At 40.5% G+C, this 66,398-nt stretch overlaps 1 protein-coding gene across 1 annotated transcript; it reads right to left on the bottom strand.

Moving 5' to 3' along the window:
• Positions 1-6,570: 6,570 nt before the first annotated feature.
• dcbld2.L (discoidin, CUB and LCCL domain containing 2 L homeolog) lies at positions 6,571-53,613 on the bottom strand. The gene is made up of 14 exons (XM_018246004.2): positions 53,173-53,613; positions 33,852-34,079; positions 26,446-26,583; positions 24,377-24,428; positions 23,362-23,434; positions 22,618-22,751; positions 21,882-21,922; positions 19,681-19,896; positions 18,255-18,379; positions 17,201-17,480; positions 15,000-15,093; positions 13,564-13,613; positions 11,498-11,635; positions 6,571-10,601 (listed from the first exon to the last, which is right to left on the bottom strand). Exons 1-14 carry the CDS (start codon positions 53,267-53,269, stop codon positions 10,159-10,161), a joined length of 2,109 nt encoding a protein of 702 aa, XP_018101493.1. The 5' UTR covers positions 53,270-53,613; the 3' UTR covers positions 6,571-10,158.
• Between the last annotated feature and the right edge of the window lie 12,785 nt (positions 53,614-66,398).

Raw genomic sequence — 66,398 nt, 5'->3', positions numbered from 1 at the left:
TTTCTCAAAAGAGCAAACAGATTTTTTTATATTCAATATTGAAATCTGACATGGGGCTAGACATATTGTCAATTTCCCAGCTGCCCTAAGTCATGTGACTTGTGCTCTGATAAACTTCAATCACTCTTTACTGCTGTACTGCAAGTTGGAGTGATATCACCCCCCCTCCCTTTCCCCCCCAGCAGCCAAACAAAAGAACAATGGGAAGGTAACCAGATAGCAGCTCCCTAACACAAGATAACAGCTGCCTGGTAGATCTAAGAACAACACTCAATAGTAAAGATCCATGTCTCACTGAGACACATTCAGTTACATTGAGAAGGAAAAACAGCAGCCTGCCAGAAAGCATTTCTCTCCTAAAGTGCAGGCACAAGTCACATGACCAGGGGCAGCTGGGAAATTGACAAAATGTCTAGCCCCATGTCAGATTTCAAAATTGAATATAAAAAAATCTGTTTGCTCTTTTGAGAAACTGATTTCAGTGCAGAATTCTGCTGGAGTAGCACTATTAACTGATGCGATTTGGAAAAAAAACATGTTTTCCGATGACAGGATCCCTTTAAGTTTTGAGTTGTGTTTTCCATGAAAAATTTGCATTTTCAAGGATTTAGGAGTCAAAAATCTATTTTGACTCCTAATTTTGGGGTTTAAAAAAAAAAAAAAAATATTAAGATTTATTGTATCCTGACCCTGGAAATAGCTCAAATCCGAAAAATTACCTGTCGAGGACATGTAGGAGTCAATGGCACCATCCCTTGAACCATATGAACCATGATGTTCCAGTTTTTTTCTGAGGATTTAGCCCTGAAAACTCTAGCAATTTGAGGGTTTTTTTTGCAAAAACTCAATTAATTAGTGTTTTAAGGGTAACCCTGAACTCGCTGAATCTTTTTTTTTTTTTTTAAATTTGAAACCATTTGAGCTGTGAGTTCATTTGAGGTATTAAAAACCTGTAAAATTGTACCTTTGATAAATAACCCCTTAATAGTTAATGGCGTGGGCAATAAATAGCTTTTCTTTGCCTCCAGCAAACGGCCTATCCCATTTCTTCCTGTATCAATATGATGTTATACCAGTACCAGGCTAAGTAAAGAAACATAAGAAAACCAGTATAAGAAATCTAGAATGAATTATTCTGTAATGAACTTGTTTACATGAGTTTTATAAAAAAAAGGGGGATCAGGCTGTAATATATCAATCATGTCGTCCATCCAATAATCAGTTTGCTGCCACTGGATTGAATCTCATTGAGACGTTACCATCGCACTGACGGCCAAGTGATAAGCCCAAGGGTCAGCGCAATTCCATTCATTGTCGATGAAAAGCTATTTTCCCAGTGTTCTGCTGTCCATACGATTTCTAGCTGGGACGCAGCGATTCTCTGTGCCATTACCCTTACGTCTGACATTTCTACCTCCAGATTAGATTGCTCATCTGTAAAGGTTTATGTATCACTGCCAGACACCTGACCATAGTAATAGGGACATAGACTGTAAACTCCTCTGGGGCAGGGATTGATGTGAATGACATAATCTCAGCAGAATATATACTGGTGCTGTATAAATAACAGGTTATATAAATAGTGTTTTTTTTATTTACAGTGGAACTACAGTATATTAAATTAATTTGATCAATCTGTTTCTTCTGAGTTTTGGCACTCTCTATACACAATCAGAAAATTGCCTGATGAGAGAAAAATCACCTTGATGTACAAAGAGTTCAGGTTTGCTTACACATTGACGTTTCATCCAGATCCAGCATTTTATGCACCTACAAATGGGCCAGGACACTAAAACTGATTACTTACAGAATTCATTGTCATCAACAACCATTGTGTCTGATGCTCCCCCAGCCACAGCTCATAGGAAAACACAACCTTTAAAGGGATCCTGTCATCGGAAAACATGTTTTTTTCAAAACACATCAGTTAATAGTGCTACTCCAGCAGAATTCTGCACTGAAATCCATTTCTCAAAAGAGCAAACAGATTTATTTATATTCAATTTTAAAATCTGACATGGGGCTAGACATTTTGTCAATTTCAAAGTTGCCCCATGTCATGTGACTTGTGCCTGCACTTTAGGAGAGAAATGCTTTCTGGCAGGCTGCTGTTTTTCCTTCTCAATGTAACAATGTGTCTCAGTGAGACATGGGTTTTTACTATTAAAGAGATACTGACACCTGAAATTAAACTTTTTTTATACATCTATTATAATATTGGCTTTGCAAGCTACTTATAACTTTGCCATAAAGTATTTGCATGATGCTTTTACATTACCTGTCTGATGCCCCATGTTCCTGTATGAGGGGGCTGCCATATTTGTGCAGCAGGAGTCCGTTAGCATTAGAAACTGTAACTAACAGGCTGAGATGGGACAGTCAGGTTGGCAAAGTCAGAGAGTCAGGCTTAGGAACTTCAACTAAAAATTATATACAAAAACAAACCTCTCAGCAAAAAATGATCAACATGACCTATAGGTAACATTTAATGTACATTCATATGCTAAAATTCATTTTTAAGTGTCAGTTTCACTTTAAGGGCTATTCCACACGGGGAGATTGCCTTGCGTTTGCGGTCGCGGCGACAAAGCGCCGCGCCAGTCGCCGCGACCGGCGCAGGCGACAGTTTTGTATGGGCGCCTATGTAAAAACACCTGTGCTAACCACACGAGGCGATGCGCTTTTCAACAGTCGCCTGAAAATGCCTCGCCAGGCTTTTTCAGGCGACTGTTGAAAAGCGCATCGCCTGGTGTGGTTAGCACAGGCGTTTTTACATAGGCGCCCATACAAAACTGTCGCCTGCGCCGGTCGCGGCGACTGGCGCGGCGCTTTGTCGCCGCGACCGCAAACGCAAGGCAATCTCCCCGTGTGGAATAGCCCTAAGTGCTGTTCTTAGATCTACCAGGCAGCTGTTATCTTGTGTTAGGGAGCTGTTATCTGGTTACCTTCCCATTGTTCTTTTGTTTGGCTGCTGGGGGGGGGGGGAAGGGAGGTGGGTGATATCACTCCAACTTGCAGTACAGCAGTAAAGAGTGATTGAAGTTTATCAGAGCACAAGTCACATGACTTGGGGCAGCTGGGAAATTGACAATATGTCTAGCCCCATGTCAGATTTCAAAATTGAATATAAAAAAAATCTGTTTGCTCTTTTGAGAAATGGATTTCAGTGCAGAATTCTGCTGGAGCAGCACTATTAACTGATTCATTTTGGAAAAAACATGTTTTTCCCATGACAGTATCCCTTTAAGCTCTGGTTGATACATTTCCACAAGGAGGCCGGGAAGCTGCAGCCTAACGTACTGTAAAGCTGGCCATGCACCCACTGAGACACCAGCTTATTGGTCCAACTAGGCCACATCTATTCGACATGTTTGGAAGGCCATCAGGTGAGAAAACCCTCAGTCTGTTTGACCAGTGAGATGATGAGGCAGAGAGCTTAAAGGGGTGGTTTATGTTTAAAGGGCATGTAAAGGCAAAAAAATAAAATCCCATTTTTTACTTTCTCTACTGAACAAGAAACCTAACTCCGATATACTTTAATCAAAAAATGTGAACCATTTTTTATAAGAAACCTGACTGTATGCAGTGAAATTCTCCCTTCATTTACTGCTGTGGATAGGAATTGTCAGACGGTCCCTAACTGCTGAGCAGGGAAACAATCATACTTATGAACAGCAGGGGGAGCCCCCGCCTTACTTCCCAGCCATGCAGAACTCAAGCAGCTTTCTTTGTTTCCCTGTAGAGCAGTCGGCAACTGTGTAGAGATTTGTATTGAATTTTATTTTTGCCTTTTCATCCCGTTTACTGTTTCCAACTCCAGCTGCAGGGACAAAGATCATGGAGCCGGATTTAAAGGGCACGTAAAGTCTAAAATAGAATAAGGCTAGAAATGCTGTATTTTGTATACTAAACATGAACTTACTGCACCACAAGCCTAATCAAACAAATAATTTATGCTTTCAAATTTGGCTACAGGGGGTCACCATCTTGTAACTTTGTTAAACATCTTTGCAAGACTAAAGCTGGCCATAGACGCAAAGATCCGATTGTACGAATCAACGTACGATCGGACTTTCCCATCTCCCGACCCTCCACTAACCATTCAGATCAAAGTCTTTACCATTCCGATCAAATAAGAACAGATCACCCAATGTTCTGCCCCTGACGGCAATCGTACGATACTTATGTCTCACAACACTAGTGACAGTCTCCCACTGAAAATCGTACGATCGGCAATACACGCAGAGATATTATCGGCAGGCGACAGAAATTTTCTAACCTGTCCGATCTACCAAACGACCGATCTCCGACGGACGAAAAATGTCGGGACTCTCCACACATGGTCCGAAAATCGTACGAATCCTCGATTCATACGATCGGATCTTTGCGTCTATGGCCAGCTTAAGACTGTGCACATGCTCAGTGTGGTCTGGGCTTAGGGATCGTCATAAACAAAGCTGCTTGAGTTCTGCATGGCTGGGAAGTAAGGCGGGTGGTCCCCCTGCTGTACATAAGTATGATTGTTTCCCTGCTCAGCAGTTAGGGACCATCTGACAATTCCTATCCACAGCAGTAAATGAAGGGAGAATTTCACTGCATACAGTCAGGTTTCTTATAAAAACAGTACACATTTTTTAATTAAAGTATATTGGAGATAGATATCTTTTTCATTAAAGGAGAAGGAAAGCTACGGAGGCATTTTATTGGCAATAGATTAGCTGCAATAGTGCAAGCTAGAATGCTATATTTATTCTGTAGAATGTTTTACCATACCTGAGTAAAAAGCTCTAGAAATTCTCTGTTTGTTTAGGATAGGAGCTGCAGTATTAACATGGTGTGACATCACTTCCTGCCTGAGTCTCTCCCTGCTCTGGGCTCAGATTACAGTAGAGAAAGGAGGGGGGGGGAGAGAGGAGCAAACTGAGCATGCTCTTGCCCAGGGCAATGAGGTTTAAACTGAAGGCAGGAAGTCTGATACAGAAGTCCATGAGTACACAATAGAAGGAAAGAAATGCTGTGTTTCTTTTGACAGGGGACTCAGAGCAACACTACTTTGGGGGTTTACTGGTATATTTAGATGGACCTTTCTGATAAGGCTTACTTAGTTTTAACCTTTCCTTCTCCTTTAAAGATAGTAAAAAATGGGATTTTATTTTTTTGCATTTACATGCCCTTTAAGTTAACTTTTAGTATGTTATAGAATGGCTAATTCTAAGCTACTTTTCAGTTGGTCTTCATTTTTTTTTTCATTTATAGTTTTTGAATTATTTTCCTTCTTCTGACTCTTTCCAGCTTTCAAATGAAGGTCACTGACCCCATCTCAAGCACTCAATATTGTGTGTGTGCTTCAAATACCTCATTTAACTTTGTAGGTTGGGTGCAAAGCAGACTGGAAACTCTTGCCAGAGGTTTGCATAGACGTACAGGAAAAAAATAAACCGCTGCAGCACCTCTTTGTTGAAAAAAGCGAAAAATTTAATTTATTAGGTCAAACAGCCAGGCGCTGTTTCAGGCTCACTCTTGCCCACCCAAAAACAAATAATGTGTAGCCTTACAGATTTATTGTTATTGCTACTTTTTATTTGTCATCTTTCTATTCAGACCCTCTCCTATTCATATTCCAGTCTCTTATTTAAATCAGTGAATGGTTGCTAGGGGAATTTGGACCCTAGCAACCAGATTGCTGAAAATGCGAACTGGAGAGCTGCTGAATAAAAAGCTAAATAATTCAAAAACCACAAATAATAAAAAATGTGATCAACATTCAGAAGTAAAAGGAGTTGGGGAGCAGCACATGCATGAAAAATGTTCTTGGGGTGCCAAATAAGTGCTGTGATTGGCTATTTGGTAGCCCCTATGTGGATTGTCAACCTACATTGAGTACTGTTTAGCAGCACTCATAGTTTTTATACAACCAACACTTTACTCCAAGCCTGAAATTCAAAAAAAATCACCTGCTTTGAGGCCACTGGGAGCAACATCCAAGGGGTTGGAGAGCAATATGTTGCTTACAAGCTACTGGTTGGGGATCACTGGTCTACATCATACTAAGGGGCAGATTTATCAAAGGTGGTGATATTTAGAATGAAAAAAAAAAAATAGAATTTCAAGCTATTTTTTTGTGTACTTCGACTAGGAAATAGTCCCGATTCGATAAAAATGTGAAAATTCGAAATTTATTATGTACTGTCTCTTTAAAAATTGACAGACCATTCGCCATCTAAAACCTGCTGAATTGCTGTTTTAGCCTATGGGGGACCTCCTAGAACCTATTTGGAGTCAATTGGTGGACTTTGAAAAATCAAAGTTTTTTTTAAAAAAAGTTTGAATCGAATTCGATAGAATGTGCTATTCCTTCAAATAAGGACCTGTTTCACCAAAAAACTTTGTTGGTCTTTTCGAAGTTCGAAATTCCGACCCTTGATATATTTGCCCCTAAAAGTTAATTTAAGGGTGAACAATCCCTTTAAGTCTGCTTGGTGAATAGAAAACACAGATTCCATGACTTTAATACATCTGGCCTCATAGAAATTATAAAGTATTACATGTATTTTAGGACAAAGACAATTCTGAGAATTCTTGGGATTTATTTACAATGTTTTCAGAACAGAAACATAGAATTTCTCATTTACACACTCTAGAATCTAACAACATATACAAATACAATGTGTCTACAGTACATGCGGATCTGAAAGGAAATGACAGTCAAGGTGCCACCCACCAGCACCTCGTCTTCTGGAAACTATTGGCCACTGCAGTACCTGAATAAATTGAAAGCAGTGTTTTACAAGCAAGTCCATCTCATGCCATGTTCATGTCTTAAAAAAAAAAAAATAATCAAAAATTTTAGAATTTTAAATAATAAAAACTCTCATTTGATAAATACGGTGCGCGCGAGGTGTCAGGAAAAGTGCATTGTTCCACGGCAGTATTGTAACGTATAATCACATGACAAGTTGTTCATAAATGGATACGTGGGAGGCGAGGATGTAACCGCTGCAGGGCGAGTTGTAGTTCAATAAACCGTTAAGAGTTTGAGTGTCCTTTCAATAGTTCACATTTGTTTTGACTAAGGGCAAGGCCAGATGTGGCGTTTTTACGTTTACGCCAGGCGTAAATACGCATAAACTGCACTACCACTGAAACTAATGGAAAACGCACTATGGCAATTCACACAGGGCGCTTGCAAGTTGAAATCCGCCACAGGACGCCAGTATTGGCGTTTTTTAGTAGACACGCCAATACGTCAGGAAAATACCAGATCAATAGAATCTATGAAATCTGCACGTTTGAAATCACACTTTACGTAAATACGCAGCGTATTTTAAATATGGCATCCGAATTCTGCATGAGAACAATGAGAAGTGCATGTTGGGAAAAGAATCCTACGTGCTGAAAAACGCATGTTGACGGTCGCATGTGGTTTCAGTGGCGTATTTAGCCTGGCTGTTCTTTTTTAAAAACGCCACATCTGGCCTTGCCCTAAAAGCTGATTGGTTGTTATAATAGTGCAAAACAGATCCATTCCCAGCTCAGGCACATGGAGAGTGGAAGTTCCACCATCGTATCTGCCAATGAATTGGAACAATGGGCACAGGGCTGGGATGTTACATTAGCAGCCGTCTCGCTGTGCTGAAGTACAACTCCCAGCATCCTCTGTAAGTGACGGGGTTCTTTACATCACAGCAGGCTGGTATGTAGAATGTGGCTTTTGTGCAATGAATTAGCAACACTACGGAGCAGATTTATCAAGGGTTGAATTGAAAATTCAAATTTTTTTACTTTTTTTATCAAAACTGTCAAATTCAACTAGGGAGTAGATTTTTGAGATTTACCATAAACTGGCCCTTTAAGAGCTCGAATTTGACTATTTGTCACCTAAAACCTGCCGAATTGCTGTTTAAGTCAATGGGAACCGTCCATGGATCAATTTGCAGTTGTTTGCAGCCTTCCTGACATTCGAGATTCGAGTTTTCGGGTCGATCCTATTCACCAGAGTTTTAAAAATTCAATTTTTATAATACATTTAGATGGCTCATGGGAGTTGTAAAAACATGAATTCGAAATTTGACCCTTGATAAATCTGCCCCTTGTTATGTGGCTTCTAGCGGATAGTCTGTATCATCCCGAATTAGACATGAGCTCAGGGCTGACCACCCCTTTACTAACCAGACTGTCCTACAAATAAACAGCACAACTCGTAGAAATTCAACTCTTGTTATAATGGAGACATTCCCAGTGTGATAACACAATGTAATATAAGGGTGACGCACAATTCATATACTGAAAGAGCCTTGGCTGGCCTGTACTACTTACAGAGTGGGGGTTGAAGCCTTGGCTACACAAACATGGTCAAATCTGATAAATCGGAAAATCAAAAAATATTGAAAAGTAGGAAGAGCAATTAATTTTTTTTTTCTATAATGAACAGTGAATTCAATTTTTTGCAGGAAACATTTCTTGTCTTTCCCCCATCAGGTATTTATCATTTCTTGCTTCGGTTTTCACAAGCAAGAAAAACCTAAAAATACTCCAGTGGAGCAAAAGAAAGATCCCCCGTCATGAATACAGACTTTGCTTTCACTTGGAAGTCTCAAATGTTTTTGTAGAAACAATGCACATATCTAATATTCCCAAGCCATGGAAATCCAGTTTTCTTTCATCAAAAGTTACTAGAATTTGATCTCAAACTTGGATGTGCCCCTTGGTGTCGGCATCACAAGCCAATAAAATCTTCTCTTCAGTTCTCATTAACAACAGTAATTATATAGTGGATAATGCACCCCCTATTGTAATGTATAAAGATATTATGTCACCGAGGAGTTATGTGACCATATAAATGCACAAGGCCGAAGGCGTCCAATTCGGACGTGCGGCGTCAAATTCGGCGGTCGGGGACCCCTGTTATAAACGGCTTGTTCTGATGTCAGAATGTGCCATTTATAAGGATATAAAAAGACAGCCAGTTCCACGGGATGCAGGTAAAAAGGAATGGGGAACAGAATTCTCCAAACTAAATGGAACCAGTGCTGATGCTTTATGGGAAAGCAACCCCCACACTGCCCTGGATTCCATGTGATTCACCCAAATCCAAAATGTCACCCAGCACCTTACATCCCCCGATTTTAGGTTTCCCCTCATTTTACATTGCGGTTTTGTTGTCCCACCTATATATTATTAGGGATGCACCGAATCCACTTTTTTGGATTTGGCCAACCCCCGAATCCTTTGTGAAAAATTCGACCGAACCTGAACCCTAAATTGCATATGCAAATTAGGGGCGGGAAGGGGGTAGCACAGCTACTGAATACACAACTAGTGGCACTGATACTACTCTGGATGTAACCACTTCTAATACTCTTGTGTGTTAATGCTCTTGCTTAGTATTAGACACAATCACACATAAAAACATGGAAAAACCCAACATTCTATCCAAAAATAACCATTAGACATTTGACTATAAAAAAAATAGAATTATTTTCTCTGGGCAGCAGTGTGAACACCCATAAAATAAACATTTCTTGTTGCCTTTGTTAAAATGTGACCCCAGTCCCAATCTCAGGTGGGTCAGATAAACAGAGACAGATCTAGTGCTTCGAGACGGGGGTCGGGGGAAACCCTCACCTTAACACAACTTGATAAACATTGGCCACATAAGTGACTACTGTACAACTACTGGATGAAAGGTTCCTCTAGTAACCATACCTACTAGCTTCCCACTGCTACTACACAACTATGACGTGCACTCATTATCCATAACTTACATTTAGATCCCCCCAGTATGGGGCCGCTATGATTTCTAACAGAAAAGCTTTCCCAGCTGCACAGACGGATGGATAGGCTGTGCTCCCATTGGATAATAAAGCCTATAGTAAGCTCATGTACTACAGGGAGAACATTCAATTCCATATTGCTCAAGTCATAAAACACAGCACAGCAAGTGCTGCACTGCAACTCCCAGCATCCTCAGTGGGTGCATTGGGCTGTTTATTGTGATGGAAAGGTGTACAAGCGGTGAACAGTGATTGGAATATTTGTTTGATGGTTTTATCGATATGATTACAACCTGTAAATGCACACCTACACACAATGCAACGTGCTCGTAGAAATGAAAGCCGTTTCGTGGAACGTGGTTTAAGTCTGTAGTTGCCGTATATACTAAGGAGGCACGTCCCTGCTCGTGGTTTGTTGTGGCACACTCTGTGGTACTTGGTACAACATTTCCTCCATGGCGGATACTCCCTGTGTCCCCTTAGGGGTGTCGTATAGTACCTGTGTGGATGCTGAACTGTCCGTCCTAGATAAGAGCTTATTGTAAGTCCCCACTAACGGAGGGGCTTGGCTCCCTGGGACTTTAAATGTGGATGTAGACGGCAAGCCCATAGGTCCAACTGGATGGCCCGACATATCCATGATTATAGGGGTTGCATATTCCGGTCCATTTGTAGGCAGCGGCTCTGCATAGGCATGATAAATGGCATCGTCTGGGTTGGTGTAGGAATCCAGATCGGCGTAACCAGGTTCTTTGCATTCCTCTGGTTTGAAGGTTGATCTCTGATGAAGGGTGCCCACTGCTCCCCCAACTAAAGGCTGGGCATACTCTGTCCAGCAAAGAGAACAAAATATCTGTCAAGTTATTGTTAGCCATGCTTTTAAAGAAATTGTTCAGTGTAAAAATAAAAACTGGGCAAATAGACAGGCTGTGCAAGCAAAATAAAAAATGTTTCTAATATAGTTAGCTAGGCAAAATGTAATGTATAAAGGCTGGAGTGACTGGATGTCTAACATAATAGCCAGAACACTACTACTTCCTGCTTTTCAGCTCTCTTGCTTTCCACTGATTGGTTTCCAGACAGTAACCAATCAGAAACATGGAGTCATAACTGTTGCTGAGGCCGAATGCTGAGGATCAATTACAAACTCACTGAACAGTTATGTCCCATGTGGCCCCCCTTAAAGTCACTGACTAACTCAGAGTTAGAGAGCTGAAAAGCAGGAAGTAGTGTTGTGTTCTATATTAGAGGAGGTTCACCTTTAAGTTAACTTTTAGTATATAGAATGCCCAATTCTAAGCAACTTTTCAATTGGTCTTCATAATTATTATTCTTTTATTATTTTTTAATGATTTCCCCTCTTCCGACTCTTTCCAGCTTTCAAATGGGAGCCACTGACCCCATCTAAAAGCAAATGCTCTTTCAGGCTACAAATGTATTGTTATTGCTCATCTTTCGCTTCAGGCATCTCCTATTCATATTCCAGCCTCTTGTTTACATCAGTTCATGGTTGCTAGGGTAATTTGAACTGTAGCAACCAGATTGCGGACATTGCAAATGGGAGAGCTGCTGAATAAAAAGCTAAATAACTCAAAAACCACAAATAATAAAAAATGAAACCAAATGCAAATTGTCTCAGAATATCACTCTCTATATTATACTAACAGTTCATTTAAAGGTGAATAAGCCCTTTAAGTGCCCACTGACAGGGAAACAAAGTGTACCTGCAGACTCTGCCTGTAACATGGTCGCCACCTCCCTGGGTCTCACTCGGCTCACTTCACAGCTGCTGTACCGTACGGGGGTCTCCTCATGCTCTGCTGATTTAGCTGGAAGAAACTGCTTCATTCCTTTCCACCAGCCTTCGGGACAAGTAGCAGAAAAGACATGATAAATATAAAGTATTAGAATTGGTAAAAATCTAAGCAAGTAAGAATATGGGTTGGGGTACACGCAATAAGCAAAGAATAATGGCTAGTCCAACCAGTGCAAGCACAGTGAACACCATGGGGCTCATTTATAAACCGTGGGCAAAATTGCACCTGGGCGGTAACCCACAGCAACCAATCAGTGATTTGCTTTTTAAAGCCAGCTGCAGGTTGAGCATGAAAGCAATCATCTGATTGGTTGCCATGGGTTACTGCCCAGGTGCAAATTTGCCCACTGTTTATAAATGAGCCCCTATGTGTTTGTGTCAATGTTTCAGCATATTCCATCAGGTACCTGACAAAGGGGGTAATCCTGTGAAAAACTCTAATAAAACACAATCAACACTTGACTGATTGGAAGTGCATTTTCCATTGTATTGAGAGTTGCCATGTCCCCCTGACTGTACTCTAGGCTGAATAGTATTGAATAGTACTGAATACTACTGAATGCTACTGAATAGTAATGAATGCTACTGAATAGTACTGAATAGTACTGAATAGTAATGAACACTACTGAATACTACTGAATAGTAATGAACACTACTGAATGCTACTGAATAGTACTGAACACTACTGAATGCTACTGAATAGTACTGAACACTACTGAATAGTAATGAACACTACTGAATACTACTGAATAGTACTGAACACTACTGAATGCTACTGAATAGTACTTAATACTACTGAATGCTACTGAATAGTAATGAACACTACTGAATAGTAATGAACACTACTGAATACTACTGAATAGTAATGAACACTACTGAATGCTACTGAATAGTACTGAACACTACTGAATAGTACTTAATACTACTGAATGCTACTGAATAGTAATGAACACTACTGAATAGTAATGAACACTACTGAATAGTAATGATGAATACCACTGAATACTAAAGTTATGCACTGAATCCACTATTTTGGAACCCCCAAATCCTTCGCGAAAGATTCGGCAGAATACCAACCAGATTCCTAATTTTCATATGCAAATTAGGGGTGGGAAGGGGAAAATGTTTTACTTCCTTGGTTTGTGACAAAAAGTCACGGGATTTCCCTGTCCCTAATTTGCATATGCAAATTAGGATTCAGATTCAGTTTGGCTGGGCAAAAGGATTCCGCCGAATCCGAATCCTGCTGAAAAAGACTGAATACCGGCCAAAACACAAACCGAATCGTGGATTCAGTTCATCCCTAATAGTAATGAGGAAGACGGTGTTCGGATGCATAAGATTTTGTACCATGTAGGTCTAGAACATGTGATATGTTTTATGGGGTATTTTATTTTTTTTGGTAACCATAAAACCATAAGGTTTATAGCCCACACAGACTATTTTAATTTACACTGAGCTCAACTGGAATATAGTGGTTCTCCCAAAATAATGCCATAAAAGAACCTGACAATCACTCTGCTTATGGAACACACTGGGGGTAAAAGACCACATCCCTCCAACAACCAGTTTTGTATTTTGGAAACAAAGATATTCAGTCATTTTTATTCCTGCACAACAAAGTTACCATCATGTCTAGACGGTGCTTTTGTAAAGATCTGCATGGCTATTTGGCTACAGATGGTACTACAGGTATGGGATCTGTTATCCGGAAACCATTATCCAGAAAGCTCCGAAATATGGAAAGGCCGTCTCTCATAGACTCCATTTTATCCAAATAATCCAAATTTTTAAAAATGATTTCTCTGTAATAATAAAACAGTACCTTGTACTTGATCCCAACTAACATCTAATTAATCTCTATCGGAAGCAAAACCAGCTACAAATATTTATGTGCAACAAAGTACAAGATATTTAAAATTCATTTGCACATCTTCAGAACAATGTCAAATAAATGACAGTTTAGCTTTGTACCTGCACGATCCCAATAAGGCAAATCGTATGTTCCTTCTGCCTTCTTCTTCCTACAATAAAAAACGCAATGAATCATTACTTTCCCGTCACAGCTGCATGACCCCGTTATTTCTGTTGCTGCTCAAAGGAGAGAGCCATTATGTCAGTTACAGAGTTAGGATGCTGTATTGTGCTAATATAGAAGGGATTTCACAATATTCATGCTCTCAGGCTTTTCATTTGTAATAAAATCATCACTTTTGTTTTTACTTGCTTCAATGGTTTAGCCCTCTGCATCGTTTCTGAATTATTCAAGTTTATCTTCACTATTCCTCTCTCAGTATCTGTTTCTCCTCATTCTGTCTTTATGCAGCAGTTGGGTGTCAGATATCCATTGACAGTTAGATCCAATATATCTTATAGGGGGGGTCCTTTTGCCTAGAAGATGTATTAGAGCTCACTCTATTAAAATCATCAGACATCATTAGGCTTGAGCAAATTTGACCCGTTTCGATTCGCCAAAAATTCACAAAATGTCGCCAACACCCATTAAAGTCTATGGCCGTCAAATTTTAATTGATGTGTGGAGAATTTTTTTTGACGCATGCCATTTGTTTTTGATGCATGACGCCACACAAGTCTATGGGCCTCATTTCCGCGGCGAAACAATGTCACCCATCCCTAGACATCATGTCTCTCTACATGCAGAATTTGTGCAAACAGCAGTTATTTTGTTACATTTTGTTTGTACTGGAATCAGTTATATGAGTGATCTCTAATTCATCTGCTAGGAAAGGAAGCCCCCATATAAGATATAGATATATTGGATCATTCATCTGACACCCAACTGCGGCATGAAGAGGGAATGAAGAGAAACAGATGCAGAGAGAGGAATAGTGACGATAAACTTGATTATTTTAGAAACAATGCAGAATTTTTAATTGATTATATTTAGAACGTTTTGTTACTTCGGTATGAGGAAGCTTGTATTAAACTTTAATTTTCACGATAGTTCCCCTTTACAGGAGAATTCAACCTGTGGGGGAAAAAAAAACAAGTACCCCCCACACCAGGTAGAACCCCCTCCCTCCATGCTAACTACCTCCCCAGGGAAATGTCCCATACTCCATACTTACCCCTCGCCGCAGATTCTTCCAACGGAAATTGCCGATCTCTCAGTCAGCTTACAGAGGACGCGGAAGATGGATGCGTGCAACTTCGCTGGAAGAATCTGCAGCGAGGGGTAAGTATGGAGTATGGGGCATTTCACTGGGGGGGGGGTAGTTAGCATGTGGGGGAGGAGGGTGGGGGGGGTCTACCTGGGGTGGGGGTACGGGTTTCTTCCCCACAGGTTGAATTCTCCTTTAAGCCATGAAAAACTGAAGCAATTATGAATGTTCCAGAAAGCACTTTGGCTTTACTTTCCCTTTAGAGAAGAGGGAGATGATAAGACTGACCTGTTCCTGCAGTGCCAAGCGCAGACTAAGATCAGGATGATGCTGGTGAGAGCCATGACTAACACAGGAACCAGGATGGTGACCAGGGGCAGATCTGTAAACCATTAAAAGAAAACAGACCGTTCACATGGCAATCAGTCACCGCATTTTTGCGTAGGTGTTGGAAAGATTAACTGTGTCAGGGTAACACAAACAGGGAATGCACTTCTCACAGATGCAAAGGGCCTATGCACAAGAGATTCCATCCAGGGAAGCCATACTTTGCCACTCCCGCTGTTGTATAACTACAGCTCACTCCAGCAGCTCTGCTCCTTTTAAAACAACAGCTGGATAGGCAAAGCTTGGTTTTCCTGTTAAATGAACAAGGTCCAATTTCCAATAGCCATGGGGAGGAAACAATTAATATCTACAGGTTACAGTAAAACATTCGATGTGATTATACTTTTTCCTTCTATACAAGACGCTGCACGGATCTTCAGCAACAGTATGAAGTGTTCTCGCCAGCAGGGATAGGGTTCTTAAAGGAGGCCCCTTTCCAAGCTCCCAGCATGAGTCAGGCCAATAGCTGCTGAGACGAGAATCCTCTGATGTCAAACCCAGCATTCCTGACCAGGAGCAGGCAGCTGATATAAGGCAGAGCCAAGAGTATCTCTACAAAAAGAACATGTCCCCTCCTTCTGGGCCCTGAACTCTTTCCATTTAATCAGTGCAGAAATGGTGCAGCCCATTCAAGGGATAATTTACTTATATTCAATATTACTGGCGCACAAGTAAATATCCTTGGATGTTTGTTTCCTCGGGACCTTTCTACATGAAGGCAAATACTATTATTATTAACAGCTGTGACTCTTGCTCTTGCACTCTCTGGGGTGACAATACCCGCAGGGCCTCCTTTAAGGACAAGGAAAGTTAAACTAAAGAAGCTAGAAATGTTATACATTATTTTTGGGCTTCTGTACCAGCCCAAGGCAACCACAACCCTTTAGCAGTAAAAATCTGTGTCTCCAAAGATGCCCCAGTAGCTCCCCATCTTCTTTTCTGCTGATTCACTGCACATGCTCTGTGCTGCTGTCACTTACTGAGCTTAGGGACCTACTCACAATATACAGTACACATAGAATAGAAATGTCACAATATAAGGCTGATTAGTAATTAATACAGATAATTACTACATGGCAGCACAGAAACCAGTGCAACTAGTATCAGAATTTAATAATCAGCCCTGTAGCATCAGCTTATATTACAGGACAACCTCATTTTCTGCTTGATAATTAGTGACGAGCCCTAAGCTCAGCTTCTCAACAGCTGCTCAGAGCCCACTGAGCATGTGAGTGTCACAGACACGTTCCAAGATGGTGACCCCCTGTGACAAGTTTGAAGTCCTGGATCATTGCTGCTATTGACAAGCTGAAACTTTAGGCTGGTGCGATAAGTTCAGAATATAAAATATGGCATTTTTAGCCCTATTTGTTTTTAGGGTTTAGTTCTCCTTTAAAGGAAAGGGAAAAGTCCTTATGCATGCATCAAATACCCTGTACCCCAATACTGCCCTCTGTTTGTGCGGCACTGAAAAGAAGTGAACAGTTCCAGACTGGGAATCAAACTAGTCACTGGCATTTCAAGTACACAGAGACCCAAACTGCCCCCTACCAGCCCAATCAATAGTTACAGCAGATAGAGAATAGAAGAAGTACAAGAAGTACTAAACATTACAGGTTTCAACTAAGGAACAGATTTATTGAAGGTTGAAACTGTCAATTCTGACTAGGGAATTTTCCAAACTCGATTCGAGGTTTTTAAAAAAAATAGTATTCGATTTTCGAGATGTATCATATCATGGCCTTTTAAGAATTCAAATTCAACTATTCGACACCTAAAACCTGCTGAATTACTGTATAAGTCAATGGGAGAGGTGCATGTAGCCTTCATGACATTCAAGCTTTTTTCAGAGAAAAAACTCAAATCGAGTTTGGTTGCATTTGACTCCAGTTTTCGAGTGGGTAAAATTCGTCCGAGTTTTACATTTTTTTTAATAAATAATCGAATTTCGAGTAAAATCTAAATTTATGTGGGTTTTAAAAATCTTACATGAATTCGAAATTCGACCCTTAATAAATGTAAAGAATAGACCTAGAAAACAATATGGCAGGACTATGTCATTCTGCACATGCTAAATCTGGACTTGCGCTAAGCCTCTGTACCTTTGCTAATAGTTGGTGTAACAGTGGTATTCTTGATTTCGGGTGGAGAGGTGGTCTTGTCTATCCGCACTGGGGAGTTGTTATTGGCTCGTGGCCTCAGTACTGGAACTTCTGTCATCACTAGCTTTGGAGGAGCATTAAACTGACATCCAAGCAGTTCAACTTTGATGGCAATTTTTTTATGCCACTGCAGAGGATGGATCTTCACAAACCGAGCCACGATAGGCGGTATGAAGTTATTGCGAACCTCATGATTATAATCTAAATTAGCCTGGAATATCTGAAAAACAAAAAAGGGCAGAAAATACTCAATGAGAAAGCTATATTATATATATCTTCTTTAAAAAAAAAAAAAGACGCTCCCTCCAGAATCTCATCTGCCTTCTCTGGCAATACTCCCTCCTGAACCCCATCTGCCTTCTCTGGCAATACTCCCTCCAGAACCCCAAAAATCTCTGCCTTCTCTAGCAATACTCCCTCCAGAACCCCAAAAATCAATGCCTTCTCTAGCAATACTCGCTCCAGAACCCCATATATAGCTGCCTTCCGTGGAAATACTCCTTCCAGAACCCCAAAAATCTCTGCCTTCTCTGGCAATACTCCCTCCAGAACCCCATCTGCCTTCTCTGGCAATACTCCCTCCAGAACCCCAAAAATCAATGCCTTCTCTAGCAATACTCGCTCCAGAACCCCATATATAGCTGCCTTCCGTGGAAATACTCCTTCCAGAACCCCAAAAATCTCTGCCTTCTCTGGCAATACTCCCTCCAGAACCCCATATATAGCTGACGTCCCTGGAAATACTCCCTCCAGAACCCCAAAAATCTCTGCCTTCTCTAGCAATACTCCCTCCAGAACCCCATATATAGCTGTCTTCTCTGGCAATACTCCCTCCAGAACCCCATATATAGCTGCCTTCTCTGGAAATACTCACTCCAGAACCCCCAAAAATATCTGCCTTCACTGGCAATACTCCCACCAGAACCCCATATATATCTGCATATTTCAATGATCCCTCCAGTACCCCTAACAAAATACGGGTCGGTAACGGTACCTTGTCTTGATCCACATGAGGCTGCCTGTATACAGTCCATTTGGTGCCATCTTCACTGTAAGCAATCTTGTAAGAAGAAACATAGTAGTTGAATTTGTCCATGGTTGAGCCTGTTGTTATGATGCCTAGAAAAAAATATATGCAGGTTTATCACTCTCTGTGAACAAAACAGCACTTCCACTTCAATGCCATGGCTATTCCAGGCCTAGAGTGTAAACTATTGGCGTTAATTTAGGTTTACTCCTAAATCTTTATCAATATGCTGGTCTGCAATAATTCCAGTGAAGGAGCTGTATAAACATGCCAGGTTTTCTACATTAACTTTCACCTTTGCGTATAATATTTTACACCTTTTAATAAATATGCCCCAGCCCCATAGTGTACAAAAATGATAAAAGGAAAAATGAAGACAGGATTATATAGTGTATAACGTACTCTCTATTGTAAAATATAAGAATATTACAAGTCACCAAAGAGTTCCATGACCATATAAAGGCACAAGGGCAAATGCTTTTATACAGATCATGAACTGCTAGGTGACATCTAATATTATATATTATTTGTCACAGTATAAAGCACATTTCACACAAATGACATCACTGAGCACTAAAACTGATGACATCACTAAGCACTGTTTATAAGAACACCATTTACAAGGTAAAAGCTGCCTGCAAGCCACTGACTTTAGTTGTACTGACAGTAACATTGCACAGGTTGCCGTTTTGAACTCTTTTTACAATTTGCCGGAATGTGAGGTTCTTTAGAAATGAGCTGAAGTAACGCAATACAGCTGTCCAGAACCAGCAGCTCTGTTCTTAAAAATTATCTTATTAGAAGGGTAAAAATTAGGGAGGCACGAATCAGGATTTGGCTAGGATTCAGCCTTTTTCAGCTGGATTCAATTCGGCTGAATCCCTGGACGAACCAAATCTGAATTTGCGTATTCAAATCAGGGACGGGAAGGGAAATCATGTGACTTTAAATCAGAAAACAAGTAAAATGTAAAATAAAAAAAAAAAACCAAATGTTCTACTTTTTCCTTTCCCTCCCCTAATTTGCACATGCAAATAAGGATTTGGTTTGGTCTAATCTTTCACAAACAAATAGTGGTTTTCGTGCATCCCTAAAAAAAAAAAAAGCAGCATATGGGTTGGGGTGACATCATTATATATCAAATATAATGCACATTTTTGAGCAATATGACATTACTTTTTTGTGGGGTTAGGTCTTTATTTCCCATTTCTATGAACTTTCTCATATGCAATTTCACATAGGGAAATGCGCTCCAGGTCCAGTCCTGAGCTTGAGACTCTAGTTCATAAGCAAATAGCAGGACATTATCCTGCATAAATACATAATCATAACAGAGAACTGTGGAAACACCATAGAAGACCCGTTATGTACATGAAAACACTTCACTACTTACCGGTTATTCTTTTTAGTTTGCTAAGGTCGATTTGAAGCCACTGAAACTCGTTACTTAATGAGGCCACCCAGGGGGGCCCTAGCTTCTTCAGCCGGGCCCTTGCCGATTTCCAAGCATTAGTCTGCCCTGTGTTGTCCGTCCATTCCAGAAAAGACGAGGAATTTATCTGGGCATCTGGGATAACGCCAGATTCCATTCCCAGAGTTCCATAGCACCCTAGCCAACAGGAAGCATTAAAGCCATGTTATTCACACTAATTATGGATCTGGAAAACAATAGCCTATTGTACGGCTTTTCTAGCTCAGTAACAAAGTACGAGCATTGTTCAACTAACAGGGAAGAGATAGGCAACCTGCAGTCCATAACACAGGGTTGAGCAACATTCATGAAGATACATTTTTACAGATTATTCATGGCTTTTTCTGTAATATAGAGATTCACAAATCACCAAGGTTCCTTGTTCGGAATAACGGATGCACAAAAAATTAACAAGTGACATTAGAACATACGTAAAACAAGCTAAAAATAACATTTTACAGGCAGCTACTCCGAGCACGTAACAAATGCCCAGTGTGTAAGATTCCAAGTGGCAGAGGTTAGTGCTGTCAGCACATTCATAGCATGTCAGGAATCTGTGCCACTAAGTGCATAGCTTAGATGATAAGACTGTAATTGCTTGGCTAAGGCTGGAAACCTACCCTGCCATTATTTCATTTACTTGCTAAACCACATCTCGGATTTCTTCCTCGGAGTTGCCATATGCACAAGTGATCTGACCCCTGATGTGTGGGACAGCTAAGTACACAGACTAAACCTTTACGATCCAACCTCTGGTGTCAAATACTGGGTGACTGAGGTTTATAGCTGGAAGAGAGATGCATACCCAGGGCTGGATATGTTTAGTACAGAAAAGAAACATGGAATGTAGTTAAGTTACAGCATGAAATAATGGCTGGATAGGTTTCCCGCAGCTGACTTGGTGCACTACATTTTTAAACCTGCGCAAACCAAGATAGAATATGGATGTCAGGATCAGCATACCATTATACATGTACAGGTATGGGACCTGAGGTTTTCCGGATAACGGATCTTTCTGTAATTTGGATCTTCTGTAATTTGGGGTTATTCACCTTTGAGTTGACGTTTAATATGATGTAGAGAGTGATATTCTATCATTTTTTATTATTTGTGGTTTTTGAGTTATTTAGCTTTTTATTCAGCAGCTTTCCAGTTTGCAATATCAACGATCTGGTTTATAGGGTCCAAATTACCGTAGCAACCATGCATTGATTTGAATAAGAGACTGGAATGTGAATAGCAGAGATGAATAATAAAAAGAAGCAATAACAATACATCTGTAGGCTTGCAGAGCATTTGTTTTTAGATGGGGTCAATGACCCCCATTTGAAAGAATCAGAAGAAGAAAGCAAATAATTAAAAAACGATAAAAAAAATAAGTAATGAAGGCAAATTGAAAAGTTGCTTAGAAGTGGCCATTCTATAACAAACGTTAACTTCAAGGTGATCCACCCCTTTAAGTCTACAAGAAAATCATGTAAACATTAAATTAACCCAATAGGCTGGTGTTGCCTCCAATAAGGATTAATTATATCTTAGTTGGGATCAAGTACAAGGTCCTGTTTTATTATTACAAAGGAAATCATTTTAAAAAAATTGTATTATTTGGATAAAATGGAGTCTATGGGAGACGGTCATTCCGTAATTCGGAGCTTTCTGGATAACGGGTTTCCAGATCCCATACCTGTACTAATAATCATAATTTAGTTTCCTATGATATTATAGGTAAGTGTATGGCCAGCTGTAACCATTACCACTTTGTAAAAAATAATAAATAATAAACCATTTTTAAATCAGAATTTGTCAAAACAAATTATTATTATTATTAGCCTCTGTAGCCTAAATGAATCCTATTTACAAGCCCTATAAATTGGCCTCATTTGGTTAATCCCAAAAATGCACTAGACCTCTTTATTATACCTGTAGATTGCAAGCTGTGCAGAGCCACAGATAACATGAATGACAGTATGAATTAGTGATGGAGTACACTAGGAGGAAATACTAATTCATATTACAGACACTGGGGCACTTCACATAAGCACACTATCCGTATTCTATTGGGGATTTTATATTAGAAAGTCATGAACTCCGTTCATACCACGATATAAAAAAACATTACATACCACTTGTCTTGAATGTAAACAGAGTTGAAGACAATGAGCCCCTGTAAAAGGTGAAAAATATAACTGATGAACTAATGAGATAAATAATAAGTTACAATAAAGTTTTTTAACTTGTTTACCTTTGATTGTAAATTTTATATCCTAAAATGTGTTTTGAAAAAGGTTAAGGAAGTTTAATCCTTATTTCATTCTATGTAACGGTATACAGATGTTATGAGAATTCAGTATGGACGCTCTATCTGACCATGCGTTACTAGGATCACTTGTATGGCAATATTTGGCCATGATTTAGTTGCTGAAACTGTGGGTCAAAAGGAACTGAATCAATTTTGGTAACAAAGATGAATCGACGAAACCAATATGGAGCAGGCACTCAATGAGGCAAACGTCCACAGGCAATAGTTCAAAGTGAAGAAAATCTATTGTGTCTACAGCCTGACGCGTTTCGTGTTACAAACACTTAATCATAGGCTGAATATGAATGACTGAATAGCATGTGATGACTGCAGGGTCCACAACCGATAGTTCTTCTTAGACCCCCAAATACTCTAACATTCACCAGGTGTCTACACTTGGGTAGTTGTGATCCATAGCAGATATGACTGGTTTCTGTTTGAGGTTCAACCAGATATTAATGCACAAGTCAGTCTTATCAATTACTTTGGCACCCACACAGATCTGTGGCCAACTCCCAAAGTAGGACCAGACGGGTTAATCTTATAAGGGTAATACTTACACTTTGGATGTGATGTTGTTTGCCAGGGAGCCCTCATAAAAATCGATGCCTTTGCTGATAACAACATTAATCTGGCCACCGAGGATGTTGGACACTACTCCCGCATGCACCCCGGCCATGCACAGTGAGGAAGACTAGAGAGAAGAAAAGAACAATCCTGTTTATGTCTTGCCATTTACTGCTGGGGCTATTCATCAGCAGCAATAACCAGTTTTATGGCACACACTAGAATTCCCAAAGCTACAGTGTAACAAACTCCTATAATGTATTAACGTCCTTTGGTCTTAATAGAAACCAGCAGCAGTGCTGCATTTATAACCTCTTGGGCCTGAAGCAAAGAGACAACGGCCTGTTTTATTGACTTTTTAGAAACAAAGAACAAAGCTCTGATGCTAATAAAGTGGCACAATCATCTTGTAATCGGATTTAAGCAAAGACAAACATGACAGCAAATCTGACATTTTTAAAAATGACATTGGCTAAAATGAACTAGGCACAGTTAAGTAAAGTTGCTGTATGTGTATGTATGCAATTACAATTCTGCACTTCTCAGCAAGAAGAGAATGCTGTGCAGGCAGTGAGGAAAAAATTGCACCCTTGTTAGTTACAGGCACAGTAGCTCACAAACTTCTTTGTATAGGACAGAACAGTTGTGAATGGTACCGGTAACTTATTCTGGTGTAAAGGTTTCAGGAGGACATCAAAACAATAGATCTGACAAATGTAACAATAAAGTGCACCTACGTCTCTATATCCAAGAGGAATGGTGCCTGAAATTTCCCCGAAAGGTGTCATACATCCAGCTGGGCAGTACTTGCTGCGAAAATAAAAATCCAATTATTCACAAGCCTTAACTTTTAGGTGTTTAACTATAATGTTTGCAAAAATCTCACTAGCCCACCACGGGTCACTAGTTGCAAACTATTAAAATATGAATGTACATATTCTGCACATTTGGGGTGGATATAGTTAAACCATTTTTTCCAATACAGTGTGCTAAATTAAACAGGACAGATGACAGGTATGTCCATCCCGTACTCCTCTAAATGTTGGCTGAACTTCCATCAAGAAGTTAAAAACCTAATGCTGGGACTCGCTTGTAGCTGAATACATACTGTACTTTGTTGATTTTATTTGTTCAAATGCAAACGAATAAAAATGATAAATATTAGAAAAGAAAAACGAAAAAAAAACATTAGTGGCCAACTACAAGTTATAAAAAAAAACATTTGGCCAGGGCAGGGCACCTACAAGCCATTAAGAAAAATATTTGTGCAGGGCCCCTACAAGTTTTTTTAAAAAAAGCATTAGTGGACAGGGCCCCTACAAAAAAACAAAAAAAAACCTAATGCTGGGATTTGTATTCCAATACAACAGACTACCTAAATGAATGTACATATAAATGACATTATGAGCATAGCACAAGCTCTCTTCATTTTTTACCCTCCCAATACTGATGTGCGGGTCAGCAAAAACTCAACCCAAACCCTAATACGCAAAGTGTTGCCATTGTAGGATCCACACCCTACCCATGACTTAATCCGTTGTGTACTACTTCTGTGTGCGTCTCTGGTTCCAAAACAGGGAATTATCGGGAGCAGAGGAAGAGTGTACCCTGACCCGCACCCAACCCTAACCACAATGGCTGGCCAAATTTCAACCCAAACCTGCCCAACCGATGGTTAAACCACGGGTCACCGTGGTTTTCGGGTCAACCTGCACATTACTTCCTCCCAATCTAAGACCTCATAGTTCTCACCTGTATTCAGGTTCAGAGAAATGGCTTGCTTTTTCCAAGCATGTTATAAGATCTAAGATAAAATAAGAGGAGAAATCAGGGTTATGTGAGCAGTTGCAGATACAGGATAAATACCATTTTCTTGGTCTTATATATTTCTGTATCCTTACAGGAGGCCTTCTTAAAGTGCACAATGCAATGAATGATGGCTAGCTCATTAAAGGGAAACTTTAATAAAAATGAAATAAAAGCTTCCTCATACTGAAGTAAGAAACTTTCTAAATACAATCAGTTCAAAATTCTGCATTGTTTCTAAAATATTCAAGTTTATATTCACTATTCCTCTCTCAGAATCTGTTTCTCTTTATTCTGTCTTCATGCAGCAGTTGGATGTTAGATGAATGAACCAATATATCTTATAGGGGGCTCCTTTCCTAGCAGATGTATTAGATCTCACTCAAATAACTGATTCCTGTACAAGCAAAATCTTACAAAATAACTGCCTTTTGCACAAATTCTGCATGTAGAGAGACATGATGTCTGGTGATTTTAATAGAGTGAGCTCTAATACATCTTCTAGGCAAAAGGACCCCCTATAAGATATATTGGATCTAAGTGTTGAATATCTGACACCTAACTCCTGAATGAAGACAGAATGAAGAGTAACAGAAGCTGAGAGAGAAATAGTGAAGATAAACTTGATTATTCCAGAAACGGTACAGAATTTTAAATTGATTTTATTTTGAAAGTTTCTTTTTCAGTATGCTGAAGCCAATATTAACTTTTATAGTTCCCCTTTAAATATATTAGATCCAAGTAGAGCTGTCATTATCAGTGTGCTTGTTGCTATGTATGCATTTATACCCTCTGGCCAACAGTCATGATTGCCCTGAGCAACAAGGAAGGCAGGCAGAAAGATATTACAGAGTAAAGGTGGCCATAGACATAGAGATCTGCTCGTTTGGCAATGTCACCAAACGATCGGATCTTTCCCCGATATGCCCACATTGAAGTGGGCAATATCGTGCTGATCCGATCGTGGGCCCTAGGGCTGAACGATCGGATCATAATGCATCCGAAATGGGTGGTCTGATAAACGCACAGATGCGGCCGTGATACAACAGGATTTTTTAAACTGCCCGATCGAGATCTGGGTGACTTTTGGGCATGATATAGATCGGGGAAACCCATTGGATTGCCTCACACACAGGCCAATAAGATGCCAACTCGGTCTGTCGGCAGCTTTTATCGGCCTGTGTATGGGGGCCTTAAGTCAGAGAACGCGGGAATAGACCCAGGATGTAACTTGAAACCATCTTTTTTGCTAAAATGCAGGGGTTGTGCATGTGATAATAACAGTAGATGCACCTGATAAAAGCGAAATACTGGTACAGGTATGGGACCTGTTATCCAGAATGCTCGGGACCTGGGGTTTTCCGGATAACGGATGTTTCCGTAATTTGGGTCTTCATGTCATAAGTCTACTAGAAATTAATTTAAACATTAAATAAACCAATAGGCTAGTTTTGCTTCCAATAAGGATTAATTGTATCTTAGTTGGGATCAAGTACAAGCTACTGTCTATGGAAGACAGCCATTCCGTAATTCTGAGCTTTCTGGATATCAGGTTTCCGGATAAGGGATCCTATACCTGTATGTGGAAAAGTGCAGGGGAAGGTTACGCTGCTTGACTAGCACTACTATGGAAAGAACTTTGGGTACAACAGAATGAAATCTAAAAAAAAATTAAAAAAATACTTTTTTGCTCTTCCCCAGAGCTCTTATAAATGTAATCATTCCTCTGAGCATTATGCAATCTTAGCTAACAGGGAGAAATAAACATCTCTTCTCGGAACAGAAATTAGACCTTTTCTTGCCTTCTGGAAAAACACTAGAGAGGGTTGCACAGATAACATTCATTTAATAAGAAACATATGGGGAAGCAGATAACAAAAGGGCAGAGAATAAATACTACGGAATTTAGAGCCGGGGTTAAGGATACAGATAACAAGGTAAGATTATTATGGTGATCCCTGTATGTGCTTTATTAGCGGTAGGAGAGGAAGCCCAGGCCTTGCCTGTTCCTGTACCTGTTTTATTAGTGGTAGAATAGGAAGCCAGAAATCCTCGCCCAGAGATGTGTGTCCCACTCATGAACTGCACGGTGACTTTATTTGTCCTGGACTTGATGGGGCTCTCTAACTGCAAGGCTGAGCCGCAATATTTAGCTGTGAAGAGAAAGCAAACAGAAAAAAGATTTAATGTTGGCAAACTGGAAACCTTAAATCCCGTTCCGTCATACTTTTCATTAAAAGGACCGACACCTTAAATCAATATTGAGTAGGAAGCATAACACACACACACACAGAGAGCTTAAATGTATTCAACATTACTGAACAGTTCTTTTAAGCATACAGGTATGGGACCTGTTATCCAGAATGCTCCGGTAATTTCTGGATAATGAAGCTTTCTGTAATTTGGAGCTTCATACCTTAAGGCTACTAGAAAATCATGTAAACATTAAATAAACCCAACAGGCTGGTTTTGCTTCCAATAAGGATTATTTAGGATTTATCTTCGTTGGGGTCAAGTACATGGTACTGTTTTATATTTACAGAGAAAAAAGGAAATTATTTAAAAAAAAATGTAGATTATGTGGATAAAATGGAGTCTATGGGAGATGGACTTTATGTAATCTGGAGCTTTCTGGATAAAGGTTCTCCAGATAACAGATCCCATACCTGTACCATTATGAATTGTCCCACAACTATAAGGATAAGGTGCATCAATGTACAAAACAAACTCACTTAAAGGGGTAGTTCACCTTCAGGTTAACTTTTAGTATCTATTCTATGTATGTATGTATGTATTATAGAATGGCCAATTCTAAACAACATATGAATTGGTCCTCATTATTTATAGTTTATGAACTATATGCCTTCTTCTCCTGACTCTTCCTAGCTTTCAAAAGGGGGTCACTGACCCCCTATAAAAACAAATCCTCTGTAAAGCTACATATTTATTGTTATTGCTACTTTTTATTACTCATTTTTCTGTTCCAACCCTCCCCTATTAATATTCCATATTGTCATTCAAATCAATGCATGGTTGCTCGGATAATTTGGTCCATAGCAACCAGATTGCTGACACTGCAAACTGGAGAGCTGCTGAATAGGGATGGCCGGATTTGACCCGTTTCGCTTTGCCAAAAATTTGCCACTGGCTAGACGACGCGCGTCTTTTTTTATTGTCGCACGAAAAAATACAAGTCTGTGGCCGTCATTTCTGTGGCGAAACAAGGCCCATCCCTGCTGCTGAATAAAAAGCTAAATAAGCCAAAACCCACAAATGATAAAAAAATGAAAACCAATTGCAAATTGTCTCAGAATATCACTCTCTACAACATACTAAAGGTTAACTCAAAGGTGAACAACCCCTTTAAGGAGGAAAGTGGTTTTAGTTTGATCAAGCCGTGTCCGCACTCTGCCCTGCCCTGATTTTCCAGATTTGTAAAGTCATTAAATATAGTACAGGTATGGGATCCATTATCCAGAAAGCTTCGAATTAGGGGAGGGTCAATAATAAAACAGTGCCTAGTACTTGATCCCAACTAAGATATAATTATCTCTCTCTCTCTCTCTCATCTCTATCTATCTATATATATATAATTATCTTATTGGAAGCAAAACAATCCTATTGGGGTTGTTTAATCTGTTCGTATAAAAACCCGAAAATCATGAAGGCAAAAAAAAAAAACAGGGACCTCTGCTATTGACTTCAACATGACTATAACAGATTTTAGCTGGAGTATTTTCAGATTCTGGCTTTTAGCAGCTTCGATACACATTAAAACTCGATAATAAAAAAAAAAAACCCATTTGGCTGAATACCGAACCGAATCCAAATCTGCACATGCAAATTAGGGGTGGGAAGGAGGCAACATTTTTTACTTCCTTGTTTTGTCACAAAAAAAAAAAATCACACGATTTCCCTCAACGCCCCAAAATTTGCAAATGCAAATTTGGATTCGGATTCGGTTCGGCCGGGCAGAAGGATTCGGCCGAATCCTGCTGAAAAATGCTGAATCCTGGCCAAATCCTGGATTCAGTGCATCCCTATTTTTTTTCCCTCCTCTGAAAAAATTTTTTTTAGTGAAACTACCCTTGAAAAACTCAATTTTTTAAAAAAACTCAACTTGACCTTTAATAAATAACCCCCTTAAAGTATGATCCAAATTGCAGAATACCAACCAATAATGGAACCTTAACTGTGCCAGAAAATATGAATTATGTAAAAAAAATATGATATTGGGTAAGATGTAATAGTGGCACATCACTAGGGATTATTTGCTAATTAAACTATATATTTACAGGGCATAGATTTCACGGTGACTCAGTATAGAGTTTTTAAGGTATACAAAATGACAAGATACAGAAGCCATACCGTGTTTCCGTGCTCATTGCTTTACAATGTGTGCAATGCTCAAGTTCAGCACGGCAGTGCAATGGCCATATGGAATGACAGTTTGGACACCAGAGAGAGACAGAAAAGGAAAACCCAGAGCCAGTATTTGGGTGCTGACCATCTTCCCACACACCAAGCAGGGTTTGACTTACATCATAAATTTTTATGGAGAGCAGTGGCTGCAGTCACATACACTGCGGATCCTCTGTCACTGAGTGACGGCTGCTCTGAGCAGATTGGATTTCTGAGTGACATTAATTGACGCATTTAAGGACTACAATTTATGGCTGGAACTGCACATTCTCCCGAGATGTCACTCATACAATACAATCAAGATAAATGTAGCTCTTGGAGGCTGAAGCAAATATACACAAATGTTGTGGAGGTATGGGACCCGTTATCCAGAATGCTCGGGACCTGGAGATTTCCGGATAACAGATCTTTACATAATTTGGATCTTCGTACCTTAAGTCAACTAGAAAACCATATAAACATTAAATAAACCCAATAGGCTGGTGTTGCCTCCAATAAGGATTAATTATATCTTAGTTGGGATCAAGTACAAGCTACTGTTTTATTATTACAGAGAAAAAGGAAATAATTTTGAAAAATTTGGATTATTTGGATAAAATGGAGTCTATGGGAGACGGCCTCTCCGTAATTTGTAGCTTTCTGGATAATGGGTTTCCAGATAACTTATCCCATACCTAAGGCAAGCAAATTTTCATCAGTTTTTGGGTATGTAAGAGCAGGAGTAGGAGTAGCGTTTCTAGGTGTAGACACCCGCTTGATTACAGGGAATTCAGTAAAAAAAAAAAAAAAAAAAAAGGTACAAAAACACTGTTCCTTTAAACAGAGACATACAGGGACCAAGTAACTTTAAGTATCAGAATCCATCACTTTTACAAGGAATACATTTTTATTTTATAATGACAAACTATATTGTGATGCTGCAATCTCTGCTGATAAAGGGGTAGGTCAATTTTAACTTAAATTTTAGGGCTTATTTATCAAAGGTCACATTTTAAAACTATGGGAGCATTTTTTAAGACTCGAATGAACTCATAACTTGATTTAAGAAAAAACTCAAATTGGCAAGTTCTGGGTGTTTTGGCAAAAACATCTCGAGTTGCTTGAGTTTTCAAACAAAACACACCAAAAAAAAAAAACTCGAACATCATGAAGGCTATTAACATCTTCAAATGGTTCAAGGAACCTCGGCCATTTGACAGGATCTGTCCCCAACAGCAGCTCCCTTTCGTACCACGTGGTGTTTTGAAAAATTTGAAGAGTGAGTGATCTTGTAAGTGGTGTGAAGGTGTTTATGTAAGACATCCAGGTGTCAAAAAATTTTTCAGTGTTTTTTTCTTTGTTTGTTAGGGTCTCTATCCAGTCTAAGTGGAAGAGGTATTGCAGTTTCTGTCGCACCAAAGAGATTGGCGGAGGAAGTCGGGACAGCCAGGTATGTAAAATAGTCTTTCTAGCTGCCGCCGCAAGTCGTTCCGCCAGGGCCCTCTCCGGCTTGGAGATATGTGGGGTAGAGTGAAGTTTGCTAAATATAGCCCAAGTGGCGTTAATGGTTATAGATTTCCCAGAAAGGGTTTCCCAATAACTGGCGACCTCCTTCCAAAACTGTTGTATGAGTGGGCAGGACCATAGACAATGTATCATATCAGCTCTGGGAGTTTCGCATTTCAGACAGCTGTCTGAGTGTGTTGTACCGATATGAAATCTTTTCAAAGGCGTCAGGTAAGTGTGGTGCAATAATTGCAGGGACATTTCCTGGTAAGTGCTAGCAGGCAAAATTTGCATCAGGCGCGTGTGGTATCGGAGAACATCCACATTCTCGGCTTGTGGGATGATGGATTTCCATTTTGTAAAGGCCATAGTAGTGGTATCAGGATCGACATTAGTCCTAATCTGTTTGTAGATGTGTGCGGTGGATTTAATAGTTTCACGTTTCGACGCCAAAGGGAATCAATTGGATTGTTTTTATCTCTGTCCGTGAGTTTGGCCAGTTGTTGTGTAGCGAAATGTAAGAGTTGGATCAGGGAAAACTGATGGAGCCGCAAAAATGGATATTTTAGGAGCAAGGCCGAAATGGGTTGGATTATGGTAGTAGGGGTGACCACGTCTTTAATGGTTTGTAAGCCTTTGGAATGCCAATCTTTGAAAATCAGGCTATGCAAGCCCGGAGAAAAGGCTTTGTTATTGAACCAGGTAAGGTTGATCGAATTAAAAGGAGATAAGGCTGCTTTTTTCCGAATGGAGTGCCAGGTTTTATAGGCGTGGATAAATAGGGGATTTTCCTGCATGTTCTTGGGGATTTCCTGTAATGGCGTATGTAGTAGTGAGTTAAGCGACATCCCTTCTGACAGGGAGGCATCTAAAGATATTGTAGTGTAAATATTCCTATGATGGAGCCAATCACCTACATATCTAAGAAGGGCAGCATCATTATATACCATTACGTTTGGGAGATTGAGTCCACCATCATGTTTTTGGTGTTGAAGCGTGGCTAATTTTATTCGCGGACGTTTCTTATGCCATATAAAGGTCCTAAAAATGTGTTGAAGTCTTTTGTTATCAGTGGTAGAGATGCGGTAAGGAAGCATCTGCATTTTATAAAGTAGTTTAGGGAATAACGTCATTTTTATCAAATGGATTCTTCCTGAGAACGTTAGGTTCATGTTCATCCATTTCTGAGTGTCTTGCTCAATTTGGTCTATGACTCGTCTGATGTTCGATTTATATATGTCTTTGTGGTGTTGCGTCAGATGGATTCCCAGGAATTTTATGTGAGTTTTGGCTTTTGTAAACGGGAATGGATTGGTCCAGTCTGAAGGGGTGGTATGTTGTAGGCGTAAGGCTTCGGATTTCCCCATATTGATTTTAAATCCAGCTATAGTGCCAAATGCGGCAATCTTTTGCAGGATTACAGGCAGCTCCATACTAGGCTTGTCTAAGAAAAGGAGAATATCGTCTGCATATGCTATCAATTTAATCTGTTGTGAGGCTACTTTAATACCTTGAAAGGTGGTGTCATTAAGTAAGTGTCGCAGCAAAGGGTCCACCTTTCAAGGTATTAAAGTAGCCTCACAACAGATTAAATTGATAGCATATGCAGACGATATTCTCCTTTTCTTAGAAAAGCCTAGTATGGAGCTGCCTGTAATCCTGCAAAAGATTGCCGCATTTGGCACTATAGCTGGATTTAAAATCAATATGGGGAAATCCGAAGCCTTACGCCTACAACATACCACCCCTTCAGACTGGACCAATCCATTCCCGTTACAAAATGTACATTACCTCAATGGTGCATTTTTGGATTCAAGCTATTTCCAAGGTGATCGTATAATAAATGAAAAACACCAGTTGAACCTTAATAAATCTGCCTCTAAGTATGATGTACAGACCAATTTACAACTTTTTTTTTTAATTTTTTTTTTTTTAATTATTTAGCTTTTATGAAGAAACTTGTTTGGAATTTCAATATCCCCTAGTAACTAGACAATTTCTGGAATGACAGACTGTAATATGAATAGTAGGGGGAAAGACAAGAAAGAGAAGTAGTAAAAAGTAACAAAACAGTAGCATCACACAATAGTTTTTGGCTGCTGGGTCCAGTGATCTCCATTTGAATGCTGGGAAGATGCAGAATATGAAGGCAAATAATTCAGAAACTATAATATATAAAAAATGAAGACCAAATGAAAAGTTGCTAAGAATAGGTCATTCTGTACCTGTGCTAGTATGGCCCTAAGCACAACAGATAACTTTTGAGCAAAGATTCTGCCAGAAATGGAAAGTATGAAATAAAAATTCTGCCTGCATGCGGAGGTTAGGTGGTGTACAAAGCCAGTGAAGACTGCATGAAAAGAAAGCCACAAAAAAACCTCTGGGTTACATTTCCTTGGCCACTAGACATTCCATCAGCTGTACTGTTTGTTTTTCCCAATTCAGAGGTGAGGCTGTTCCTGTAATCAGCCATTCTCCATGACAGATTAGTCAGAAATAATAAAAATGATGCCGTTACTAAGCCCCATCTGCTCACAAGCCATGAATCCTGAGACTGAAGGCCACAAATGTTCAACCTCAGATTTCTTTGTTGCTTCCTAACTGCTTTATAGGTAACAAATTATATTTCTATGGCTGGCACCATATAGCCTTGTTATTATCATTTATCATAAGCTTTCAACCCAAACCCACACAGGAACCAGCCAAACAGCTGCGGTGGGAGAGGCAGCGGGGAGTTACAAGACCCAGTGCATTGATGACTGTGCCAATCACAAGGCAACTGGTCCCATGAGAACCTTGAAGTTTATTACTTTACACCGAGTAGTGGATTAGAGGTCTGTTGTTTGCTGGTACCAATAAACTAAAGCACAAAAGAAAAAAACCCAACCACTCATAAATATACCACCTTTTATTATGAATTTTCAATGATTAAACATCCATACAAGCTACTCTTGTAATTTCCTATAGGAAGACAAATGTAGTGCAGACACAACCTTCAGAGAACATAGTAACACCTTCATAGACCGAGTCTACAATATTTAAAGGTAAAGCATTTATAAAATATGTTGCATTTATCAAAATTGCCTGTCCAATGACTGTGTGACCTTTATGTGCATGCCTTAAGTATCTGAACTCACTGGTTTTCCACCAAGAGTTTCTTTTTATTATCAAATGATGTAGCACTGACACATTTTAACTGTATAATCAGGCTCAGTTCTACCAGTACACAATAAAAATAATTTATCCAAGATTGAGTTGTGATTTTTCCGAGAGCCTCCTGCAGGCTGTCAGTCTATAGGGGCATCAAATCCCAGCCCTTATTTGGCATCCCCAGGGACTTTTATCAAGCATATGTTGCTCCCAAACTGTTTTTTGCATTTGAATGTGGCTCATTGGTAAAAAAAAAAAAAAAAAAGTGACCCGCGGCTTAGACAATAGCCACAAACTAATTGTACACTTCACCATTTCCCTCTGATAACAACAATAAGAACAAGTATGAAAAAACAAGTCCTACCAATCTCAGTGCGGGATTCCCGAACGCCATCATAGATCCTCAAATAGCTCGAATGACAAGAATCGGAATTTTCAATATCGAAGTCTCCAAATTTGATCAGGATCCTCTCGCCAGGTTTGACATGGATGTCCCACTCGCACACAGTGTTATTGGAATAGGTCTTGGGATAGTTCATGGATGTCAAAGTTCCGCTTTCTGGGCCAATAACAGTGTAACCACAACCATCACCTGTGACAGAAAGGACAATAATATTAATACAACTATGGGTTAAATAACAGATTCAAGATATGGGTGTGGAAGTTTGCCAAATGAAGGGCTAACCCCACAGAAGAGCCCATCTGTCAGAATAAAACAAGGCTTTTTTCACTTGGATAAAGCTTTAACATACTTTCCTAACCAAGTGCTGTGATTAATTGTATATAAATATGCAAATTGATGCTTCTCCTGCTGATGAAAACATCTCTGGAGTGTTCAACTCAAAATTTAATCGGCCAGGGCCTGACATCCCTGTGTTCAGTAAGAACTGATGGCAAACCCCAGAGACTAAAAGTATAAACAAGGAGCGGCAATAATTCATAACAGATGTTTGAGTGACCTGTAATAGGATATCCTTAAAGGACCAGCAAAACAAAACTGCCAGTTATTTTTATCCTGTACATGTAAATATGTTATATCGGAAGTAGAAGTTTTACAGTGCTTGCTAATTGCTCTGTTGTGCTCAGCCATCTTTTGTCACTTGCCTAAATAAACCCCAAGCAAACTACTGGATTGAGTGGAGCTATAGATCCATGATGTGCCCACAGAAACCCTGCAAAAATTAACTACAGCCATTTTTCTATGAAATTCTCATCTTTTTCTAGAAATTATGCAGAATTCTCATTTTGGAGCGGATGTATTAAATGTATCCAATGATACAGGCTTCTTAATCTGTTGCCATTAGTTAGAATGATTGAAGATAATGGAGATGGCTGCCGTTAACTCTGAGGCCAGGATCTGCACGGAGAGGTGAGTAAAAAAATTAGGGGCATTTGCCCAGGGGGGCAGGGTTTTTTTATTATGGGTTGAAATCTCCTTTAAAGGCATCCTATCATTGGAAAACATGTTTTTTTTTCAGTTGCTAGTGCTACTTCAGCAGAATTCTGCGATGAAATCCATTTCTCAAAAGAGCAAATTGATTTTTTTATATTCAATTTTAAAATCTGACATGGGGCTAGACATTTTGTCAATTTCCCAGCTGCCCCCAATCATGTGACTTGTGCCTGCACTTTAGGAAAGAAATGCTTTCTGGCAGGCTGCTGTTTTTCCTTCTCAATGTAACTGAATGTGTCTCAGTGGTACATGGATTTTTACTATTGAGTGCTGTTCTTAGATCTACCAGGCAGATGTTATCTTGTGTTAGGGAGCTGCTATCTGGTTACCTTTCCATTGTTCTTTTGTTTGGCTGCTGGGGGGAAAAAGGGAGGGGGTGATATCACTCTAACTTGCAGCACAGCAGTAAAGGGTGATTGAAGTTTATCAGAGCATGACTTGGGGTAGCTGGGAAATTGACAATATGTCTAGCCTCGTGTCAGATTTCAAAATTGAATATAAAAAATATGTTTGCTCTGTTGGGAAATGGATTTCAGTGCAGAATTCTGCTGGAGCAGCACTATTAACGGATTCATTTAGAAAAAAAAAATTCCCCATGACATTATCCCTTTAAGAATCCAGAGACAGCCTTTAGCAGAACCATAGCTGGAAACCATTAGGAACTGATTGGGGCCAAACCCCCACCCACCCATATGGCAGAGTTTTCCTTCAAACATTCTGCAGAGAGATCAGGAATTGTAACCTACAGGAGGAACCAACAGGTCACTTATACACTCGTCCTGATAATAATCTGATATTTAGCAAATGGTTCTGCTAATAAAATGTTGGCACTAAGCCACTTGTTGAAACCATTCATTTGACACAGTCATAGCACCACTTACCAAACTCATAAACCATTATAACAAGTACTGCCACTTTAAAGGGGCATACATTATTCTGAAAATTTTAAAATGGTCACATTTTAATCTGGTTATTCTTCTATGAACTACACAAATGCTTTCCGTTATAAACAGAGAACATTCTGTAATGGCAAACATTCTACCATTTGTCATAATCTGTCACGCTGATACTATGGGATTCACTGCAGTCCAGGCATAAACCCTAAAAAGAGAAGCAGCATGTCAGATACCACTTATAGGATGAACAAAATGGTGTAAATACATAAAACCTTTCACAATACAACCTTTACCAGTTCACTTAAACTAAAGTGACTGTATTAACAACTGCAAACTATACCTTCAGCCATAATCTTAAAGTAATGTAAATACTGGCCCCAAAAAGCAAAAATTGGTGGGTGGAGCTGTTAATATATAACTAGATATATCTTGGGGCCACTGGAAATCTACTGGAAAAGAAACAGCTAATCCTGTGAAATGTTACTCCATACTAACCGTATGTAGGGCTGCTGTCTGGCCGGTCAAAAATTATGATTGATGCCAATGTTATTGATAGGTGGGAAAACATAAAAAGTTAAGTGGCAACCATAAGTGAATGGAAAGACATGAAAGGTTCCAAGTATGATTGGGAAATGTCTCAAATGATCCCAGGCACCAGGTAGAAGTGCTCGCCAGGTACTGATATACCTGGCAGGCTCACCTTCCTGGTAGCACCAGGTAGAGTTTTGCATCGGGTTGGGTACCCACAGAACACCCACAAGGTGGTCGGGTCTTGGGCAGAAATTTCTGATTGCCCGTTCTGATTGTGTGTAGTTCATGGTTAACCCTTCTGGATACCCAGCTAAGTTGCAGGATCGGTGCCTCATTCACTCCCCTGAGTCTGCGGTGAACTTTCTTGCCCTAACTATCGGAATAGACTCTGTGGTTGACGTCCCTTCCAGTTTCAAGGGCGCCGGGTCAGGGGGTAAGTGGGCTATTTGCAGGCCAGTTCAGGTAGTGGTTCTAGGTAGGGGAGCATGATGGGTGGAGGTGGGGATCAGGCTACAGGTCAGTGGGTACAGGTCGGGCATGGGTCTGCCCAACTGAACCCTTGCAGAACTCTATAGCACCAGGTAGGCCAAATATGGGTTTGGATAAGGACACTCACATGGCCTCATTTAGGCAATTGGATGAGCAAGATTAAAACTTTTTCCTTCTCTGTAATATTGGGTGTGTATCAGAAGGACCACTACAATTGTCTAGCAATGGGTGCAGCAGTTGAAATTGGGCTAGAGTGAGTGACTACCTTTATAATAGACATACTAACGGTTTAGAATACAATGGTTTTAATTCTTCAACAGAGACCTGATGGTGATGGCAATTGTGCTTTAGTAACACGTAGAGAGGGCTGCCAATGGCATGGACCTTTGGAATTTGGAGTCATCAACTACAAATTCCAACAACAAGCACTGTTATAGGCTGGTGAAATATGTATATTATAAATTATATTTACTGAGTGAGGAGCTGCAATACAACCTCAGGTCCTTAGAAAAAGACATGAGCTGATAAGTGTGCTGTTTTGGCATTTTCGTGCCCTCTAATTAAAGGGATTCTCTCATGATTTTATGGGGTATATTTTTATTTCTAAATTACACTGTTTACACTAAAATAATTCACTCTACCATATAAAATTTAATTCCTGAACCAGCAAGTGTATTTTTTTAGTTGTAATATTCGTGTGTAGGCGCCATCTCAGGTCAATTTGCCTGGTCATGTGCTTTCAGAAAGAGCCAGCACTTCAGGATGCAATTGTTTTCAGGCGGGCTGTTGTTTCTCCTACTCAATGTAACTGAAGGTTTCTCAGCAAGACCTGGATTTTACTATTGAGTGCTTAGATCTACAAGGCAGCTGTTATCTTGTGTCAGGGAGCTGCTATCTGGTTACCTTCCCATTGTTCAGTTGTAAGGCTGCACAAGTCACATGACTGGGGCACCTGGGAAACTGACTATATGTCTAGCCCCATGTCAGATTTCAAAATAAAACATAACAATCTGTTTGCTCTTTTCAAAAACAGATTTCAGTGCAGAAGTCTGCTGGAGTAGCAATATTAACTTGAAAAAACATGTTTCCTATGGCAGTATCCCTTTAATGATGTGTTTTCCCACTAGCCCCACAGCAGAGTGCAGAATTCTCCATTGATCCTTCTGCACTTGTGCTATCAAAAGAGGTGGTAATTACAAAGATGAAGGCCTGAATACTGAGCAAAACATGAGAAATAGAATGTTGGCTTAGGCCCAATGCAGGGGTTTTCCTCAGGAAATGACATAAATGTATATATTTCATAAAGTCTGCTTTTCGTCCTTCAAAAGAGAGGCAATTTGCTTTCCTCTCTGCTCTTATTTATATTCATTGTTTCTCTCAGGCTGCCTAATTTTAGCAGCCGCTGCATGTTCTTGAAGAGTATTTTCGGAGCACGCCTGCCAGGAAGTTTCCCTTTCCTTGCATTTAGTAGATCTAAGCAAGCGTAATGCATAACTTCCTCCATAACTCAGTAAAATCGATAGGACAGATGCCTGAGCTGCCATCACAGGGCTGTCCAACAGACAGACGGTGGCAACATGGACATCCCTCTTCCAGACAAAGCAGCGGACATTTCTGTCCTTTCTGCAATTAAGTATTTATTAAACACAGCTAAACAAACAAAGGCACAGTACATTAAAAACTGCATTGTAATTCCAGAAATGGCCCTCGTAAAAACACTTCTCTGGATGCTCGGCTGGGCTTGTTTGACAGAGAACCCCCTTGCCACCAACAGTGTATCAGTAGCCTCACAGACCTGCACACACTGTCTGTTCTGATATACTGACTGTTAGCTCGAAAGTTGGCCGGTCATAACTTCAGACCAAGATGATTACATATAGACATATACAAGAGGTCCTCTGCACTTAACCCATTATCAATGTGGTAGCTCAAGGCACAAATGTCTCAATTTCTTATACAGTATAAATTGGTAATGGGTTGAGTGCAGAGAACCTCTTGCATATGTATATAAGTAATCATCTTGTATTTGTCTGTATAAATGTTGTGGTCAAAACCTCATTGGTGAGCACAACTTTCCCTTGTTTGTTATGGACCAAGATGATTCACAAACATGCAGCTAGTGTTCCCACCTGTAAAATACAATAATTCTGGTAATGCCCTCACATCGCTTGATTCGTTATAGGTTTCTTCTCAACAGAGGAATGGTGCCGCTAAAACATCAAAACTTCAAAATCAACAAAAATTTTCACTCTGGAAAACCACATCAGGATCAAATCATTTATTTATTCTATACTGCACAACATGTTTCGCATAAAATAATCCTTCATCGGGTGCTTCATTGCCTGATGAAGGATTATTATATCCGAAACGTTGTGCAGTACAGAATAAACAAATGATGATTCTGATGTGGTTCTCCAGAGTGAAAAAAAAAATGTCCACCTGTAGGATATAGTACAGGTACGGGATTTGAAATCTGGAAATTTATCCAAAAAGCTCAGAATTACAGAAAGACCAGCTCCCAGGACCCTTAGACTCCATTTTATCCAAATAAGCTACATTTTTTTAAATGATTTCCTTTTTCTCTGTAATAATAAAACAGTGCCTCGTATTTGATCTAAACGAAGATATAATTAATCCATAAACCAGCCTATTGTGCTTATCTAATGTTAACATGATTTTCTAGTAGACTTAAGGCAAGAAAATTCAAATTATGGAAATATCCTTTTACATGGGCCAACCTAGCATTTATATGACGAAAATCACCTGTATGGTTGGATGCTCTGCCATCCCAATGCATGGCTAAATAATTCCAAGCAGTTCAGAGTGGAAGTAAAGGAACCGTGGTTCTCAATTGTGCATCTACCCAGCAGACCAACTGCAATATGATTCGCTACATGGGCTGTCAAAATACCCCCGTTCCTATGGCAGCTCCCATACAGCATCTGTAAAATTAAGTAAAAGACATTCTGCAAAAAAAGAGTTTGTGTAGGGAGGGCCTCTCTTTGGCCTCTGACCAACCCACTAGAGCTTGCTCATATTCGTCTTTAAAGGAACAGTAACACCAAAAACTGAAAGTGTTTTAAAGTAATGAAAATATCATGTAGTGTTGCCCTGCGCTGGTAAAACGGATCTGTTTGCTTCAGAAACACTACTATAGTTCATATAAACAAGCTGCTGAATAGCATTGGCGGAAATTGAAAAACGGCTATATGGCACAGGTTAAATAGTGGATAACAGAAAACATTATGTTCTATAGAGCTTATCTGCTATCTGCTGTGTAACTTGAGCCTTTTCTCCCTTGAATGGCTGCCCCCATGGCTACACAGCTGCTTATTTATATAAACATTAGTAATGTTTCTGAAGCAAACACACCAGTTTTACTAGTGTAGGGCAACACTGCATTATATTTTCATTACTTTAAAACAATTTAATTTTTTGATGTTACTGGTCCTTTAATCACAAGTTTGGACAGCTATCAGTTGATGAGGAGGCAAAGCTAGGTGATAGTAAAATCTAGAGCTGCAACATAATGAGCAGGCAGTAACATAAGCCTCATCCTCAATACTCAAAGTGTAACAAGGAAAAGAAGTGCAGCGAAATGTTCGCCAAATGCTTAGTTGAAAAGTGCACAGTTCATCTTGTGATCACACAGGGAACTGACAGGGACACAGCGGCAGAAACAAAGAAAACATTCTGTGGTACAATACATTTCCCTTTCATATGCTCGCTGCCTGCTGCCAAACCATGTCAAAATACGCATTCAGCTCACTTTGCCAATTCCGTGCCTTTTTGACCCTGCGAGGGTGTATGCTGACTAAAGCTCTGCTGCTTCCCTCGCAGACTGAATGTTTGCATGCACAGCTGAACTCTACTGAATCCACAGCAGCAGAGAAACAAAAGCTTTCTGCTTTAACATGACACCAAAAACTTCCATTTTATGTACTTCTGTTAAGCAAAGAGGAGATTTCTATTACTTAATAATTCTAGTTTATTTCTACAGTGGAGTTGATTTTTTAATTTGCAGTGCAGCTTTCTACTTCTATTATTTATTGCTGTAAAACATATAAATGTGCATTTTTGGGTGTAAACAGCTGATGTTCCATATACTGTAAGTCAGTTACTTAGGCAACAGTGGGGATCTGGGAGGTGACAGAAGCTTTGATGCTGTGATTTGAGTATGGAATAAAAGTGGTGTCAAAAACTGCCTGAAATTCACTATGTACACTAGTGATGTGCGGGTCAGGGTTTCCCTGACCCGCACCCGACCCTAACCCGCCCTGCTACGACCTGCGCCCGTCCGCACCTGCTTCCGGGGGTCCTTTTATAGACCCACGCCGCCCCCGATGACGTCACAAAAGGGGCAGGGCGAGCAGACGTGAGACTATAAAACCGGAACCCGTAAGTCGGATGCCTGCATTTGAAGGTGGCGAGCGGGGAGAGCAGGAGAAGAGCTCAACCCGCACCTGCCCGCCACCAGCGAGGAGCACTGCGAGGTCGACCCGAACCCACCCGACCCGCGGATATCGGTCAAGCCACACATCACTAATGTACACTTTAGGCCAAAGTATAATGCCACTGGCCAAAAACGCAAAGGCAAAAAATAGCATACAGTAGAACCCCCATTTTAAGTTTTTCAGGGGACCAGAAAAAATTATGTAAAATCAGGGAAATATGTTAAAGTTACTTTTTCTTCAAGTACTGAAAGTATATATGAGCAGGAGTCCGTTTTACTTTGAGATACAATATTTACTGTGTTAATAACAAGGGCTAAGCATTGCAGTGTTAATGTTACACTATGGGGAAAATATGCAAGGTCTCTCTGTCAGTCACATAAACAACCTAAAGCAATAAAGGATTGGTGCAGGACTGTATAAGGGGCAGACCAATTGACGAATTGACCGTTTACAGACAGAGCCATGGCAAAATATACATCTGGTTAGTATTTTAAACTTCTTACTTTCACAAATAATAACATTCATAGAGGGAAAAAAAAACAATTTCTGGGAACATCAGGACAAAATTTTCATGTAAAATCAGGGAAAACATTATTTAAAATCAGGGAAACGCACCCACTGAAATGCATGATGAATTGGTGGGACCACAAATAAAAAATGTTAAATGCGGGAAAACTTAAAAACGAGGTACTTAAAAATCGAGGTTTCACTGTATATGACATTAGTGTTAAGGGTTTAAAATCCTCAGCCCTATAACCAATGGATCTGAGACAGTATTCAGGACACCCTCATGTTCCTGGCCTGAGGTTGACAAGGGACTTACTCGTGCTTGACTCACCCTCTATGTTAATGCCAGAGATTATGTCAGATGGGGCAAACTCTGAACAAAACACTGGCAGGACAGGTACACCATGAAAAGTTACTGTGCGAAGCAACTGGTTCACTGTACCCAAATGAAACTATGTCGATATGTGGGCTTCAGACTTTGACATACGGTAGTTGGCCTGCTTAAATATATTGGACTATATGGACAAACAATCCCTGTTTTGTTTAAAGGATCAGTAACATCAAAAAAAAAATGTTTAAAAAACTTTGTATACTACGAAATAAAAACACCAACACATATTAAAGTTAAAAATCGCAAAGTCTGTATTTAGAAATAACTTACCGAATCTCCGCTTGCGCTCCACTTCAGAAAAGGCAATCGGGTGATCAATTGTGAGGAGCTCGATTTCTCCTCCCTGCCTTCCTTATAGGAGATAGCCAGGGAGGAGAAATTGAGAGCCGCACGATGGATTGTCACCCTTTCCCCTTTTCCTGAAGAGGAGCGCAAGCAGATATTTAGTAAGTTATTTCTAAATAAAGACTTTGCTATTTTAAAGTTTAGTATGTGTTGGTGTTTTTATTTCATAGTATACAAAGTTTTTTAACAGTAGTATACAAACAATTTTTTTTAAATTTATTTTTGATGTTACCGGTCCTTTAAAGGGTAAGGCATTTTTTAGCAGCTTAAGGCACAAAATGTCCTTAATATATTGATAAAGGGTGCAGAGGACCTCTTTTGTCTGTATGAATATTGTGGTCACAGTCTCATTGCACCCCTGCTAAATAGTTTTAAAAATTAGTAGCGAGCACAACTCTGCCTTTTTTTTTTGTTATAGTTTATACAGGAGCAGTGGCCAGGTCCATGTTGCACTCCCACGCTTTCCAGCTATAGTCAGGTGATCCCAGTGGTGGCCAATAAAAGGGCAACCATGTTTGGGAGTTTTAACCTTGAAAGCAGCAAGTAAGTTGCAGGTAAAACTTAAGGTGGCCATAGACGCAAAGATCCGCTCGTTTGGCGACATCGCCAAACGAGCGGATCTTTCCCCGATATGCCACTAATAGGCATGGCTATATCGAGAGTAATTTGAACGTTCGGCCCTATGGCCGAACGATCAGATTACGATGTGCAATGGGCTCCGGTGGGATCGGTCGAGACAAAATAAAACCTGTCCGATCGACCAAACGACCAATCTCCGCCGGACGAAAAATGTCGGCACTCTCCACACACAGTCCGAAAATCATACGAATCCTCGATTCGTACGATAGGATCTTTGCGTCTATGGCCACCTTTAGTCCTTTGTAAACTGTATACTGAAGCACTAGAATTCTTAATGAATCGGATGAAAGTTGAGTGTAGGACTGGTCATAACAGGAATGACTAAAGGGTAAGGCATTTTTAGTAGCTTAATGCACAAAATGTCTTAATGTCCTAAATATATGATGTGGTCTATTTACGTCCACAATGATGTGGTCTATATATGTGTATGTCACACAGAGTAGATTTCCCACTGGTATATATTAAAGCCTGCTTGAAGCGCCCATAAGTGCCATTGCCACCTCCATTTCAGCTGAAAAAAAAAAAAAGTGTTTTTATGCTGACTAGAGCCAGTATAGTTGATGTCAAGTGAATGGGAAGATGCAAGTGATTCTCGCTTGGCTGAGAATTCAGCCCTTAAGCTGGCAATAGACGCACAGATCCTATCGTACGTATTGAGGATTCGTACGATTTTCGGAACGTGTGTGGAGAGTGCCGACATCTTTCGTCCGGCGGAGATCGGTCGTTTGGTCGATCGGACAGGTTTGATTTTGACCCAACCGATCCCGCCAGAGCCCATTGCGCATCGTAATCAGATTGATATAGCCATGCTCGTTAATGGCATATCTGGGAAAGACCCGCTTGATTGGCGATGTCCTCTAACGAGCGGATCTTTGCGTCTATGGCCACCATTAGACTTCAACATGGCATCTCAGCCATGCACAGCTGGTGACATTTTTCAAAAGTACCCCAGACACAAGTTGTACAGAGGAGACAGCAAGGGTAGAGACTGTGCAGGACTGACAATAGACTGAGCTCTAGAATATCCAGCATCCCTTAGCAGGACAGCTGCTGTACACTACAACAATATCCCAAACAGCAGGGGCTGTACCCCATAACAGCTGGACAGCTGGTGATGGTGCAGCAGAACTACAAAAGCGGCTCATGAAATCATTATGTTGAGAATGCCAAGGAATACTAAACCAGGATCTGTGTATTATAGATAATTTTACTGAGGCACAGTCTCCACCATGCTCACTGTCACATCCAGATATGGATAATAGTCTTTCAGAGAGGGGGACAAGTTGGAGAATCTGTACAGCATTACTTATTCACATATACCCATAAGGCACATATAATGGTCGACTCAACCTTCCCCACAGACAGAATAAGTGAGGAAAGCAAAGTTAGACAGTTTCTTACATTGGGAATTTTAACAGAGAACTGAATAAAGGCAGCAAAACAGGTGGCTTTTTTGATGCTTTTCCACTAAGATTTATTACATACACCCTCCCCCCCCAATTACATTTACCTCAGAGAGAACATAAACTGATACCAAAGCTCCCCCCCCCCCAGTGTGTACACAAAAGAGCATTCATGCCACTTACTAAAAGGGAAACCTGTACTATACTTCAAGGGCAGTCAAGGAAAGCATGGCAGTCTGTGGGCCCCTTAGACTCAAGACTACCAGGCTGGACTGGAAAACCGTAGATTCTGGCAAATATATTATGTATGCTTATGCGTACTTAAAATGTCAAGGATTGTTTTAAATCTCAGTCCAAGCCTCTGTCAGGAAAAGTTAGTGGGGACAAAAAGTGGAAAATGGAATGATAAGAAAAGCTGCTGGCTGAAAAAGTGTGTTGCTGTGCATACTGCTATAACTTCTGGAATTCGCCACTTACTAAAATGGCGGTACTAGGCAGGTTCCTCTATTCCTACCCCAGGTTCCAGCCCCGACATGAGCAAAGCCAGTCCATAGCTTCAACTAAATTCCATTCCACAAAATAACAACCGAATGTTGCACATTTTCAACACAAGGGCCCTTGTGACACACAAGTGAAAGGACAAATGGCCCAGAGCATGGAAACATTAAAAGGGCCCCTGCTGCAAAGACTTTAAAGGCAAATATCACCTGCTGCCCAAAGGGACACTGAAAAGACACATTATGGCCCGGGATCTTGTGCCCACAGCTGTTAACAGCATGGTGCAATATAACATGTGCCACAGACTGTCGCGCTGCACATGGTGTGCACAATTCATGTATTGAAGGCCCTTACAAATTAATGGTCTGTGCAAAGAAGGAAGAAAACAAACAATTTGTATTCATTCTACTGCTTAATCCCTCCCTTTATATTCCTCATACCGGAAAAGATTAAATGGTGGCAGCAGTTTTTTTTATGGAAAGAAATGCTAACTTGCACAAACATTTTAACTGACATCCACTGATGTCTCCCATTATGGGGTGTACCTGGCACTACCTGCACTAAAATGTTGCAGTATGTGGTTTCAGGTTGAAAGGCTTCCAGTCGTATTTTTGCAGGGGCTTCCCATGAAACTCAACAGTAGCGGGCGCTTATGAGTCAGTTAAAATCTTCCATACCTCTTAAAGGAAAGGTCTACCATTTTTGTTTCTGCATTTCCAATTTCAAAGTAAAAGTGGTGATGCAAATGAGATGCTTTCAACAGTTTCAATAACATTTAGGCCAATGACAAAGAGATGGCAGTCACAACGCCGATTTTACTGTCACCTATACTGGTTCATTCAATATGGCAATGCCCCAGGTCTTTTATAAAGCAAAGGCTACAATTTAAGGGAAATACAGAATATAAATATCAGGGTTCTCAACGTGCAGTCCTTCAGCTTTAAGTAAAGCAGCAATTGGCGGCCAAGGCATGGGGCACAAGCAATTCTCCTGGTTGGCAGCTGGTGGTTACTGAAAAGGAAGGAGTGAATTCCGAATTCTTATTCTCTAGCTCTCCACAAACGCCTTCACCTGTCAGAATGACAAATTGATGGCAGAGGAGACTTTTATGATCCAAGCACCTGCTCCCAGAGGCCCATATGACTATTTCCTATATCATTTCTTATTTCTGAGCATAATAATCCTTTCCAACACAAAGAGCCTCCATTCTGGCCAGTTAAATCACTGCAAAATAACACTTCTTTAAAACCACAAATGTTAGCAGCCAGTCTTGGAAACAGGGAAGCACTGCAAACTTTAGGAAAGGGAAGCGTTTACTTGCACAGCAATAGCAGTTGTCCTTACTTAGATAAATAGGCAATTTTCATTAGGCATATTAACTTGTCTGCAACTCCAAGTGAGACTCACCCAAATTTCAAGCCCCTCCTTACTTACAACTCTGCTTTATTCTTATTTAAACAGCCATCAATTCATGAAGACCCCACACTGGAAATCCGCAAAAGACAGCAAAGGAAAATTACCATTTTTGCACTATATTCAGAATGCCATAATTAAAGGTGCAGCATATATACTGCCAAAATTACAGATAAAGAAACCATAGTTTCTGCTGCTGAACATATCTGAGAGATTAGATGTTATTTCTTGACTAATCCATATGCTAATTTTGTCCATGCTCGTGAAACTTTGGCCCCAGAGGCTATGGTTTAAATAAGATTAATTCGCTAGAACAAAGAAGGCTGCTCTCCTTACCATGAATGAAAACAAACATACAGAAGTAACCAGTGCAAAGCTATTACTGGCAAATAATCATAAAATAAAAGTAGTATGGTGATGGACTGTTGGTCACAACTACTGTACTAGCAAAAAAGTTGTGCTCACCAATACGCCCACATATTTTAATTCTTATACAGGGAGGCCTCTATTATTCACCTTTATTCTATGATTCAGGATTAAGTGACCCTAGTGGGCAGATAGAATACCAAAAAATTAGTGAAGACCAGTTGCTAACACATTGGAATGAATTAAAGGACCAGAAACATCAAAATTGTTTTGAAAAAAATTCGCAAAGTCTTTAATAAGAAACCAAAACTCAGTTTGCGCTCCTCTTCAGAAAAGGCGACATGACGATGGTCCATCGTGTGGCGCTCCATTTCTCCTCCCTGGCTATCTCTTATAAGGAAGGCTGGGAGGAGAAATTGAGCGCCGCACAATGGATCGGCTCATAGCTTTCTGTAGAGGAGCGCAAGCGGAGTTTCGGTAAGTTATTTTTTGATAAAGACTTTGTGATTTGAAAGTTCAATTTGTCTCAGTGGGTTTTTTTTTTCGATGTATTGTAATGAATTTTTTTTGATGTTACTGGTTCTTTAATGATACTTCCCTTTTAAGGCATAATAAGTACCTCAGTTACAGTGTCGAGCAAAGATTAAACGTTAAATACAAGCAAAAATATTTCTAATCTGGCAGTTCTGAAAATCCTGCAAAGTATTTGCACTACAGCTTGCTTTTTGAACAAACAACCCCTGGCTAAATTTATAAAGTGGCAGCTCTAGGGACCCATTCTCATCACGATTTCCATTGCTTTGTCGTTAAAGCTGGCCATAGACGCAAAGATCCGATCGTACGAATCAACGTACGATCGGACTTTCCCATCTCCCGAACCTCCACTAACCATTCAGATCAAAGTCTTTACCATTCCGATCAAATAGAACAGATCACCCAATGTTCTGCCCCTGACGGCAATCGTACGATACTTATGTCTGACAACACTAGTGACAGTCTCCCTCTGAAAATCGTACGATCGGCAATACACGCAGAGATATTATCGCCGCGGCAGCCGACAGAAATTTTCTAACCTGTCCGATCGACCAAACGACCGATCTACGACGGACGAAAAATGTCGGGACTCTCCACACACGGTCCGAAAATCGGATCTTTGCGTCTATGGCCAGCTTAAGTCTGGAGCAATTTTGGGTATCTGGAGTCACCAACAATGTACCAACTCTATTAACTTTAAATACAAGCACTGAAAATAATCAAATCAGATTCTATGAAGAAGGATATAGCAGAAGCAATTGTGTTTTTAAGAACTTTAGTTAATTTTGGATTGTATTTAACGGCTATTCTATAGCTATATGCCAGGTTCAAATAATATATAAGTTGTTTTAGGTTTTCCAATTGATTTTACTTAATGTAATTTAACTTTGATTTTGGTTTAGAATTACCAAAGGATGTGGTTTGTAGGAGTCAGAGTTGGGTTTGGATTTATGTACTGACTCCACAGCCCTGGGCAAGATGCTGGCAATCCACCCTTGCCCTTAGGCTATGGGCACATGGAGCATAGCTTTCACTGCCTTTTCCCTGTGTATGCCTTCTTTTGCATATTTGGGCTGATTTCCACTCCCGCTACATTAAGAAGGGGCCCGAAATGATACAGCTTCTCTCAGCCTGCAGAAAATAAGCAGGCTTAGAGCAGCAGAACCTATACTCCATGTCATGATAAACAGCCTGAAGCAGTTCTGTACAATAGGAGGAGGCCTCAGTTTAAAAACAAAATGACCCGAAACTTAAATTTTTGTGTTTTAATATGTCCCTGGCATGGAACATTATTGCCAGGGTTATTTAAATGCCCCAAATGACAAATTTCAGAAATGGAAACTCGCTACTGCTGAACTGTCCTGTGTCCTGTTTTAATATCACTAGTTTTAGTAACAGGCTGGTCAAGTAACCCATAACAACCAAAAAGTAGGTGGCATTCACTGGGCTTGGATTGTCACTACAGGGCATGGGGTAAGCTCTTTTGGACTGGGCCCCTCATTAACTTGTGTCCATTGCCGTCAGTTTTTTTTAATGTAAATCTGTATGTTTAATGCATGAGGAATATGTTTGAGCTTTATAAATATGCATTAATGATACTAATGATGAATAAGCAGACACAATCTGAAACACACAACTGCAAATTAATGGGTCTGTCAAAACTCAGCCCTAACCTAGCATACATGCAAAGACAGCAAGGGGGGGGGGGGGCTGTGATAGAAAAAGGCCAAACTGCCCGACCCTAACTGGTGCATGAATGGCCCAATAACAGAGAGGCAGGGATTGAATGGGAGAAAATGGGCTGAAAGGATGTGAATGATCTTATTGCAGATTTTGGGATCATTTCATCGTTTTTTTGGTTCTTTCACTTTAAGTGTTTTGCATGCACATATATGTATAGAAGTGCTCAGGGCTCACATGTTTAGGGTCTCAGAGAAACACTTTGCCGAATTCACAAACAAGTGTCCCAGCGGAAACTCACTACTGTCACAACTGTTTACACTGTCAGCAGCTTTCCCGTGCCAAATACACACTCATCCATGCAATTCCCAAAAGTGACGTAACACCACAAGCCAGTTCTTTTTTTTTTCTATAGCAGTACATGCCGGTGAAAGGCAACATCTCATGATTTGTGATTCTGGGGCCTGTTGAGATACAATTTCACTATTGGGATAGTGGAAATTTAACAGCAGCTGGAGAGACCCAAAATTTAAAGGGGTTGTTTGTCTTTGTATTAACTTTTAGTATGATGGAGAGAGTTATATTCTGGCTTTCATTTTGTATTATTTGTGGTTTTTGAGTTATTGAGCCCTTTTATTCAGCATCTCTCCAGTTTGCAGTTCCAGCAATCTGGTTGCTAGGGTCCAAATTACCCTAGAAACCATGCATTGATTTGAACAAGAGACTGTAATATGAATAGGCGAGGCCTGACTAGAAAGACGAGTAATAAAAAGTAGCAATAAGAATATATGTGTAGCCTTACAGACCTTTTGTTTATGAGATGGGGTCAGTGACCCCCATTTGAAGCTGGAAAGAGTCAAAAGAAGGCCAGTTGAAAAACTGCTTAGAATAAGTCATTCTATAACATTCTAAAAGTTAACTTAAAGGTGAGCCACACCTTTAACATCCCTGACTGCAGTCCCTGTGGGGTGTAGATTCTAGTCTCTTAGAAGGGCCACTAAAACTCCAAAAACCACTACAGAAAAGTAAAACCCTGCAAAATAGTAATGAATCCCAGCATGGCCCTAAAAACATGCCATAGGCCAGTCTTGCAGCTCACTAGGCAACCCCCAGCAGGACACTGTATGTGGGGCAAGAGTCTTTTTGTCAGTAGGTAACAAGGACACACAAAAGTACTATGGTTAACCCCATGGTGGCAGGAAAGCCTTCAGTACGTATCATGTGGGTATGGGTGGTTCTGGAAACAAGTATAGGATCCTTTTTCTGGAAACCCGTTATCCAGAAAGTTTGAATTACAGAAAGGCAATCTCCCATAGACTCCATTTAATCCAAATTTTTAAAAACTAAGATATAACGAATCCCTATTGGAAGCAAAATCAGCCTATTGGGTTTATTTAATGTTTAAATCATTTTTTAGTAGACTTAAGGTGTGAAGATCAAAATTACAGAAAGATCCATTATCCGAAATAACCCCAGGTCCTGAGCATTCTTGATAACAGGTCCCATACCTGAACTACACAAGGAACAGGTACTGACATGGAAAATAAATATCCCTGGGGGCCACATACTGTTGAATGGCAAATAGAGGAATAACAAGCAGCATCAGTGTGCTATTGATGTGTCTATGAGAAACACTAGGAAAGACGTCTGTACGGATACTGGCTGGAAGCATCACTTCACCGAGCTCAGACTGGAAAACAATTCCCAAGGCAGCAGCTTGTGACCTCAGATACAAAAAACACTGTAAACCCAGTAGGGTAGAGATTAACTTTAAAAGTATTTGCAATGGTGTATATGTAGCAGTTTCTTAAAAAAAAAAAAAAAAGGGTTAAATATCTACAGCCTCTATGTAGCAATAGTAGAGTCTGTGACAGCATATTTACATTGCTCCAGCTGTAAGTATAAGGGAGTGCTATCAATTTAACTATAGCCAAAGGGCCACAAATTGGATCAATGTGCACTTAATTGGGCGGAATGAGGGTACCCACAGTGAAAAGACACCAGGCTACGGTGAATAGTATACAAAGTATAATCCCTGATCTTTACTGGGGCTGAGCTGTCTATATAACATATGAAAAGGTAAACCACAGCAGAATAATCTGAATGTTGCTCTGATGGAGCAATCTATATCGGCCAACTGCCAAGCTTTTGAACTACAATTCCCAGTGCAGAGCGTTTAGACCATTATAAAGTCTAGCATAGTGTCTTGGTGTGTGTGTATCAAACATACAGCTTACATACAAACACTGGGGCTCATTTATCAACACTGGGCAAATTTGCCCATGGGCAGTAACCCATGGCAACCAGATTGCTGCATTCATTGTTCTACTTGCAGCTGGTTTCAAAAAGCTAATCACTGATTGGTTGCTATAGGTAACTGCCCATGGGCAAATTTGCCCAGTGTTGATAAATGAGCCCCACTGACTTCTATAGGAGGCAAAGAGGGCCTTGCTCAGAAGAACCTTACAATAGTGCCAATATACGGCTAGCCTTTATGTTTTCCAGAGCTGAATATATGCCAGAGATCGGCTGGACTACAAGTCCCAACACCAAAGCAGTCCAAATTGCGTGGGTCAGGTTTCCCCTTGGAATAGGGTAAAAGAAACTAAATAAGGCTTTCTTTGCAGCTACAAGACCCAGTACAGAGCAATCATGTTCCTTAATGTGAATTTAGCATTGCCCAAGCAGTAACAGTGGCAGAGTTGTCCTTAGCAATGGCAGAACCCAGGGAAGAACAGACTCTGAGTCAGTGTCGGATTGGCCCACCGGGATACCAGGAAATCTTCCGGTGGGCTCAGGTGTCAGTGGGCCCTATTGCTTCATTCCCTATTTCTTAAGGGGCTTAATAATGAAAGAATAGAGCAGGGATCCCCAACCTTTTGAACCCGTGAGCAACATTCAGAAGTAAAAGGAGTTGGGGAGCAACACTAGCATGAAAAATGTTCTTGGGGTGCCAAATAAGTGCTGTGATTGGCCATTTGGTAGCCCCTATGTGGATTTTCACCCTACATTGAGGCCCTGTTTGGCATTTCACCTGGTTTTTATACAACCAAAACTTGCCTCCAAGCCAGGAACTCAAAAATAAGCAGCTGCTTTGAGGCCACTGGGAGCAACATCCAAGGGGTTGGAGAGCAACATGTTGCTCACGAGCTACTGGTTGGGGACCCCTGGAATAGAGTATAGTATGTAGAGAAAAATGACTAGGAGAATAAAGAGGTTAAGTGAGGAGAAGAGGATTAATAGTTTGGAAAGTGGGCCCATGGTATCCCAATCAGACACTGGGTGTGGGGACGCGGTGAGGGCCCCCACAGCTGCAGCCCCGGTGGGCCCTGCACCCACCAGTCCGACCCTTCTCTGAGCTGCCCGATTATTTATACACTATAAGAAGCAGTGGTTCCTGAGCTTGGGGTGCAGTGACTGGGTCAACTGGGTTGAGATTGGGAGTGACCATTTCTCATAAATACAACAGTCCTGCTGGAAGGTAAAATTTAGGGGAGATTTAGGGCTGAACACGTTCAATTCTAGATATTATTGGATTTATGGCTGAATGCTCATATCTCTCTCTCTATATAAATATATAAAATGCTATATGGAAGAGGGCTTCAGCGGTCATAGGTGCTGGGAGCTATACAAAAGCAAATACTCGAGGCACTGCTGGGCACTATTGGGGTAGTGAGTTTGACTGGTCTTCCCATGTCTGATCTGTTTAGAACACAAGGCAATTGTACCTAACAATATACACCTCTGCCCCAGATCATCCCCTGCTGCCCCACATGACATACTTATATATATAATAACAGATGCCTGAGCAGCCCCAGCATATACTGTTCTACACCCCACTGATTGCTGGAGTGTTTCAGTACAACCTTTGTTTAGGAGCCCCTCAGCTCATCACAAGGCTACAAATTGGTGCATGTGTCGTAGGAATATCTAGGGGAGCAAATAAGTTTTCATCCCAAACGTCACGCTTTACGTCTTTCGGCAGAGCTCGTACAGGCAATGCAGCAGAAGGCACCCCACGGGGCAGCTAACAGTGTGGCTACCACTGATCCATGTACGGAGTGTACCACCAGCCAACACACTTACCTTTCTGCGCCCCAGTGCCCCTCAGCAGCAACAAGGAGACAACGCAGCCCGACAGAAGCCAAGCGAGCAGCCTGCTCACCATCCCCCCGGTCTCCATCCCAGCCGCCAGTCCCAATGCATTATCCTGTGGGGGTTCTCCGGGCCGCACTATTCCGCAACATGGTGGGGGTGGGGGAAACAAAAAGTGCAGGAATAATCCAAGCAGAACTCCAGCGGGGTGAGGACTCTCAGCTCCAGCCCATAGCGCGCAGCACCGCGCTGCCCATCGGATCGTACTGTACAGATCCCTGGAACAACGCAAGACTTCCGGCGCCGGGATGCGGATCCGTGCGCGGCTCCAGTTAACTCCTAAAGGGTACGGGCTGGAGGCTAAGAGCTGAGTGCGCCAACTTATTTCTACACTGATCCGCCCGGCGCCCGCTTAGTTAAAGGGGAGTGAAGGAAAGGAGAGAGAGAAAGGGGCGGGGGAAGTGAGAGAGGGGGCGGGGAAAGTGGGAGAGGGGGCGGGGAAAGTGGGAAACACCGCCCACCGTATGAGGAGGAGGCTGGGCCTGTAACCCACTCCCGGGCTTGGAGAAAGTGAGAGGCTGCAAGTAATATGAACACTAGTCCAGGGGTGCCAGGTTGGCGGTTTTCCAGCCAAATTGGGCAACTTATTTAAAGCCCAGGCGGGGTTTTGAAAGTACAAACTAGCCAAGTTACGGATTTAGGCTATTTTGTACTTTTCAAACCAGCTAAAGTATTTAATGTGCCAAGCCTGCTTCTCCCAGTGCATGCTGGGTAATGTAGTTTTTGTTTTATCAATTTGCCAACTGTGAAGTTGAATGTAAGACTACAATACCCAGCATGCAGTAGGACTGACTTGTGTAGAAGTCGGGAGTTACCAGATTTTGGGCTCTGTACCCCCAAGCTTTCTCACATTTTCCAGTGACTTTTCTCAGTTTCAGAAAATTTTGCAACAAACATCTGCTGGGCACCACAATGTCTAGAAGTTGAACTGTTTTACCAATATTTATTGAGATTGTATGTCTATTAGGGCCTTATGTGGCCCCTTAGGGTTGCCACCTTTTAAAATAATCTTCACCGGCAGGTGGAGGGGGCGGGGTTAAAAGGGCGGGTTATGGCGCTAAAGGGGGCGGGTTGTGGTGCTGAAGGGGGGGCGTGATGTGCTATTGGCTGGACAGGTCGTGCCATCAAAGGGGGCGGAGCCAATGCGCACGTTTCGCAAGAAGCCCAGGAAAACCGGTTAGTTTTGAGCAGGCTGGGGGCAGGCCACGGGTTTTTTTAGGTGCATTACAAATTTACCGGCAGCTACATTGCCGGTAAATTTGTAATACCGGCCTTGGCTGGTGTTTTACCGGCTAGGCCAGTAAAATACCGGCCGGGTGGCAACACTATGGCCCCTATACCTCCTGTGCCCCCCTTTGTAGTTCCGCCCCTGGTGTACGGTTGCCGCCTGGCCGGTAAAAATGATAGTTGATCCCAATGTTGTTAATAGGGAAAAAAGATAAATATATAGAAAGGCCGCTATTTTTTTCCAGAAAAGGTGGCAACCCTACCCCGGTGACAGGCAAATCTGTTCCACTTTGCTTCATGGAAAAACTTGTGAAACAGTGAAAATGTGAAAAAGGTGCTTTTTCACATATATTCATTTATTTTTTAGACATTTTTTCACTACACATTTTTTTTGCCTCTTGGCTAGTTTTGGGCTTGTTTTTTAGCTGACTTTGGCTGGTTTTGAAAATTATACCTGGCAACCTTGCTAGTTACCATTCTCTTAACTTGCATGCCTGTATCTACTGTACAACTGTAATTCCCAGCTGCCCATACCCGAAGCCTTCCCGCGGCTTATAGGCTGTTTCCTTTCCTTGTGACCTTGGATAAGGAACTTTATAATCCAGTTGTTGTGTAAAAATTACTCGGGGCCCAGGGAGTGAGTTTCATGGCCAATTATTTAGGGACAGTTGTAGGGTACAGAGGGGGCCTGCAGCATCAGAGGGGCCCAGTAATTGATAGAGAAATCCGATCTGCAGCCCCAGTTGGTGTTAGGATAATGGCACATAGGCTAGTGATTTCTGTAGTTTTGCCCCCTGATTAAATGATTTCCCTGTCCCTGATTTCATAGGCCTGTAACCTAAACATTAATTGCCAGTCTTGCACCCAGGTTTGGAATAGGGTATTTTACCGGCCTGGCCGGTAAAAATGATGGTTGATCCCAATGTTATTAATTAAAAAATATATATATACATAGTAAGGCCGGTATTTTTTTCCAGAAAAGGTGGCAACCCTAGTCTGCACTGATATTCAAAATAGGCCCTGGCATTTCAGCTATAGAGAGGCCCAAACAGCTCTGTGTTCCAGGGCACTGCTGTTTAATGCCACATATATCCCTCTGGGCTGGAGGTTTATGGCTGTCATTAAAGGTACAGTAAAGCATGAAACCAAATGCTTCCCTGGGAGATTGGAACAATTACAGAAATGTGTGTACAGCAGCCGTGCAGTTATTTAGTCAATGGGAGCAATCGGCATACCTGCACAGAAGGGCTTGTCATTTCCCACTACCACACACACACTAATCAGACTATAAACATGTTTCTATGAGCTCTTTTTGCAGGCCTTTTCTAATGCATTAAAGAGTAACTGCAAAACCAAAAAATATATTTCGAAGCAGGTGATTGAAGGGGACCCGTCACCCAAAAAAATTATTCCAAATCCTATTTTATCATGTTAATCCTATTTTAACATGCACTTTAATTACTCTGTATAAATTATTTGAATCTTGTTTCTATCAGTCTGGGAAATCATAATTACAGCAAGCAGGCAGGAGCCATTTTGTGGACACTGTTATTAAGACAAGCCTTGTATCATCTCAGAATCTTGTTTGTACACAGGAATGGGGGACCTGATGTCCATCCCCATGCACTGCCTACACAATTGTATGGTGAAAGCACTGCATATCTTGTCCGCACTATATAAATAAATGATGATGATGAAGAGAACAGGGGGAATGTGGAGAGCAGTGACATGTAGGAAGTGCTGAATGGAAAGTGAAAGTGATTGCTTGCCCCGCCTCTATGCCTAAGGCATTCCAGTCATCCCTCTGTAAACCCAGGGGGTCCTTTTTGAGAGTTTTCCTCAATACATCAATTGAAACTGTCCACATTCCAGGAAAAACTCAAGTCGTTCTACAGAAAAATTGGTGGTTCACAAAGATTGATAAGAAGGACCATTATATTAACCAGTCTAGATTAAGGAGAGAGTTACTGTTTTGAACATCTTTTCTTGCTGGGTAAAGAGAGGGTACCCTGCCACGTTTCATTTAACCCCAAAAACAATTCTGGCTACATCTGTTTTTTATGCAACCAAATCTTGCCTCCGAGCCTAGAATTCAAAAATAATCACCTGCTTTGAGGCCACTGAGAGCAACATCCAAGGGGTTGGGGCGCAGCATGTTGCTCATGAGCTACTGATCACTGCTGTAAATTATATAGTGAATAAAGTACCCCCTCTTGTAAATTATAAGGTTATTATAAGTTACCGAGGATTTTCATGACCATATAAAAACATGAGGCCGAAGGCTGAGTGTTTTTATACAGGTCATGGAACTCCAAGGTAACTTATAATATCCTCATATTTTGCAACTGGGGGTACTTTATTTATTATAATACACAAGTTTCATGTGACAGAAATGACATCACTACTCACCATTTATAACTGATGACATCAGAACTCACCGTTTATAAGGATATCATTTACAAGATATTCATGGCTTTTGTGTCATGGCTTATTATATTCTTATAAACGGCAGAGCTTAGTGGTGTCATTTCTGACACATGACTCACTGAAACTTGTGTATTATAATAAATAAAGTACCCCCTGTTGCAAAATATGAGGCTATTAGAAGTCACCTCTGAGTTCCATGACCTGTATAAAAGTACTCTGCCTTTGAAGAAACATCTTTTCTTGCTGGGAAAAGGAAGAGGACCCTGTTATGTTTCATTTAACCCCAAAAACAATTCTGGCCAATGCCAACCAAACTGTATGTTCCTGTTTGTCAGACACATTCAACAAATCTTCAAGAAATATTAAAAGATGTATGGGGGTCAATGAGCATCTTAAAAGTACACAGGCCCACGATTTGTAATTTGGCCAAAATGTACTAGCATTGGACCAATGATCATGCAGGGAAATTGAGATGCTTCGCCTTGTGCTTTTATATGGTCATGGAACTCCTCGTTGACTTATAATATCCTTATAATAAACAAAAGCCATGAATATCTTGTAAATGATATCCTAATAAACGGTGAGTTCTGATGTCATCAGTTATGAATATCTTGTAAATGATATCCTTATAAACGGTGAGTTTTGATGTCATCAGTTATAAACAGTGAGTTCTGATGTCATTTCGGTCACATGACTCAATGAAATTTGTGTATTATAATAAATAAAGTACCCCCAGTTGCAAAATATGAGGATATTAGAAGTTACCTCGGAGTTCCATGTTCATGACCTGTATAAAAACACACGGCCTTTGGCCTCTTACTTTTATATGGTCATGAAACTCCTCGGTAACTTATAATATCTTTATATTTTACAAGAGGGGTTACTTTATTCACTATATATTTTACAATAGGGGTACTTTATTCACAATAGTATATAATAATCAAGAGCCATGAATATCCTGTAAATCAGGGGTCCCCAACCTTACATTCAGATGTAAAAAGAGTTGGGGAGTAACACAAGCATGAAAAATGTTTGTGGGTGGTGCCAAATAAGGGATGTGATTGGCTATTGGTAGCCTCTATGTGGACTGGCAGCCTACAGGAGGTTCTGTTTGGCAGTACATCTGTTGTTTATGCAACCAAATCTTGCCTCCGAGCCTAGAATTCAAAAATAATCACCTGCTTTGAGGCCACTGAGAGCAACATCCAAGGGGTTGGGGCGCAGCATGTTGCTCATGAGCTACTGATCACTGCTGTAAATTATATAGTGAATAAAGTACCCCCTCTTGTAAATTATAAGGTTATTATAAGTTACCGAGGATTTTCATGACCATATAAAAACATGAGGCCGAAGGCTGAGTGTTTTTATACAGGTCATGGAACTCCAAGGTAACTTATAATATCCTCATATTTTGCAACTGGGGGTACTTTATTTATTATAATACACAAGTTTCATGTGACAGAAATGACATCACTACTCACCATTTATAACTGATGACATCAGAACTCACCGTTTATAAGGATATCATTTACAAGATATTCATGGCTTTTGTGTCATGGCTTATTATATTATAAACGGCAGAGCTTAGTGGTGTCATTTCTGACACATGACTCACTGAAACTTGTGTATTATAATAAATAAAGTACCCCCTGTTGCAAAATATGAGGCTATTAGAAGTCACCTCTGAGTTCCATGACCTGTATAAAAGTACTCTGCCTTTGAAGAAACATCTTTTCTTGCTGGGAAAAGGAAGAGGACCCTGTTATGTTTCATTTAACCCCAAAAACAATTCTGGCCAATGCCAACCAAACTGTATGTTCCTGTTTGTCAGACACATTCAACAAATCTTCAAGAAATATTCAGAGATGTATTGGGAATGAGCAACCTACAAGTACACAGGCCCACAGACCACTGGTCAGAATGATTTAGTGATTTAGCCAAAATGTACTAGCATTGGACCAATGATCATGCACGGAGATGGGACGTGTATGTTGGAATTCTTCCTTGGCCGGCTGCCATTAATCCAGCTGCCAAGTTTATTGCTTTACCAAACTGACCAATGGCCTAAACCCTGCATTCAGCTCCATGCATACCAACTACAGAGAATGACAGTAGACATGGTAACAAAAGCTCAGGATGTTGTTCTACTTGCCCCCCCCCCCCACACACACACACATTCCAAACTGTTTGTTTTTTTTTTTCTTGTAAATTTTAAAAGTAGGATGTAGACGTGATTTATCATCAACCGCACACAGTTACGTCTGGGGAGTACGTACGCCAAGAAATGATATGCTTAACCACCATGCCACAAGTCTGGACAGTTTGCTTTTGAGTCAACACCCAAAAAAATGAGCACTGCATGACGGTAGGACTGCATTTGCCAAGATGTGTTTCCCTCTCTGGCCAAAGATATTGTATTTGCAGTTCATTAAATTCACAAAGCCCCAGGCTGGATTCTTCCGTGTGTATGCAACCAGCTGGAACCTAGAAAGAATGCACAGTTACTGGATTTTCTCTGGGAATGCTCTTTGCATTGCAGGCCTGTGTGTTACGTTTAAGGCTACATATTGGGAAAATCTATGAAAGGGTAAAGTGTAAAGGTAAATGTACTGTATTTATAAACTGGGTTTACATGCACCTCATTTTTATGTAGGGTTGAAAGGCATACCAAGAGATTTGTCAGGATGACTTTGCTCTAGAAAAGTAGTTGCAACAAAAACTGGTATTGTCTTCAAGTCTTCACATTGTAGATGTAGCTGGAAATCCCTACAAGCATGGGATGTCTGCCAACAGCTGAGCCCATATTTGTGCCAGTTCAAACTGTCTACTGTTAAAATACTTGGAGAAAACTCTAGTCATTTCAAAAATGTAATAATTTAAGTTTCATCATACGATAATAACAAACTTTATAAATATAATCAGTGAACAATTCTGTACTATTTTTTTAAATAATCAAGTTTATCTTGACTATCCCTCTCTCAGCATCTGTTTCTCTTCATTCTGTCTTCACGCAGCAGTTGGGTGTCAGATATTCATTGAGCGTTATAGCCAATATATCTTTTACGGGAGCTCCCTTTCCTAGCAGATGTATTATAGTTCACTCAAATAACTGATTCCAGCAAAAACAAACTATAGCAAAAAAGCTGCCTTTGGCATAAATCCTGCACGTAGAGAGACAGAAGTTCTAGTGATTTTAATAGAGTGAGCTCTAATACATATTCTAGGCAAAAGGAACCCCCCAAAAGATATATTGGATCTGTCATTCAAAATTAGACTCCAACTCCTGTATGAAGAGAAAATGCAGATAGACAGATGCTGAGAGGGGGAGATTGAAGAGATGAAGAGTAATTAGATGTTTTCACAAACAAGTCAGAATTTTTAATAGTTTTAATTTAGAAAATGTCTTATGTCTGTATGATGAAGCTTATTTTAATTTTCCCCTTTAAAGTGATACTGCCACTAAAACTACTTTTCAAAATATTAATGTAGACAAAAAATTACCTATGGGTCATGTGTACCATTTTTCGCTAATAGGGCTGCTTTTGTAAGTCTATGTTACTTGAAGTTCCTAAACTTGACTGTTTTGCCAACCTGACTGTCTCTTCTCAACCTGTCAGAGTTTCTAATGCTAACGGACTCCTGCTGCACAAATATGGCAGCCCCCTCATAGAGGAATATGGGGAATCAGCTAGGAAACATAAAATCATCAGTAAATATAAATAGCATGCAAAGACAATGTTATGATAGATGTAAAAAAAAAGGTTTAATTTCAGGTGTCACTGAAATCATAATAATCATAAAGCATATCAGGAATGACTTCAAAACATTCACAAGTACAACTTAGAAGAGAGAAGGGATAAAAAAAATATAGTGTGAGAGAAACATTCAAATATATCAAGGGAATAAAGAGAAGGATAAAGGGAATAAAAGGAAAAACTACTTTAAAGAATGAGGGATACATATATGGAATAGCTCAGTAGCAAGGACTAATTCAATCTTTGCTTGTACTCTTTTCGCGATGATTGTGTCATTGTTTATTGAATGAAAATATTCAATAAAATTGAAAAACAAAGTAAATTCAAATGAAACACATACGAAGCGCCTAACGCTAGCGTGAATGCGCCAGCGTATCGCATTTTCGTTAATTTTCCGGTTCACTAACGGACGCTGGCGTAAATTCGCTAGTGTTACTTCGCACCCTTACGTCTGGCGAATTTGCGCATTGGACGTAACTACGCAAATTCACTTGACGCGCAAATTATTCTGAACGCTACCTTTTACGCCAGACTTCCTTCGCCACCTCAGACCAGCGAAGTGCAATAGAGTAGATAGGGATTGCTTCAAAAAAAGTTAAAATTTTTCTAAGTCCCGAAAAACGCTGGTGTCTTTTCATTTTTTATGGGTGATCGGCTGAAAATTTTTTTGGGGCTACCCTCCTTCCCCCCCTACATTTCCTAACTCATGGCACCTTAACTATACAGTGGGTACATGTGTAAGGCAAAATAAAAATTTTATTTGCTGTTTTGAAGGTTTCCCAGGCTTGTGTAGTGCTGCTACATATACCTCCATTGTAACTTGAATTTGGCACTATATGCAAATTAACCATCGCTAGCGTAACTTTGCTTGTCGAATTAACGCTAGCGCAACTTCGCAACCTTACGCTTCCCATGATCGCAACTTCAGATTTTAGTTGAATTTGTGTAGCGCTGGCGAAAATACGCCTGGGGAAGTGCGGCAAAGCGGACGCTGGCGCGGCAAAGAATCTTGGTGAATGTCAGTTAAATGACTACAGACAAAAACCTGATTAAAATATATGAGCCTGGCACAATGTCCTGGAATTGGTGCTTTGTTTCAATGGCACTTCTATATTATGAAACAAAAGCAGTGAAAAAATACAGACCCCAATGCTTCACTGAGCACAGCAAGTCCTTACGCTACATGGGACTTTCTGTGTTCATTAAAGGAGAAGGAAACCCCCTGTGCGCAAATCCCCTCCCCTGTGCTGCCCCCCCCTCCCTCCTCCCCCCTGGCCTACCTGTCCCCCTGGGCAAATGCCCCTAACTTGTTACTCACCCCTCTGTGCAGGTCCTGTCCACAGAGTTCACAGTCACCATCTTCTCCCAGGTGCGTCTTCTTCCTGCTTTGACCGGCGTCTTCTGGCGCATGCGCAGTAGGAACATTTACTGGTACGGTTCTACTGCGCATGCGCCGAATGTCACGGAAAACTTTGTGACATTCGGTGCATGCGCAGTAGATCCGTACCGGTCTAGTGGCACATAAACTATACACTGGGCTCATGTGTAGGGCAATATAACAACTCTATTTTATTTTATTACGCTTCCCTTGGCTTGTGTAATGTAATGTATTTGCTGCAACATATAAGTCGATTCAACTCTAACTTCCCGCCGTATGCAAATTAGTCAACGCTAACGCAACTTCGCTCTGCTTGCTGGATTAACGCTAGTGCAACTATGCCAGCATTCAGTGCCCTGGACGCAACTTCGCTTGTTAGTGAATTAGCATTGTCTGAGCGTATTTTCGCCTGGCGAAGTGTTGCGCTGCATGCAAAGCCGTTGCTGGCGAATTTTCCCATAGATTTTTCAACTTTAACTGTCAGTGTCTTTTTAATATTTGTGTTATCATTATTATTATTATTAAAAGAGAAGGAAGTGCCAAATGTTAGGCACCCCGAAGTGATTGCATTTATTTACCTGATACTCTGGGCCGGTGCTCCTATCAGCAGAAAACTGCACCGGTCCGGGGTTCTGCCAGTGAGCACCACAGAGTGATCCTCTTCCGTCTTCTTCACTCTTAAAATGTCTCTGGGAGTTTTTGAACAATAGTTAGATCCAATATATCTTTTAGTGGGGCTCCTTTTGCCTAGAAGATATTAAAGCTCAAGCTATTAAAATCACCAGAAATCCTGTCTCTCTACATGCAGAATTTGTGCCAAAGGCAGTTATTTTGTTAGATTTTGTTTGCACAGGAATCAGTTATTTGAATGAGCTCTAATACATCTGCTAGGAAAGGGAGCCCCCCTATAAGATATATTCGATCTGTCAATGAATATCTGACACCCAACTCCTGCTTGAAGACAGAATGAAGCGAAACAGATGCTGAGAGAGGGATTGTGGAGAGTAACTTGATTATTTCAGAAACAATACAGATTTTTTAATTGATTATATTTAGAAAGTTTGTTATTTCAGCATGATGAAGCTTATATTAAATTAAAATGTTTGCAATAGTTCCCCTTTAATGCCTACAAGGTTTAATTGCACCACTGAGCAGTGTGCTCTGCTGGATTTTACTCTCCAGAACTTCTGCCTACCCGCGTGTAATTAATCCCTATAGTTTGCTTTAAAAGGTGCTTTAGGGATGCACCGAATCCAGGATTCGGTTTGGGATTTGGCCAGGATCCAACCTTTTTCAGCAAGATTCGGATTCGGCCGAATCCTTCTTCCTGGTGGAACCGAATCCTAATTTGCATATGCACATAAGGGGCGGGGAGGGAAATCGTATGAGTTTTTGTCACAAAACAAGGAAGTAAAAAATGTTTTCCCCTTCCCACCCCTAATTTGCATATGCAAATTATGATTCGGTATTCGCCTGAATCTTTCATAAAGGAATTGGGGGTTCAGCGGAATCCAAAATAGTGGATTCGGTGCATCCCTAATTATAATAAAAAACCTGACCAAACAAAAGCAACAAAGGCATGCATGACGGCACGTCCAAATCAGGATTATGCATATAAGAAACAGTTAGCTTTTATTAATTTTTTCAATCATAGACTCACTTTAACAACAGGGGTGAACAGAACCTATCTTTAGATAAGTCCATTTTATAGGAGTTTATAAAGGAATATAAAGATTGCTCAGGGAGCAGAGGGAAGGCATTCATGCCCCCTTGGGTAACTACAGATTGAAGAGCTGTCTCTGTATTATCTCATTTATAATTGGGAGTGTGATAAGACATGTCACACATTTTGCAGACGCCTCTCTGTCTCCTCGAGCTGTACTGGCAAATAGTCTTGCCAGTTAATGCACTTCCTAATCTCTTGACAGGTCTCATAGCCTTCTTATTGTATTACCTCATGCACTCTGCTATTTACTCTGCACTGTACGCCACCATTCACCTACTATCAGTGTCCCGCAGGGGATGGAAAAAATGGTATTATATGCACAAGCGATGCCTGTAAATGTTTCATGAGATAGATCTGACAGTTTGGTGCCGCTGCAAATGAAAAAGCTGCCTTTATCAGCGGCCTGAAGGTATCTGTGTGGCTGCGCCCGCCAATGTTAATATCTCATTTTGGATTGAATCACAGAGAATTTATAACAGAAAGTAGTTATTAAATTGCACTGACATGCATTAATGGTATCTATTGAGGAGAGTAAGACACATACAATGCTCGCTATTTATTGAATAAACTATGCACAGAATGAGACATTCATTTATTTTTTTCCTGGCATTCAGTTATTAGTGCTCTGCTATGCATAAATGCAACACCTCCTATGGACCAGCCATTAGCATTATCATGCTTTAAGAACATATATAATCCACTATGCTTTCCAGTGATTTAAAAAAAAAAAATGAAGCGTTTGCTATGCTACTTCTTAAACCACGAAAAAAGGAATAACCAGCTGAAAATGATGGGATGTGTATGTTCATAAAAGCAAAAAAAGCCTTGTGTTTGACTCCCTCGTCCAAAAAACGTCAACAATTTTTACAATTGCATTTTATTACTGGAATAAAAACATTTACAGAGTAATCTAATCTGAATTCTTTATAATGTTTTTAGCCCTAGCAGTGTCCCGTTACTTCTATGATTTACTACAGCAGGACACAGGCTACATTCCAAACCCCTTAAATTAAGAGACAAGTCTTGACATAGGGGTATCTCTGTATGAGCTATCACTGTGCTGCAAAATCAGATGTTTCACCAGTGTTTCAATATGTTGTATGATATAACTCTGATGTATAGAATGCACATATGATTCCAACAATAGCCTTAATAGGGTGCCTTAAATGGATTATGGATGAATAATCCCTACAGTTAGTGGTAACATTCACCAGGATACTGTGATAACCCAGTGCAGGGTGTTGCGGAACCTCATCTACACTCCTTAGTTAAGTTACAGTATGTGTTGCTGTAAATCCATTTTAGGATCTTATACTTTATTCTGGATTGTCCTTCATTCACTGGGCTAGTTGTTCTGATTCGGGCTCTGCTAAGGTCCAATGTTTAAAGGAGAATTAAAGCTTAACTAAAGAACTAGGCTAGAAATGTTGTACATTATGTTTTGGGCTTCTGTTTTATGCGAAGGCAACCAAAGACCTTTTGAAATAAAGATCTGTGTCTCCAAAGATGCCCCAGTAGCTCCCCATCTTCTTTTCGGCTGATTAGTAATTAATACTGATAATTACTACTTCAGCTCAGAAACTAGTGCAACTAGCTTTAGAATTTAATAATCAGCCCTGTAGCATCAGTTTATATCACAGGCAAACCTCAAACCTGATAATTCAAAACAACCCCTAATTTTAGCTTCTCAACAGCTTCTCAGAGCCCACTGAGCATCTGAGTGTCTAAGATAGTGACCCCCTGTGACAAGTTTGAAGTCCTGGATCATTGCTGCTATTGAGAAGCTGAAACTTTAGGCTGGTGCAATAAGTTTAGTATATAAAACATGGCATTTTAACCCATATTCATATTTAAGGTTTAGTTCTCCTTTAAGGGCTGTTAAGGGTTACCTTCCTTAGGCTCTGAACTACATCCTCCTATATTCTTGAGTGATCCCATTGATAATCAGGGTCAGACCGGGCCGGCAGGACACCAGGAAAAAACACGGTGGGCCCAGGCTCTTTTGGGCCCCGCTGGCCTAGACCCGCTCCTGCACTCCCTATTCTGCTGGAAAAACGTACCAGTGCATATCGGCAAGCGGAGGGGGTGCAAGAGGTAACGGCAGCACTGAATAGTTTGCAGTTGGGGGACCCAGACCCACTCCTGCACTTCCTCTTCTGCCAAAAAAACTTACCAGCATGTGTATGCAGAGGGGGTGCAGGTATCCACGGCACAGAATAGTTTGTGGCTGGGGGCCCGGGGATGGTGTGTGGGGCCCCTGGGGCTGCAGGCCCAACACTGTTGATAATATGTTGGTCTGTGAAATACTATCTGACAAGTAGATGTGATCCACGGTTCTGAAGCACAGCCACTGGGGCAGAATATCAGGCATCCAACCAAGTGGACAGTAGAGACATCATTTTTATAAGAAACACATAATCCATAAAGGAAACATCATGTATACTAATGCCTTTGAGGAGGACATCCAAGGGGTCTGGTTGGGGATCACTGATCTAGACATTCACCTTAGTATTACATTTTGGTATGTTAGAGAGTCATTTATTCTAAGCAACAGTTCAATTGCTTCTAATTATTTAGTTTGTATGGTTTTTGGAATTACTACTCTCCCCAAGTATAGGTTTCAACTGAAAAAGCTTCCTGAATT

Source organism: Xenopus laevis, chromosome 2L (assembly GCF_017654675.1).
Source record: "Xenopus laevis strain J_2021 chromosome 2L, Xenopus_laevis_v10.1, whole genome shotgun sequence".
NCBI classification, from domain to species: Eukaryota; Metazoa; Chordata; class Amphibia; order Anura; family Pipidae; genus Xenopus; species Xenopus laevis.
This window is presented reverse-complemented; position numbering and strand designations above follow the sequence as displayed.

What these genes read in the sequence shown, in the direction of transcription:
- dcbld2.L (XM_018246004.2), bottom strand. Translation starts at nt 53,269, where the DNA reads ATGGAGACCGGGGGGATGGTGAGCAGGCTGCTCGCTTGGCTTCTGTCG. An exon ending in GGGCACTGGGGCGCAGAAAG is followed by an intron (nt 34,080 to 53,172) that starts GTAAGTGTGTTG and finishes TTTCTGTCACAG; the next exon opens with GTGATGGTTGTGGTTACACT. An exon ending in TTCTCTGAACCTGAATACAG is followed by an intron (nt 23,435 to 24,376) that starts GTGAGAACTATG and finishes TTATTTTCGCAG; the next exon opens with CAAGTACTGCCCAGCTGGAT.